The 71,397-nt window shown below is 43.6% G+C and overlaps 2 protein-coding genes and 2 long non-coding RNA genes across 39 annotated transcripts in view; 3 read left to right on the top strand and 1 right to left on the bottom strand.

Annotated features, from left to right (window-relative positions):
- Positions 1 to 4,519: 4,519 nt before the first annotated feature.
- LOC147653912 (uncharacterized) lies at positions 4,520 to 9,207 on the top strand. The gene is made up of 2 exons (XR_015284049.1): positions 4,520 to 8,308; positions 8,966 to 9,207. It is a non-coding gene; the product is annotated as an uncharacterized LOC147653912 (long non-coding RNA).
- Positions 9,208 to 20,660: 11,453 nt separating this feature from the next.
- On the top strand, positions 20,661 to 36,158 carry DIPK2B (divergent protein kinase domain 2B). The gene is made up of 5 exons (XM_023924024.2): positions 20,661 to 21,065; positions 25,813 to 26,077; positions 32,310 to 32,483; positions 34,041 to 34,329; positions 35,542 to 36,158. The coding sequence occupies exons 1-5, from the start codon at positions 20,842 to 20,844 to the stop codon at positions 35,880 to 35,882; spliced, it is 1,293 nt and encodes a 430-aa protein (XP_023779792.2). The 5' UTR covers positions 20,661 to 20,841; the 3' UTR covers positions 35,883 to 36,158.
- A 3,102-nt stretch (positions 36,159 to 39,260) lies between these two features.
- Positions 39,261 to 43,156, top strand: LOC147653913 (uncharacterized). Its single transcript, XR_015285372.1, has 2 exons — positions 39,261 to 39,477; positions 40,508 to 43,156. It is a non-coding gene; the product is annotated as an uncharacterized LOC147653913 (long non-coding RNA).
- Positions 43,157 to 52,000: 8,844 nt separating this feature from the next.
- KDM6A (lysine demethylase 6A) overlaps positions 52,001 to 71,397 on the bottom strand; it is a 151,768-nt gene continuing 132,371 nt past the window's right edge. For 14 of the 36 annotated variants that reach the window (XM_086879682.1, XM_086879665.1, XM_086879671.1 and 11 more), the window contains 10 exons: positions 71,218 to 71,397; positions 68,749 to 68,813; positions 68,576 to 68,650; positions 67,125 to 67,273; positions 66,029 to 66,143; positions 64,307 to 64,494; positions 62,991 to 63,132; positions 57,600 to 57,726; positions 56,500 to 56,670; positions 52,001 to 54,268 (listed from right to left, as the gene is read on the bottom strand). The exon at positions 71,218 to 71,397 is cut by the window's right edge and continues 26 nt beyond it. In XM_086879682.1, coding sequence (XP_086735808.1) covers positions 54,239 to 54,268; positions 56,500 to 56,670; positions 57,600 to 57,726; positions 62,991 to 63,132; positions 64,307 to 64,494; positions 66,029 to 66,143; positions 67,125 to 67,273; positions 68,576 to 68,650; positions 68,749 to 68,813; positions 71,218 to 71,397 — 1,242 coding nt within the window. In that variant the 3' untranslated portion in view covers positions 52,001 to 54,238. The other 22 variants (XM_086879680.1, XM_086879666.1, XM_086879669.1 and 19 more) reach the window with 5 other exon arrangements.

Consider the following 71,397-nt stretch of genomic DNA (forward strand, 5'->3'; position numbering starts at 1 on the left):
TGTCCCCTCCAACCTCAACCATTCTGTAATTCTGTAGTTTGAGCTGACGGCCAGGAGTTTCTCAAGAGGATTTCATCATTTCAAAGGTTTCAGTATTTGTTGTGTTCAGATATTGCATATCACCCACATGGCTTCCAGCTGGAGGTGCTGATGTGGCACATCATTTGCAGCAGACTGTTCATCTGATAAAAAATTGTCACGTCATGGTTTGAGCTGCTCAGATCTCCCAGTTTGGGTTTGATATTATAGTTAAGCTGATCTATGGACTGGCTGATCTGAGTGAGACAGTTCTGCCTGGAGAGGTGGAACCAGAGGGGTTGTAAGACTCAGTTGTATTCAGCCATAATATCCTGTGAAGGACCCAGCTCTGACCAACAGATCTGTTCTTCTTGAATGTCAAAGTGCATCTCAGGCTTCTTGAGCTCAGTCTCTTCCTGACCCTGAAAGTGACAGAATAAAAAATCATGGATCTTTCTAAATGTTACTAATTCACAACCATACCAGGAAAGATGTGCCTGGTATTGAAATGGGCATGTCTGGCATTATCCTCTTCCTCTGTTACAGGCACAATGATTTACACTGAGTTTTCAGTATCAGCCTCAGGAACACTTCATATGTCATGGAGCTATGGTCCCAGGTTTTCTGCAGACTCATATCTGCTTTGCTTACCTTAATTCCTCATTTTTGATATTCTCTTTCCCCATCACAGCACCTGCAACCCTGTCGGTGTTGTATGAAAGTAGAGTTTCCAGAGATTAAGATAGTCCCTCAGGAGAAAGGCACAGCTACAGCAGATTGGCACATATGGGCTATTTCTAAAGTTGCTTCCAGTAATTTTGCAGCTGTTTACATGGCACCTTGGTTCAGTCCAGAAAGTACCAGTACTAATTCTAGTCCTTGGGAAAAAATAACAAAAGAGGTGATTTGCCAGCTCACACTTTTTTCATCCTAAACCACCTGTTTAAATTCATAAGAGCACCAGCAAGCAGCTTTGTGAATTCAAGCTTTTCTACTGAAAGTCAAACAAAATTGTTAAAGGACTTAAAACCCTGAAATTTTGACTTTGCAGTCATTATTTTGACTGCCATTTTCCATACGCTTACCCTGTTGAGGGAGGACCTCTGTAAGCTTCTGCACCTTGTGTAGAGAATAAGAAATTATTTTGGTGGAAGAGCTTACAAAGGTGCATACAGGAAAAATTTTTTCTGAGGGTCTGGTCTGAATATCCTCCATTTAAAGGTTCTGGTTGATCTGTGTGACTGAGACTCAAAACATGCACTGGTGGCTTCTCATTTGTGCACTCAGAGGAGGCAGAACCAAGAGGACAGTATGGATGGTATGGCCAAGTGCAGAAAACAAGCAGGCAGGCTTCAGCTATTTATTTTCTAATGGTTTTTCTCTAGCTTGCATTTGAGCTAACACTCTCACAGGATTCTTCAGCCTGTTGCCAGTGCGGCAGATTTCCAATCCACTGTAGCTATCACATAAGTAAACAATAACTTTAGGTTGAAAAGGAGCATGAGAAAGCAATTCTGGGTCCTTGAGAGGTGTAAATGGCAGCTGATCTGAGAGGGACAGCAAGGACTCTCAGCACAAGCTTCTTCTGCCAAGGCTCACAGATGGCCTTACCCTGCGCCACCCCTCCAGCCAGGGACAAACACATACCCAGTGGGCTGTGCTGGATGAGAAAGGTTAAATCCATCAAGTCTTTGTGGTGGCCACATTCTCTTCTCAGCACGAAGGATCTGCTCAGTGCAGGGGGAAGCTTTGGCTGTGGGCAGATGTCCCACACCCAGGCAGCAGCAGCAGGGGAGGTGGCTGTGGTGGCAGTGGCTGCTTTTCTGCCAGCTGTATAACTTCCTCAGGTCTCTCATCACCTTCAAATCATCTTCAGTGCCTCTGGATTTGCACATACACTCTTCCAGACAGTGGCTGCATGAGCAGAGGTGAGCTGTGCCAGATCCAAGGGCCAGGAGGGACAGCAGTCATGAGATGCAAGCTCTAACTTCATCATTTGTCCCAGCTGCCTGCAGAGCACAGCATGGCAGCCAAAACCACCCAGGAAATGTGCTTTCACACACCAGCACAGGCATTCCTTCAGAAAATATCTCTGCCTGATGCCTTTTGCTCCCCCAAAGAGCCCAGTCCCTTCCTGTGCCCTGCTTGTGCCCAGCTGCTCACCTTGAGTCAAAGCAGGGAGTGATTTAGCGATCCTGGGTGCAGGCTGGGGCAGATCCTCCTGTCCTTATTCACTGTGAATTGTGCTGTAGGCAGTTACAGTCCCACGGTAAAATCAATGTGATAATGAACACTAATTAGTGGCAAGCCATAGTGGGAGAATCTGGCAAAACATCTGTCCTTGCCCCAGGAGTGGGAGTTCCTCAGGTCCCTGCCATTGTCACACAGTTCGGGGGGGGCCCTCACCAGCCTGTGGAAAGCCAGATTTTGAATATTTACAAGCAGCATAAAAATTGGCCCCAAAAATCACTTTCTCATCAGTTTCACTAAGCCCTAATTATAATGTAAATTGCAAAATTGGAAGGAATTCAGAGACGAGCAACAAATACGACTAAGGGGATTGGAGGATTGATTTATGAGAAAAGATTAAAAGACCTAAGAATTATGCAGTTTGACTAAATGATGACCGTGGGCCTGATCTTGCAAACTTTTCCCAGAGATGGCTCTTCACATTAAAGAGCAAGCATGATTTAAAAACATCTACCATGTCCTCCAGTGAGAAGTTCTGCAAATCAGTATTCCAGCCTAAGATAGAGGGGGGCATTGGTTTTCATCTTGCACCTAAGAAAGTAAAAAATTCTAGTACAAAGCTAAAGATTGTTTTCTTTTTTAGAGGGTGTTATATGTGAAAGAAAAACCCTGGAATTTATTCACATCAGAAAGAAGCGGGAGGTATGCAAATACTTGAGGTCTGAAAATGACCAGTGTCACAGGACTGATAGAAAAATGATGCTTTTCACGTGGTAGGCTGTTAAATGTCTTTATTTGTACCTTTCTGAGCTGATGAATTGTACTTTTGCATGAATTACACAGCTTTTAGTGCTTTTGAGGATCTGCTAAAGCCATAGAGAACATTATAGAGATGTCACAGGACCAAGCATATAAAGCAATTCAAATGACAGAAGAAAGCAATAGGAAAATGAAAGATGCAGCGCCTCAAAAGGAGAGATGAAACACCAAGTCCTAAAAACTCTTCTTGCCCCATGGCATGGCTGTGTTTAAAAAACCAAGGTGCAGTAGTATATCACTTACCAAAGCATGGTTTCAGTACTGTTTTAGTAATCATCACAAAATGAAATAAATAAGATTTTTCATGATTGGCAAGTTAGTCTTTCTAAAGAAGAAATTAGGTAGTATTTTCCTGAAAGTCAGATTGAAATATTTTACTTCGGAAAAGCAACTTTTTTTTTTGTTAAATTTGGAAAACATCAGAATCTTCAACTTATTTGCGACAGGAATGGCTGGTATGGCCATAAAAAATTATAAAAATTTTTTCTCAATTAAAAATGAATCGACTGTTTTATGAAGAAAAAAATTAAATGTCAGGTAAATCAGAACTGAAACCACCATTGAATCAAAAAGTAATGAAATCAGAAGCAAACCAAACATTCATATGGATCAAAATGTAGTAAAAGAAGAAAAAAAAAAACAACAAAAAAAACTCAAACAAACCAGGAAAAACCTTTGTGGTTTGGCACAACCTAAGCAAAATTCCACTCATTTTTTACCTGCCTGTCCATCTCTAAGATCCATCACTCATCAGGCTCTTGCTTTGGGTAGCTAAAGGACATGGATTCAATGCATGACACTGGCTCTGCAAAATAGGGTGCACGTAAATAATGCCTCCAGTCTTGGCACAGCAACTGAAAATCCTCCCAGTGCTGGTCCCTAAACCAAACCTGGCCCAGAGAGATCTGTCTGAGTCCACACTGCAATGGAGAAAGCAAATTCCCAGCATCTCCAGGAAAAACCTCAGCGATTCAACAGATTTGTATTTATATCAGCAAGCAGAGAAGAAGTAATGCCTATTTCAGAGGCCCTGGAGCAAAGGAAAAAACCCACATTATCTTTCCCAAAAACCTCACAGCTGCTTATCTGAAGCAGCTCATGACAGTGAAAGAAGTGGATAAATGTGTCATGTAATGCTGCAATGAGATTTTTAAAGGCAGGCATGATTTCACTTAGGCAAGCAAGGGAAGGGTGAGTCAGCAGATGATTTCGTAAGAGCGATCCACAGCTGGCTCCAGCGTGGTGGCTCCAGCGTGGCGAGCAAGGCTGGCTGGCTCATGGGCTGGGATGGTGCCAGCTGTGACCCTGACCTGCTGACAGGTGACACAGTCACCAAGGTCAGCAGGGACAGAAGCAACACCTGAGGGAAAGTGCTGGGGCAGGGAAGGCAAATGCCATGTGAGAAAAACACCAAAAAGTCTTTGTAAGCCAGGGTGGGTCCACCATATTCTTCATCTTCCCTCCCATGGCTGCTTCCTATTGCACCTCCCACAAAAATTCCTCTTATGGAAAAAGAGGAGGATGAAGAGCAAGAGGGAGAGAAAGGCTCTAGGAGGCCTGGGAGGTGATGCCCCCCTCCCAAACTCATCTTAAACAGATGTCTGGGTCACCCTTCCCCCATGGGACACGGCTGATGACCTGCCAGCACCTTCCCACCACCCACAGTGCCAGGTTGGAGCCAGCTGCTCCAGAAGTGCCTGGGAGTCACAGCACAGCAGCCCTGTCCAACCCCAGGCAGTGCTGGCACAGCTCCTGCAGGATTCCCACCCAGGACCCCACTTGCAGGGAATGATGCTATGATGTCTGCAGAGCAGGTGAGTTCTGCAGCACCCAAATGCCGGGCAGGTGGGTGTCCTTCCCCCCCTCTCCGAAGCTGGGGACATCAGGGCCACCTCCCTCTGTCCCTGTGCTGCAGGAGGAAGCCTGGCCTCAGAAGGGGCCTTGTCACAGACACAGCACAGCCTCTATTCCATGGAGGGAGCGATGGAAGGAGGAGCTGAGAGGCACAAACTCCACAGATCATAGAATTCTACCTGTGGTCTGCAGACCAAAGTTCCACCCAGGCTTTTTTTCCTGCTCACTATCCTTTATTCACGTGCCACAAATTATCCTACACAAGTGTGTCCTGCCTAGCAAACACGAGCAACACCTCAGCCAGCCCCAGGGTACTCATGAGGTAACACCAAAACACCCCCAGGGAGAGAAAAGGAAATAGTGAATAGGGGATGGTGAGCAAGATAAAAAACTGGATGGAGCTTCAAAAAACTGTGGATTTATTCACAAAACTGGGGGGGCTTATCAACCCAAATTTTTATAATAACCCATGCTTTCAAGTACATTTTGCCACACTCTGATAGCTTTTCATGACTTAGTCTGATATTGCTGTTCTACTTGATATTTCCTCTGGTTATTCCTGCACAGGTTCACACTCACCATTGCATTCCTTTCTCTTTATTTTTTTTTTCCCCTTGCAAGAAACTCATAATCAGCCTCCCTGAAAAACTCTGCAGTTCAAGAGTGCCATCTTGAGGTTTCCTATGTATAAGGACTATGTGCTGATTTAACCTCGAGTATTCAGGGAGTTATTTACATTTAAAATATAATTTTTAAAAGGCATGAGCTTGTGTACAGAGAGGCAGTTCATTTCTGCTGTGCATTACCTGGAGTTAAGGGATCCAGCCAACAGAAATGTCACCCACAGTCAAGATTTTCAAAAGCAAACAACACTAGTGAGTGCTCTGCTTTGGGATATACTATTTGAAATGCCTCAGGAGATACCTGGTGTTCAGACTGTGCTCAGTTCCAGCCTTATGAAAAATCAATGAACTTGCAAAGTGTTTTAAGCCAGGTACTGAAAATGCATAATTGTTATTTTAATTTTTTTTTTTCTGTAAGATGCATGTTTGTATGTTTAATTTAAGTTAAAGGCAAATTCAGAGGGAAAATAAGACAATGGCTTTCAAAACTATTTTAAGTCTACATGGGGAGAATATTGCCTTAGATATTCCCATGCTTTAAAATAAAGGAGAAACCTTCATGCTTTGGAGTATAAGCTACGGGGTTATTACGAAATCTTTCTCCTTCTACAGCATAGTCCAGACACCAGTAATTTATCCCTGCAGGAGAGCAAACGGGTGGATTGTTACAACAAATCATGCTCAGGTTGAGAATTTACCGTGCAAAGTGGGATGTTGCTTTTCATTCTTCCTGCTGTAGCTGCCAGGTGGGGCTTGGGAAAAGGATGTGTGCCAGCACGTTCACAATGAAGTGCCCTGAGGATGGGGCGCCACAGGAAACCAGAGACCCTCCAAAATATGCATTGTTAGCACCACAAATAACCCCATGTTTCCTTGTGATATTTCTCATTTGGAAGCCGAGCAGAAATGCAAACTTTTCTGGAAGGATTGCCCATGATGTACATCCCCCAGTTATCAGCGCTATCAAAGTTGCACAAGTATGTTCTTTTTTGGTATTTTTACAAGAATTTTAGATTGCATTAGATGGGAAGTCATAAAACTGTGAATTTGACTGAAGTCCAGATGAAAAGCAATCTACCTCCAGCTACAGGAAGGAGTCCTGTTTGTTTTCCAGCAGCAGCAGACTGCAGCAGAAGGTAATTTTATCCTCAGCATTTAGTACAGCTACGGCACATCTCACAAAAGAAATCCAGAATCGGCTCTGATCATCCTTAAACTAGCAGGATCTGAGTCATATCCCGGTCTGGAAGGAGGAGTGGGTAAGAAACTAATTTCCCTTTCACAGCAAAGAAAACCACAAATTTAAATTTTTATTTTTTTTTTTTTCTTGCTCGGAAGTCCAAAATACCTTGCCAATAGTCAGTGAAGATGTGTCAGATCTTCTGAACGGGATGGGAGCACCTTGGGACAGCCCATGGACTGTGTGTCCCACACAAATCTCCTTGTGCTGCTGGCCAGGGCAGCGCTGGGATGACTTGGGCTGAAAGAGAGGATTTTTTAGCAGTCCAACAGAGCCTAAATAGGACAGCCACAGTCGAGGGGACAGAGCAAATGAGGTCTATCTCCACAAAGAAAGGCCATTTTGGAGATCTAGGTTGTGTTAAACCTATTCACAGAGAATAAATGCCTGATTCTGGGTGTAGCCTGTGTTATTAATTGAGGACTAACACGCTGCTGAGCATGAATGGCGCGGCAGAGTCTGTCTCTGTGTGAGTGAGAGATCACTGAGACTGAGCTGGGAGCTGGTTCACTTGGAAACTATGGCTTGGGAATGAGCCAGGTGTCTATTTTGGGTCTCTTCATAGGCTGGAATTGCCTGCAGTCAAGCTGGACTCCTTTCTAGGACAAGTTAAAATGTTGCTCTCTCTCTTCTAAAGGAGCAAAGAGCAGGAATACTCCAATAACTAAAAAGATTTCAATTTAGTTGGCTCTTAGCTCTAGGGTTGTTCAAATAATTTTAAGCCTGGTACTGTAATTTTTATTATAAATTCCCAGTGACAATTGGGAAGCTAATAGAAAGGTCCAAGAAGATTTACACAGAAGTTAATTCCACAGTCTAATCAACTACTGAAAGGTTTTGAATGTGGAAGTTTTGACAATTATTTAGCCAAATGTTACATTTACATTTGCCAACGAGGGATGAAATTTGACTACATGTTAATATCCTTTTGAATGTTTCATAAGATTTGCATTAATCAAGGTATTACTAAGTTGTCTTCAAAGTTTTTTGTTTTGCAGTGACTGCAGTGCATCATAACATATCTTATGTGGGCTGCAAAAGGATGACATTGTGTCCTGTCATATCTTCAAGTTGTATTCTAAGCAAGTATTTTTGCCTGCATGAAATCTAAATGAAAGAAAATTGTAATTTTGGAGCCTTTTTCCTGTTTTATTCTGTAACTTCTTAAGATACTTTAGGTACTTGACATTCATATGCATGCCTTTCCACAAACTTAATATATATATTATAAAACAAAAGTGATTAGCACTACCTTCTAAAATGTTTCATACAATTAAAACTTAAAAGGCTTTTTCTATCAAAGTTAATAAACTTTATTCTCAGAAGAGATACATGGATAAAATAAAAAGAAGACTTTCTTTACAACCACTGGCCAAAGACTAACTACTGACAGCGTTTGGGGTTATTTTCCCAGGATATGTTCAAAAATGGGACTGAATGACACACATCAGGAGAAAATCATTTCACTGGAAGGAGAAGAACAGCTTGTCTGTCTTGAGTTAAGCCATCACTGCAGTGATTTGGAATGGTAAATGCAGGAACATTCCGTGGATATAGCTGTGAGGTAAGAAAACCATTAGCGGTTTCAGAAGATATTTCTGCCAGGGACATGCAGATCATTTTTTTTTTTCCTATTCCTGCATGTGTAAGAAGTATTTCCAGGAGAACTTAAATAGCATCACTTGCTTGAGAGCAAAGTGTTGGAGCTCGTGCAATGAGAACAGAAGATGGAAATTACCAATAGAAAAGAAAACTGTTGTTTCAAACACTCCCTCCATGCATTGGGAAACACAGAGCGCTCCACCAGTGCTGCCATCAGCAAATGCCAACTGCACATTGTGAAATGCTGGGTACAGCTCTGTGATAAGCTTATGCACATATTTCTCTGCTTTAAGCAAAGAAACTTTAGGAATGGGACCTAAAAGAAGGATTGTCCTTGAATGAACTCTGAAAAAAATAAAACCATATAGGATCTGTATGTAATCCTCTTACCTTTATGCATTTTTTTGGATCCAGTTGTAAAGTGAGGTGCCAAGTTCACCTGCCTGAAGGTCTAGAGCTAGAGGAAGCTGGAGAGGAATGTAAGCAAAGAGACCTAACCAACTTCCTGAGCAAATAAATGAGAAAACCATTACAAAGAGAGGGCGTGAGTGTGTGTGCACATACAAAATTTCACCATGTGAATGATGGCATTTATAAATACATATATTCTACATTGCAGCTGACTGAACAATTATTCTGTAGTCAACCCCAAAATTACACACATGGGAACATGCATGTGTGTGTAAGCTGTGAATTCCTCGTGGTGTGAGGAGGCATCATGGGTGTTATGTTCACCTACACCAGTCATCAGCCAAGCCAGCCATGATACAAAGCAAACAATATCAGTTCAACCTAGATTGAAATTAAAAAAAGCTAATTGTAAAGCTATCCATGTTAAAAATAAATAAAATAAAAGATGAATGTGTGGCTCTGTGTGCAACATCAGCTGTCTTGAGGGGATCCAGTGTTTCTGAGTGAAAACACCAGTGCTGGAGCTCTCCAAGCTCACCCCTTGCAGCAAGGCTGGTGCCTTCACCAGCTGGGCACTTTGCACCAATTCACGTCACAACTGTGGATGTGATGATGGGGACAACAGCCACAGACTAGGGAACAGAAAGGAAAAAAAAAAAACTGTACAGAAAGCTGTGCATGCCTTTTTCCTTTGCTAATTTTCAATCTTACCCTAGGGGAAGATGTTCATTTTGCCTTTTAAAAAGCTGAAGATCCAGATGGGAGCAAGGCTGTAAGCAAGACGGTTGTGGCTGTTGACATTCCTAAAGCAGATCCACTTATTCAGAAACAGTTTTGACAGTGTTAAAACGAGGGGAGGCAGAGGAAGTTTGCTGAACACTTCTTCCATCACTGTGGCCATCAGTGAGGCTGATAGCAGCTGTAGGAAATCAGTGCAGAAAAAAAGCAGCTGCAAACATAGGCACAGCCTCAAGCTATCAAAGTGACTCCTGAGTATTATTTTTTCTCTGGAAAGGACTGCCCAGTCTCCCAGGAAACCAAGTTTGGCTACATCCTCTTCTTGCTTTTCATGTAATGTGTCAATAACTATTTATAATTGTTTCTTCCTTCACATACAGTTAGAATACACATTAACTCCAGGCAGCAGTTTTTTCTTTTTAAAGTCGGTGGAAACACAGGTTTCAATTTCCTCCCTGTTTCTGATTTATGATTAATACACATCTCCTTTGCAATGGCTCATATGCTGTCACTTTTGAACAGAAAAGCACTAGGGAACTTCCAACTTTGAAATTAATTACAGGAATAAAGGCTTCTCTGCCTATTTTCTAATTATCCCTTTCTTTGTTAATGCCAAATAATGCCTTTAGCATCTTCCTGGAAAAAGTGTCATTGATCGCACTCTGTGATTATAGTGCTTTTATCTCCCATCTGTGCTGTGAAAGCTACAGGCCTTCCACTTCCAAAGCAAAAACCTCCATGATTAAAGTCATTAGTACAAACAATAAAATAAAATAAAGAAATCTGTCCAGGTACATAATGCAAGCCATACACAGGCAGCTTTATCTGGTCATGGATGAAGGAGGAAAAAAAAGCCTACATGACTCTGTGATTGAAGGACAGATTAGACTTTAAACTAACTTGAGAAATTTTGCAGACACTGAGAAAACTCTCAAGCATTAAGAGTCCCTTGGTGAAATGGCTGGACAAAGGTCATGTCCCAGCCAACACTGAGCCCTGGAGCAAAGCAGTTGTGCTGCTTCACTGCTCACGTTTGCTCTCTGCTAACCCTATGTCTCAGTTGCAGAAGGGGCTCTCACAGGTCAAGATGTCATGCCCATCCACTCTGGCCTGCCCCAAAAAGTTGGGAGAGCACGGAGGATCCTGGAGATGGAGCTGGAATTGAGATGGTTGATGACCTGAGACCAGAGCCAGGAAGCAAGGACGTCTTGCCTAGCTCAGGGGTCAGGACAGGAGCACCCTGGGGTGTCAGAGGTGGCAGCAGCCCCACAATCAGTCTATCCTGCTGCCCAGCACAGGGAACCAGCAGGGATGGAGTGATGGAGGTTTTAGAAGTTATTCAGTTGACATCCAGCTTTGCCAGGTGTCTCTTGGAGGAGATTTTCATGTACAGTGACTTCTGCCCAGAGCCCAGAGAAGGGAGTGTGCCATCCCCCCGTACCCATGGCAAGCACCTGGTGGCTGCTGCTGCTCCACTTCCCCATGAGAAATTCCCCTCTGATGGGAGCAGCCTGTGCTCAGGGAGCAGGAAGAGCAGAGGACAGCCTGTGCTTGCTTGGAACACCTCCGCCCCTCCTGCCACACCTTGTTCTGTGCCCACCTGCCACAGCCTCCTGGGGACACCGGGGCTGGGCCAGCAGCAGGGCTGGGTGGGCTGGAAGAGCTGGATTTCCAGGACAGAGCTGTTGGCACACTCCAGGGATCTGCCAACATTACGAAACTCACAGAAAAGCGCACGTGTGTCATTCTTTTGCCTCATGCACCTCATGTCAGACCTTGTTCTCTTTTTGCTTTATCTCGGTTTTGGCTCCACAGCCTGCTGCTCTCTAGCTTGTTCTCATGATCCTTTGAGTTGTGCCACGGTGCTTTGAGCTGCTTGCAGAGGAGTTGGCAGACAGCTCCTGTTTTCCCTCGCGGCCGGAGGGGATGACGTGTGTGCAGGTTAGTGACCTGGGGGCTGCAAGCCTGGAGGATGATGAACTGTTGTGCAATGGAGAGTCCAAAAAGTACACTGAGAGCTGAATTACAAACACCTGGGGAGCAGTGATGCTTTCAGCTCCACCTCCCACATCCCACCTCGAAATGTGTGAGTTGGCTTTCCATTTCTCTGACAATTTTTTTCATTTTTTTTTTGCCATTATAAAAAAGGCTGAAGCTTTTCCAGGGGAAGTATTAGTGAAATGTCATGGAGGATCATAGGTAACACAGCTCTGGGTTCCCCACCCCAAAACAGATCTCAACAGTTCAAAAACAGCTTCAAAGAAATCACATCATAGCAGCAATGGCAGCAATAAATGTCTGATAGATCAATCCGAGAAAGTTCTTTGAATTTTAAGACAATGTGTGCTGTCAGAAAAGAAAAGAAAAAAACCTCCCATGAGTTTTAAGTGTTCGTTATGCAAAAAAAAGTCTATCTTTTTTGGCAATTTCTTGAAGGGCTTGATGTTTCTTGGGTTTTCTTCAAAGAAGATCCTCAGAAACCAGTCAGAAAATGAGCACATTCCTTGTAATACCTAAAATTAACAACTGTGAGGCCCCAGTCTAGACCTGATTCACTTCTTTAAAATTAGGTTGGCCTGCACTTTCCATTTATTTACTCACCCAGCAGCCCAAGGGAATACTCTTCATGTGTGAAGCAAAGCACGTGCCCTTGCAAGAGCAGATTTTATGTCCCTAAAAGCAAAAATGTAATGCTGTAAATGAAGGAATGCCTCATTAGAATTGCATTTACTTTGCCACAAATGCCAGCCAAGATTTTTTTTTTTTTTTAAACATATACCCACACTTATGGCTTCCAGATATATTCCTTCTACCAAAAAAGGGGCCACAAGTGGCCTGTGATATGATCCCTTGTCTAAGGGTGCCTTTGCAGCTCATTAAAGAGATGCCTGAGGAGTATGTAAGCAAAGGGGTTGTGGGGAAAGAGAGAGGTGGAAGGTAGCTGGGAACGATCCCAATTCAAGAGCAATTCCAAGAACAATGGGGCCCAGGATGGGAGTCTCATCTCTGTCTTCACACAACTTCCCACCAAGAAACACTCTTCCCCACAGACAGTTCCATCACAGCAACAGCTACGGATCAAAAGCCAGCCTTGAAGTAGCTTTCCATTAAAGTTTGTTTTAATAAAATGAGCTTTGGATGAAATTTCAGTTCTTGAAATTGCAGCCCATTTCTTTTTTCTGGTTGGGTTCAGTTCTGCTTTCCCATCCGCATTTTGCTGTAAGCAAGGTTATGGCCAACTTCTTTTATCTCAATGAAATTTTGCTTTCGTGGATTAGGAAGAAAAGAAAGTGGGGTGTTTGTTGTAAAACACTGTCAGGAATTCCCCCAGCTAATGATCTTTTGCTTCTCTCTCCATTGGTTGAAACAGAAAGTTTTGCTTTTGGAATGGGAATCGTTTGCATATTGCAGCTGGGAAAAGCACATCTCTGTCTGAACTCTGGGAGGCAAAGGCAGCCTAAGGAGGCACGTGCATTGCAAAGAGATGTTAGCTTGGGTTCCCACTCACTGCTGTGACTGCCCATGCCAAGAGGAAAAAGTATTTTATTTACAAGGTGCAGGAAAGTTGCAGAATGTTTCTGAAGATTGGTGGTTGCCCTGTGAATTCACTCTCTACAGGGTTCAACAGTCAGCTGCTCAAAGAGCCTCTGAAAGTTTTCATTGAATTGCTGGCTGCCTCCCCTCACCAGCTATCTTCCTGACTGAGGTTAAATAAGGACAAGCCTTTAAAACTCTACTATCTTAAAACAAGTTACCTTATTTTTTGCTGATTTGGCATCTATTTCCATGGAAACAGGAGCAAGAACTAGAAGCCAGCAGCTGAAGTTGGCTACACCACTGCTCTTGGCTTGTTCTACTTCCATTTCCATGGAAACTGATGCAAAATCACTGCAAACAAGGCAAAGTTTTCTTTTTTTTTTTTTTTAATTAACCCTTTCTTGATTCTCCACTTCCATATTAATTTGTTGCCAGAAATGCAGACACAAAGTCACTGGAAATGCGAGGAGGAGCAGCACGACGCCTTCACGAGCCTGTGCAGCTGTTTGTGTGTGAGGATGTGTGTACATTTCATTTCCTGACATGAATCTTCAAAGTTATCTCCAATCTACTTTGAGGATGCTAAAGAAGAAGTGTGTGGTGTAAGGGAGGGTAACATGCATGATTGTCCCCCGTGGAGGTTACAGGCAGAAATAATAAAGTGGCAATGGAGGAAAGAAGTTTGATGAAAAGAAATGGCACTTCTTGCCTATGGCTTTCTTCTTGTTCTAGAGTTTTCTAGAGTATTTCTGCTCTGAAGATAAGTATGGTCTTCTTTTTGGCTAAAAACCCATTGGAACTCAGATTTTGGCATACCTTTTTCTTTTTTCTTTCTTTTTTTTCCCCCCTCCTGATCCTGCAGTGTGCTAGAGCACATAGAGCACATGCCACAGGCTCTCAGGGGTGCTGGGTAACACATGAAATTTAATGTGTAGCCAAAGCATTTTGGGCTGTGTTACAGAGTTTGGGCAGGCTGGGGTTGACCATGGAACATGAAATATGCAGGTTTTCTTTGAGTTCACATCTGAACCTCATCTGAGATTAACTCATGTTTAAGGTATTGGTTCACTTATCCTGCTTCATTAGCAGGGATTTTGGTGCCTATCCTAAAAAATCTAGATCCAGACATGCAAAGCTCAGTGTAATAAAGCATTGAATCATCTACCTGAGTCCCCCAAAAGCCAAAACAAATATAATTTATGGCTATGCCCTGCTGTTTCACACTGCTGGAGCAATGCTTACATGTAGAAAAAGTTTTCCAGATAGTAAAGCTGCTTAGAGCTGGTGAGTTTTTGAGGACTCTGCTGCAATTCATTGTTATTTCTTCTAAAATGCAAGGAGGAGGCCAGTGGGAGAAAATGACTAAAGAGAATGGAGATGGCCTAGGTCACACATCTAGTTACCAAAATATTAAAACACCATATTGATAGCCAGAAGAGAATAGAAGCCAAGGTTTTAAGAGAGGTAAAAAAAAAAATAATACAAAGAAAATAAAACCTTTCCATGTCTTGATTCATTTTTTCTTTCAATTAATACACCTGCCAGTTTTAAAGAAGCTTTTCATATTTGCACTGGACACAGCAGAACCTGGTCTGTAGCAGCTCTGATCCCACCTGAACAGGAATCGATGCCTGAATATCAAAAATTGTTTATGAATATGGAAAGTTGTCACCTGCAAATGTCAGCTGCATTTTTACAAAACCATTCAAGACTATAGGGCACATATTCCCTTTGGTGTGTGAGAAAAACAAAGGTCACTGCCTAAAGTGCACTTTTACTGTTAAAATTCATACTGAAATTCCCCAGTCCTAGCACTGGCATCAGTCAAAACCACTCCCAAGGTTACTCAAAGCACTCTCCACATCTTTCTCCCAAACTACATCTCCTTCCATCCAGACAGCTGGGATGATACAGCTGATTAAAAGAGAGATTCCAGTCTGATGGACAGAAAACAAATGGGGCCAAACAATGAAAGAAAGAAAATGGCTTGACAAATTTATGGTTTAGCAGTCTGCCACTGGATCAAAAATCTGTTGTATTTTATTCTTTCAGGACATATTTTTTTAAAATATTTTTCCTTTACCAAGTAACTAATTCAGAAGGATTCTTTTCATACCCATATTTTAGAAGTGTTTCACTTTGGTCTTGGAAAGCAGCTCTGGTTCTGGTTTTAACAGCTCTGGTTCATTGGCCAACCTATTCCAAAAGGGTCTCCCTGCCATGCCATTTTTATTTTAGAAGACCATGTTTTGTCCTGCTTCTGCCTTGCAGAGGAACGACACCAAGAAATCTGCATTATTTTTAATCCTTTTAACTGCTGGGATGCCGAACCACCAGCACATATCCAAGAAAAATATTGTGGGTAGGTCTTTCCCCTATGAAAAATTGTATGATGTGAAAATATTTCTGGGTTTTTTTTTCTATAGGAAGAGATTTCTATTTATTTATTTATTTATTTAGCCTAGGAAGTGATGTTTTGCTTCTTTACCAGTGGTCAAGGAGCCCATGCAGTCACCACCAAGGACAGCTGCTCCTTGAGGAGGAGCCTTGCTCCCTTCCCAAGCAGCTCCTCCTCTCCTCTTTGCCTCATGCTCTGTGCAGGCAGTGACCAGCACACCCCGTTCTGGTGTGCAGCCAGTTTTCTTTCCACTGCCATTTTCCCTTAGGCTCGAGATTCCTGCATCTCATTTTCTGTCCGTGGACACTGATGCACCAAAATCCAGGATCCTCTTCCACAGTTTTTGCTGCTTGGCATGGTCTCCCATAAATGCTTCGAACACCAGAGCAGCTGATAGCATTCAGTGGCCTTTTGTACTGACATTTCAGCCTTTCACAAACTAGAACTGGCCTTATCTGCTGGCTGCAGTGCCTGAGGCTTTTCTTCTCACTGGCTTATTCTTCCATCTGCCTACCAGTATATAGAGATTTCCCAAAGAACAACAGGTTCTTCTGCAGCAGAAGAATGGAGTCAGGGAAAATCCAAAAATACTGCAGATAAAGAACAATACCTATTTTTATATATTATTAATATACTAGCTTATTGATGCTTCAGATTAATTACATCCAACATTATCAAACAATAGGAATTATTCCATGGTGAGGGGGGAAAAAAAAAGTCAAATTTGTATTCCTCTTTTAGTATTTTTATTGATTCAAAACGTAGAAAAATCCATGCACACACAACATCAAACATTCTCAAAGTGAATTGAAGTGCAAACATTTTCTGCCAGCTCAGCTGTGGTGTTTCACACCATCCACACCTCAGTGGCCCCTTTTTCTCTCTGCACTTGTAGTCTGGCCAGTGGGGTTCGTTTGCTTGAGTTTTTTTTCTCCTTCTCTTCCTTTCTCTTTCATCTTTCAGCAAAAGAAAAAGAAAAAGGGAAAGAAACAGGGTGGGGAGAACAAGACTCTTTAACAGAAGTTGTCCATTAAAAATCCAACTGGAACAAAAATTTTCTGTTGCAGATCTCTTCAAAACAGATGTTTCTTTCATAATCATGCAATTGGGAGGAAAACAGAGAAAAAGGAAGTGATTGCATCCTCCCAAGTGCTGTGAGTTTTGCAGCATTCAGAGTCACATTTTTCATTTTGAAAGAATTGAAAATGTGTCAAGCCACTCTAGTTATTAATCCACACATCCAGCTTGAACTGGGATTGAAGTGATAAGCAGTTTGATACCAAGTCTGTACTAATTATTTGGAAATAGTTTAATGATTATCTTGGATGTGATTAATGAAAAATTCTATTAAGAATAATCATGGTTGCACCACACCCTGAGCTGATTTCCACCCTGTCCTGCAAAGCCGCTCTGTGTGGCAGCCAAGGCCTTATCCGGGCCCTGCAGGCAGCATGAACCAGGCAGGGATTACTGAGGGCCTCAGGAAGAGCAGAAGCCTCTCCTCTTCCAGCAAAACTTTGATTTTTCCTGTCTATTGTTTCCTTTCTGTGCGTGGCAGCGAGACGCAGCCCTCCTGCAACCCGCCCAGCAATACCCTGTTGCTCAGCAACCCCATCCTTGCTGAGCAGGCTCTTTTGCAAACCTGGGCTGAAGAGGAAGATGAGATGATGTGACACCCAAAACCTGCTGTTTAGGTTGGCCAAGCAGCAAAATCCCCATGAGCAGGTGCAGGTCAATAACAGCAAAGACCCTGGTGGCAATGTCAGCTGAGGAGCAGCAGCACTGCGCTTTCTGCTCCTCTGCGTCTGGCATGTTTTGAAACACTTTTTGGTGATTATCCCAAACTATTTAATTAATTTTAACTAATGTAAAAGGTCTCCTGCTCTGCAAAGTCACTTCCAAAGTGTCCCAGCTGGATCCTGAGCGTGGAACTGGCACGTATTTTGCATTGAGTGAACCAGCCAGCAGCACCCAAGAGATGGGGAGAGGGAGGCTGCCAGGAAGGCCCTGCTGACATGAAACCCACCCTGGGGGCAGCTGGCATTGATCAGGGAAGGTGGGCAATAGCCTGGGGTGGAAAGAGGCAGTGGGGAACAGCTGGATTGCATTAATGGACTGGGTGGAAAGCAGGAAGGGGGTTAAGTATAAGGTGTATTTCATCCCACAAATACTTGGGAAAAAGCAGCTTGTGTTCTCCTTATCTCCTCCAGAGCCAGCAGCAAGGGAGGGCAGGCTCTCTCCCACCTCCAAGAGCAGTTGGAGATCACAGCCATTCCCACCCAAACCTGCAGGGACTGGGTGGTTTTGGGACCCAGGAGCTCTGCTGCCCACATGGGTATGACCAGAAGTGGGGCTGTACTTCCAGGTGTGTTTCTACACCCCTCATGGCATGTGGGGAAAGGAGGGATCAGGGAACAGAGGCTAGATAAAAACTTTTACCTCTGTTGGTAAAAACCACTCCAAAAGTGTTTCTGCAATGCCCCTTCGATAGGGCAGTACATTCATATTGATCCTATTTGGAAATTTTTAGAAATTAGAACTTTTAGAATACTAACAAGGCTTTTCTGTTAGGGCCATGTTCTCACACAGTTAATGGTGTTGCAGAGGAGTCTCTTGTTACAAGTTTTGTGAAGGTCCCATCAGGTTGTTAGGGCCAGCCCTTCATTCCAGCAGACACCACAGCAATCCATTCCCTGAAAATCCCACATCCTGGCCCAAGGAGCAGATCTTCAAGGCTTCTGCAGACCTGGCTGTTTGCCACCTGACCACAATAGCTCTGTGCCATGTCACACAAGGAAAGAAATACAAATACAGGTTTGACATTACCTGCTGAACAACCTCAGTAAAAGAGAGGCTGCTTTCAGAAGCACAGCTCCTCTCACAACACTTACCAAGCTGTGGTTTCCCACCTGCCTCTCTGGCTAGTTCAGATATACATCTACTCATTTTTGAGCTTTGGTTTTTCAGTGCTGTGAGAATGAATGTTTCCTACACACATCATCTGTGCTCAGGGACTGCCTGAAATGTTTGGGAGAAGGAGGGAGCTCAGACCCTGGGGGTAAATGCAAATGCCAGCAGCAAGCTCGAGGTGGACATGATGGACCAGTTCCCATTCTTTGAATAAAAAGTTGCTTTTATAACACTTCAAGTTAGTGCAGGCGTGATACACTGTACAAAAGCGTGCTTACACCTGCTGTTCCTAGGGAGACATAAACATTGCTTCACATGTGCCTGAACTGCACAAAAGTGCAAAAACAACACAGACACCGAGGCATCATTAACAGCACAGAAACCCTGCTGCCCATGCACTGGGTTCTGTGGCAGACCCTGGGGTTTGCCATGAGAAAGGCTCAATTACCACCCCCAGGGGCTGAAGCCCTTCCCTTCCTGGGGCAGCAGGAGCCTGGGTGTGTCTGCTCTTAAAATTGCAGCAGAGGATTGAAGGAAGTCAATTGAATTAGTAAAGATACTGAATGATACATGGTTTATATATTACAAAATGAATATAAAGATGGGTTGCTGGTGTGTAATTTTGGTACCATCCAGGGAAGAGCTGGGCAGGGAGCAATGTGGGGATGGCCAAATTTGCAGAGCTACTGGCAGGAAACAGTAAGCAAGGGCTGATTCCTGCAGTGGGGAGAGGAGCAATGTACCAACAATAGAAAAGGCCAGGGATAAACTTCTGGAAGTGGGACACAGCTAATATTTGTTTAGCTCTGGCTCTGTCTCTTTCCACCAACATATTCCAAAGAGCTTTATATTGGGGTATTAGGCCAAATGCATGAAGGCTGAATGCAGAGTTGTGTGCTGGTGTATTAGCACTGCCCAGCCCCTCTGTTTTGCAGCTTCTGCAGGGTTCATTATATCCCCCTTTCTTCTCAGCAGGGCTCTTTATCCTCCTCTGTCAGTGCTGTACCCTCTAGACAAACCCTAAATGTCACCATCTCCAATTTGTGCATAGGGATGCACCAGGAGGTGAAACAAACTCCCACAGGGTGTGGAGCCAGTGAGAGACCCCAGATCTCCCAAGTGCACAACTAATGAGTATCTGTGCTTTAAATAGTTGCCTTGCACTGTTAGGATCACCCAGCAGCCCCTTCAGAGAGTGAGGGGTAGCCACAGAACCCAACACACACCTTGTGTCTCTCACATCCCTTAGTCCCACCAGGTTAAATGCCAGAGAAGATAATAAAGGATGGCTACAGTGCACCTTTTCTTCCATTAGAAACCTTCTAGGAAATGGCTTGGCCACTTGGTGCAAGTAGTGCAGCTGACTCCAAAGCCTCAGACTGCTCCTCACTGCTCGCCTGGTGAGATACAGCCCAGGAGAGTCTCCTGTGCCAGTGAAAACACAGCAGCCAGTGCCACCACGGCAACGTGCACTGCCTGCAGCCAGAGTACCACCCGCTCCTTCAAGGTGTGCTTTCCTGGCCCTGAGCTGCAGCCTGCCAGATCTCCTGTGCCCAGCACCCAGCCAGGATGGGTAGCCACCAGTTTTCATAATTTCCAAGTCTTTGTCCTAACAAGAACAGCTTTTGGTGTGGTCTCAGTAATCTCTATTTGAAACCTCTGACATTCTCCTGAGTTCACCCTCATCACTTTCTCTAGCTTCTTTCCAATGCCAGGACCATCAAGAAAAGACATTCCAAAACACAGAAGTCTTGCTGAAACCTTATTTTCCAAGAGGGACGTAGAGGTCAGGCTGCTCTATCAGCTGGGAGTTTTGGGAAAGCTGCAGGCTATCCTGCTTTCTGTGGCAGTCTGCACTGTGGTGCAATCACTGCTAAACAGTGCTCTTTTCAAGAAACAGAACAGTGATGATTCCACCTGACAGCCTTTCCAATGCTTTTATGAGAAGGGCAAATCGAGCCAAGGAAGCATCCGAGAAGTCACGTCATGCACCATCACAAATCTCCAGGAATAAAGCAACACCAAAGGTCTGGCTTCTGGTAAAATGTGCATTTCTGCCATGCTGCCACTCCTTTCAAATCACTTTTTTTACTAAGTGTCCCACATGTGCCCTTTTCTCCAGCGACAGGATATCCTTCATTTGTCTGCACCAAGAGCAGATGAGCACTTCTTCGTGTTGTTTTCCAAGTCGGCTGATGGGAGGGTCAGCAGGGGCCAAAGCAGCTGCAACAAGGAAAGGAAAGATAACCATGGCAACCCAAGTTATCTGCATCCTCCATGTATTTCCTTCTCCCCACCCTACAGCATATCTTTCCCACCCAAACCTCGAGCCGATAGATCCAGTGACCAGCTGGCAGGATGGGGACTGCAGCAGTGTCTCCTGCACCCAGAGTGTCTTGCTGTGTTTCGGGGCTCACCACTGCAGGCTGAAGTCATCAAAAAGAGACTGAAATCCTAGAGAGGGACAACTTGCAAAAGAGCAGAGCTCTCCACTACTGTAGATGGGGCGCTGGATATGCTGCCTTTGCTCCAGAGTTGCAGATCCATTGATGCTGCTCCTGGTTTTGGCTCTGGGCTGTAACCCTTCCACAGCAGCAAAAGCTTCTCCGTCTGTGCCCCACGTCAAACCCAGCTACAGTTTTGGCCGGACTTTCCTGGGACTTGATAAATGCAACGCCTGCATTGGGACATCCATATGCAAGAAGTTCTTTAAAGAGGAGATAAGGTCAGAAAATCAGCAGAGTCTTTTTAAAGTTGTGTATAGTAATTTGAAAGTTGCCTGTTAGAATTTCCAAGTACTTTCATGAACAACAATGCAAAGAGCAACTTAGCACCCAGTTGCCATTACAGCACTTAGTGTTTTAATTAATGCCTGCAAGCTGATGCTTTGTCTCTTTGCTCTTAAATCATGCAAACATGATCAGAGTTCAGCCCTGAACTATAACTTGAAAGCAGGAGTAAAAGGAACAAATTTCTGCCTAGAGAATGGCTCTGAAAAAACTCAAGGCAGCAGTAGGGGAAGGGAAGAGGGAAGGAAGAAATCAGCTTGTTTAGATTTACTGGAAATATTTTATTATGAACAACTGACTAAAGGCAAAAGGGGTTTAGCTTTGTATGCTCCCAACAGAGTATATTAACTACAAACATATAAACATGCTGTATAATTTTGTACCAGGTGCAACAATGTGAATGTGCAGAATTTCACGTGCATTTTAGCTAACATCAAAAGGGATCTAAACCTGCCTGAGGCATGAGGACTTCTGCACATGAGGTTATCCACACACTTGAAAATAGCACGTGGTTAAATTACTGGTACATTTTGGGGAGATTTGTGTGGGAACTTGAAGGTAGAAATTGCATCTGCCTCGCTGTTGATGAGACACACACTGTCCAACTGGTCATCAGACCAATCCAATCATTTTTAGGCTGAAAGCAGAGTGTATCTGATGTCACCAGGGAAAATGTTGCCACTTGTATTTGAGGAGAAAGTTAAAGGCAGTGCTTGGCAGAGGAAGGGTTTATTGGGTCTGATATGATTTATAGAGCCGTATGCACTTTCTTTTATAGATATAAAAGCCTGGGGGAGAAGAAATTATTATAGTAAAATTGTATTTTTAATGCTATAATGTAAGTAGTATAGTATTAGACAAATCACCATTTTTATCTTAAACTATCCTATAAAACGTAGCGTAGTAAAACCATAATGGTTTGTCTGGGATGGACTTGTAATACCAGACATCCATCCTTCCACTGCTGCTGGAAAAAGGCAGCTTGTGGCTTTGCTGAGCCAGAGCACTCCTTGCTGTTGCACATCAGGGCTCCCTTTGGCTTTCCACGGTGCCAGAGCGAGCAGTACGTGAGGTGCACAGGGCTGAGTGCTGCCTTCTCCCAGCCCAGCCTGGATTCCTGTCCCAAAATGCAGCGTGGATTTGTAATCAGCATGCTCAGCTGGCTGATGGGCTGCTGTGGGTCTGCAGGGGCCAGGGGTGAATTCAGGGTAAAACGCCCTGCATTTTATTCCCTGCAGCAGGACGGCAGCACAGCTGGCTCCTGCCCCCTGCCCCAACCTGCTGCAGCTCCTTTACTGCTCACCTGTGCAGGGTTTTTAGGGACCTGCTGCCAGGTACAAAGCCTTTTGGTTACTCCCACTTGGCCAGTGGGGAAGCTGGGGCCATGCAGGTTCCCTCAGCCCTGCCAAAACCAGCAGAGCTGCCTGTGGCTGTGGGGTTCCAGCTGCACGGTGCTCTGGCTGTGGGGGAGAGGTGCTACGTGAGCCAAGGCAGGATTGCTCACGCTGGCTTTCCTTTGGGGAACAGCAGGAACGGGGTGCGTGGTGTGCAGACAGCCCCACTGGGGACCAGGGCTGCAGAGCCACAAACCTGTGGGAGCACAATACTTCTGCCTCAGGGGAAACAGAGGGGCTCCCCAAGCCAGACACTTCTTTTTCTCTCCCACCAGCCTGCAGTTGGCTTCCCACAAATAAGTGATAACGTGAAGTTCTGCTCCGAGCTCTTCGGGAAGGGGAACTTAAAAATGTTCTCCTGAGCAGTCACTCATCTTCAGGCTTTCCTTTGCATTGGTAAAACTTGTTCTCCCACTTGATTTCTTGAAAAACTGGGATTATTTTTTGGCAAGTGGGAGCTTAAACTAGGGAAATTTCAGTGGTGCTTACGCTCTTTGATCCACCCTCACGTACCTTTTCACATGCTTGCAAAGGTGGATGGCACTTGGGCTTCTCTGTGTTAATTCACATTAGAACATGCTTCATTAATTCTCCATCATTTCTGGGAGCTCTGACATGCATTCACAGTGAGAAGATGTGGGTTTTGTTCCCAGAACGGCTGGTGACTCATCTTGTGCTCTAATGTTCCATACTTCCCTTATCTTTGCCCAACTTTATCCATCTGTAAATGAGAATACCAAGCCTGTCTACCAACTGTACTGAGCAGAGCGTGGTGAAAGTTTTTTTGTAAAATATTAGATTTTCAAAACACCGCAGAACTGAGCCGACCAAAACTATTCAAAGACTTGTGCCAATGCTGGTCCTGAGCTTCGTCCAAAAATAATAGGAAAGAAGACTGAAAAAGCTGGAATGCTTCAATTAGATGGGGGTTTATAGTCTACTTCTTTTTTGGTTTTTTGGGGTTTTTTTTGGTTTGGTTTGGTTTGGTTCGGTTTTCTGTTTTAAAACTTAGCTTACTTAATTTTTTTTAAAATATGAAATTTCAAATGCAAACAAAATTATTTTGGCTGAAACAAAATACTTCATTTAATTCAGGAAAAAAAGAAAAAGAAATAAGTTTGGGTTTCTTCAGCATTTAGTTCTAGGTTGATCTAAAATCTGTGACTCACTTATTCACATAGATCTTACTGAAGGTCTTAGAGCATTTGCAGGCCCTTAGCTAAAAAGTTCCGTACGAGGGGGAGTTGTTACAGCACAACTTGATGATGAATCTTGAAAGTATCCAGCAAATGTGCCAGGCCAGCTCTGTGCTGCTCAGAAACGATGCCAGATACAGAATTGCTGCAGCCCATGCTGGGTTCCCAGGCCAGGGTGGCTCTCCCCACAGAGCTCTGCAGAGAGAATCACTCCATCACTCAAATTAATGCTCAGCCCTGCATTTCACACATCCATGTGCTGCTTGCACATGGGAGGCGGCGCTTTCCTGCTCTCTGATGAGCTCCCCTGAACACACAAGCTTGAGTCAAGTCACAAGGCATATTTGTGCTTAACTTAAAAAAAAAGAAAGAAAGAAAGAAAGAAAGAGAAACCCAGCCCAGAGCCATCTCTTCCCAGGACATGCCTGGCACACTTTGCCCAATTTGCAGATTAGGCACTGGGAGGGCTCCTGATGTACAACAGTCACAACGAGGCACAGCAGTTACTCTCTTTTCTTTAATCCTAGCTCAAAACCAGACCAAAGAAACAAAACAAAAAAAACGTCGACAAAACAAAAAACCCAAACCCAAACAAAGTGTTTGTGTCAGGTGCCTTAATTGTAGGGAATCTCCAATTTCATATCAGGCAAAATGCCCAAACATGCTGAAATGCTGGAATCCACCAACCTGTTTACACAAGGCTCCCCCACTTCTGGTCAGCCTCCATGGTAAATTTTTGGATGGAGGCACATGGCAGGAGTTGAAAGCCAAAGCAGTGGAAGCACCAGGGTTTCACCCACCCTGAGCACCAATGCCTGCCCCAGAGCTCAGCTGCTGGGTCTGTGGTGGGGAAAGGGAGTGGGGTGCTGCCTGCAGGAGGGATCGTCTGATCAGTCTCTACAGATGGTGGCTCGTGTCATTGAGTCAGTTATTTGCCTGAAATCATAGAAAACTTATCCTCCCCAAATTTCTCTGTGCCAATTTCCCAAATGGAATTTGAAAGGAAAGACCAGCTTCAGCTTTCAGACTTGTTAATATCTTGTAAGCTGTCTGAAACTCCAGCTAGGCTAATCCTTCAGGGAACCTCTTACCTCTCCTGTTTCACTTCTGAGCTACCGGCTTTAATTTACGGTGAGATTAAATTAGGACGTGCTTTCCTACACACTTGGACAAGGAGCTCAGGGCAGGAGGGTTCAGAGGCAGCGAGGGCAGGACGTTGGCCAAACCAAAGGTCAGAGTTGGGCCGTGTTCCAAGAGCAGGTTACAGACACCCTCCCAGAACAGGCACCGCGCTCCTCAGCTCCGGCATGTGCGACACGCGTGTGGGCAGGGCTGAGGGGGCTGCTGAAACAAAAAAAAAATTACCTAATTACCCAGCCCATATGCTCCCCTCCTGTGCCTGTGTAGGGGGAGCAAATTAGTGCAAGATCTCCATGGCTACAGAGGCGCTGCACGCCCAGGGCACACACACCCCGTCCCCCCATCACACCCCAAACTCTGCTGCTCTCGGGGAGGTCACTCATCCCTACTGCTGAAATACAGTCAGGGATGCTGGGGGAGACAGGTAGACCCTTGCACTGACAAAAGCCACCTCCTCAAAACAAGAGGTCATTTCGATATTCCCAAATACATTTGTCGTCAGGAGGTTTTAGTATCAGGAGGGTCCTTTAAAGTGTCAAGTACTCATTTTTTGGGACCCTTTCTCTAGAAATAGGAAAATTTAAGAACATCAGGAATTATTCATGAACCAGAACCTTGTAACCCTCTTCCTTTCCTCCCCCCCTCTACCCAAAAGAGCCTGTTTGGGTGTTTTACCCTCCATTCCATGGCAGCATTCATGACAAGGGATGGGGTATTAGTGGGAAGCAAAGAAGGACTTTTTTTACCAAAACACATTTCCTTAGCTGATGGTTTCAGCCTGCTCACCTCACCCTGGTACCTGGGCCCATCCAGCCAGGGTGACTTGGCCTTTGCCAGGCGATGGCAGGGAGCCCCAGGGGCCGGCCTGGAGCAGCTCAGCGGGGCGGGCACTGCGCGGGTGTCCGTGTGGCTGTTAACCCGCTCTCCGTGGGGCTCTCGTTTTGGTTTGGCAGGTTTGACACCTGGCTTTCTTCTCATTTAAAGCTGCCCCCCAGCTCCCTGCTCAGCTACTCGGGCAACTACACCGACGATGCCAAGAGCTGGCGGCTGGTGGACATCACCCGGCTGACCTCCAAGTACCAGCATGACCGGGCGGACAAGCGCATCTGCACCTCCCTGCTCAAGACCAAGACCTGCAGCCTGGAGCGCGCCCTGCGCCGCACCCAGCGCTTCCAGAAGTGGCTGCGGGCCAAGCGCCTGACTCCCGACCTGGTCCAGGTCTGTGTCCTGCAGCTCCCCACCACGGCTGGGGGAGCACGGGGAGAGCAAGTCCTGTGCGGTTTAGGGGCGTGAAAAGGGTCTCTGCGCTCTCCAGCTGCAACTTGCTGGCTGGAGAGTGAGATTGGGTGGTGGCTGGTCGGTGGAGATAGCTTTGTGTGCTCCCAGCCAAGCCCACGTGCCAAAAGGGAGAGGCAAAATGATGTCCTGGTGGGAAGAAAAGTGCCACGGTTGAAGGCCAAGCCCTCCCTGCCGCAGGTAATGCCATGGCACAGCCTGTCCAGGGCTGGGATGGGCTTGGCCCCAGAGAGGAGAGCACCAGCTCCTGGCTCCTTGTGCAGGCTGAAGCTGAAGTCCTGTGGAAAGCCACAGCACCAGGTGGCTTCAGACACGAGGATTACATCAGGCTGTGCACACAAATGTGGTAACAGCTCCAGTGGAGAGACTGCTGCCCCAGCCTTTTTTTTTCTAGTTTTCCATCATGTCTCAGCATAGTGGGATTTTGGGGTTTTTTTATCATAAAGTTGTACCCAAAACGGCAGCCAGTGCCTTGAAAGTGATTTTACTTTGGGCCAAGGGCCAAGTCAGTGTGGGTCTCTCTTGCTTGTGGCTGGCAGGATGAGGGGCATGGGCAGTCAGAGCCAAAGCCTCGATTACTCATTCTCCTGCCATCCATAGCAAATGACCTCAGGCACAGAGAAGCACACTGCCCTTTCTCCCACAGTCCTGGGGTGTCACAGGTGAAGCCAGGACAGGAGCATGGTGAGTGTGGGTCACCAGCACCACCAGGCAGATGGAACAGGACATCCCCCTCACCCCACCCAAAGAACAGCAAAACATTGCAATAACCACTGGAAAGAAGCAGGGGCCAGGGTGGGATTGGACATGCACTGACCCTGAGAGAGGATTATTCCAGTACTTCTTCCCATTCCAAGGGAGAAGTGTCTGTGAAAAAGTAACTTCTTTTTTTGCTGCTTACTGCATCCACTCAGCTTTGGTGAGTGTTAAAGTTATGCTGCTTTAGTTCTTCCTCTCCTGTTACCCTGGGGAGCAGCACACCTGGGGAGAGAGAGGGAGGGATACACTGGGGTTATGCCTGGACTGCACCAAAAAGGACTCACCCAAATCACTGACAGTCCAGCACAGCAGGTCACCCTGAAGTCAGTACCCTTCCAGGTGGCACATGCCTGACAGGGAAAATATTTCTGAGGCAAAACTATACTGTACTTTGTTTAGTAACCTCGGGAGAGGCACTAGAGAGGGAGGACAGTGCATCACTTCCACTCAGAGCATCCCTCACCTGAGTTTGTGTGCAGGAACAACCCCTTAGCTGCCCAGGCACCTGCTGGCCACTGCTGTCCCCCCAGGCAGCACTACAAGGAGCTTCAGGAGGGTGAGTTGGGCTGCTAGGTCCCCCAGCCTTGCTGGAGTGTCCCAGGTGTTTGTTCCAAACTGTGCTGTTTCCCCTGTGCCCAGAAGTGCTGAGAGAAAGGGAAAGAATAGAGAGCTTAAAGCTTCCATTTGCTGAGCTGGGTGAAAAAGTAACTGGAGAAATGTGGCTCTGTGGTATCTCAGACCTGCTGCAAAGCTAAATCATCAGCTGAGCCCAAATCCTTCTCCTTAAAAGGCTCTTCATGTGCTACAGTTTTCCCTACCCTGTCCTCTCGGAGTCTGAAATGCCAGCTGAGCTGGCTGGGTTGCACACACAGGCACACACACATTTATGGATGCACATGTGCACACACAGCACCACGCAGAGACCCTGGCTGGGGCACCCTGGCTTTGCACCTATCCAGTTTCTCCCAGGAATTTCCCTGTGAACAGCAGCTGAGCTGATGCCAGCTCCAGGGCACCTCTGATGTGAGCTCAGGGCCAGCCTGGGGGGACATGCCCGGTGACAAACTCCCTGGGACATTTCATCAACCCCTGCAGCTTTTTAGTTGGAAAGGGCATGGGAGGCTGCAGGGAGGCCCAGACATTTGCACATCAGCCTCAGGATTGCTCTGCTCATGTTTTCATGGTCCTTTGGTTCTGTAAATCAATCAGAGAAACAAAAATTGGAATTTAAATCCTTTCTAACAGCGTATAGATTTGCATACACAGAGAAACATAGTGATCCAGAGACCCTGGGACCTACTTCCCCACCACCAAATTTCAGCAGCAATCGCTTTTTAAGATCAGGCATGTGCAATGCAAAATGGCTTGTGGTCTTAATTGAAAGCCAGCCAGTGGCAACAACATTTTGGTCACAGTGTGTGTGAGTCTGTGTGTGAGACCCCATGCCAGCCCCGCTGTGTGGGCCACCACAGGTTACAGTCTGACCTCCCCAGTCCGTCCAGCCCCACAGAGATGGGGATCCCCTCCCTGGCCATCCCACCTGCCCTTCTCCCTCTGGGAAGCAGCACCTCTGCCTGCACCCTGCCCAGCCCTCAGCTGGGCTGGATAATCCAGCATGAGCCGCTGGAGAGGGGCTTTTGGGGGTGCCCTATGTCTCTGCAAACACTTATCTAAAGAACTGCTCTAATGGCTCTATTTTCCTGCTTCCCTCTTCTCAGAGGTGTTAACAGCACACCTCTCTCAAGGCCTGACACGATGCCCACCCTGTTTCGCAGAGCTGCAGTCACACAGCAGTGCTTTGCTCTCCCTCCCTTTATCCTGTACAGCAGCACTGGGGAAACCTAATGGGCCCAGGTAATTTTGTCTGATAGACAGAGCATTGCAACAAACTGCAACGTGCTTGAATCAAAATGACAGACCATGAAGTAATGTTTTTCCACTTTACACCGCCTGCCCTGCCTGACCCAGCCATCAGCTGAGCCGCCTGCCACGCCGATTATTTCACCAGCCACAAGGAAAATCTTTATTGGATGCAGCAAAGTCTTCAGTCTTAAAATCCAGTGTGCCTCAGAGATGAGCAGGATTTAGCTGGGGCTCAGCCTGCACGGCAGCCTCAGACACTGCTTCACCCAGGAGCTCATCACTCAAACCACTCTGGGTGCTTTCCTGCTGGAGGGGCAACAAAGCAGGTTGGTTTCATTACAGATCACCCACAGGGAAAATTTACAGCCCTGCCTGCAAAGCATGGCCTGGAAAATGCTAAAGGCAGACAGAGGAAAGCAGTACCAAGGTGAAAATCCAGCATTTGCAGACGTTCTCTCTAGGTCGGTCTGCTTGAGACTACTGACCAGCAGCTGCTGACCAGAAACTACTGCCCAGCAGCTCCTGATCAGAACTACTGCCCAGCACCTCGTCCTGCCCACAGCAGATGCACTGGCACCCCAGTTATGTGACCTCTGAGTCCAGTCCACATCTCTTCTTGCTGCACAGGAGCAGCAGCTCACTCACATGTCCACTTGTCCATCCTAGGATGGATGAGCACTATGGGGCTTCCAGAGCCACCTCCTGGACCTGCCACCTCTTTGACCCAGTACCTCATCATCAGAGACTTCCATAAACCTGCTGGCAGTGGGGATGAGTTTCTCAGGGCATTCTTACCCTCTTCCTTTTGGGATTTAAGGAAACCCTTGGATTCACATTGCCAGGAGTTGTAGGTGCTTTGACATCTACATCCAAGTGTTTCCTCCTGGAACCCATCCTAAACCTGGTAGTTTGGTGAAGCTGGACCCAGTGGCTGGTAGTGGCTCATGGGGAAGGAGGCAGCTGTGCTCCTGGTCTGGGCCATCCCCTGTTGGGCTGGCTGAAAAGAAAACAGAGAAAGAAGTTGTCTTCCACAAGTTGTCTTTACATCCAAGTGAATTCTGGCTGTGTCTGCGCTACGTATGCATACACATGAACTCACAGAGTTTAAAATTCATCCTGTACTGTGTAACAGGAGTTAAAAACTCACAGCTGAGTGCAGGTAGGCTTTGCAGGAACTACTCACTATCAGATGTAGGAATATGGGTGTTCAGTTGAAGTAAATAAGAAGCTTTCCATATCAATCACAAACAATACATCAGGCTGTCTGTCAGGTCTTATTCTCTGGGGTGATAAGTCACTGCAAAGGACTTAAGATATTCTCAGATAAATCTATATCTCCAGTGTTTCAAGTATGTGTTCTTCACATTTTTCATCCATTGGCAATTTTTGTCTGACAGTTTTACAACTCCAGCTCCTTTTCCACTGTAGAGATGTTTCCATCAGTCTGCAGGAAGGTGAGATCCCTCTACACTGAAACAATCGAGCAGGTGCTGAGCTTTATGCTGTTGACTATCTCTGCTGAAATCAAAAGGCCCCATTGCCCAGTTTTTGTGGGTCAGGGCTTCATTAAACTGTAGGAAGCTGCACCAATGTTTGATGCAAAGTTGTCAGTACCCAGCCCTGCTCCTCTGCTCCCACACCTCCGCTGAAACTGTTCCTCAGGAAGCCAGCAGCTATGAGCACCATGGGCAGGTGTGCCACGTTTTTGTTAAGAAGATGAGCTCTGACCTCAGAAAAAACCTAATTACACTGTCCATGCCTTCTCTGCCTCCATGATTTGTGTTCCTACTGCGTACTCTTCAGGGTCTCAGCTTTTGCATTGCTGACTCCTGGAAGCAGCAAGGCTTTCTAACTTTGGCTGCAAATATTTGCACACACACACAGAGCTGCAAGAGACTTTCTCCACCGTTTATCTCTTACTTAACACAGCTCTGTTCTGCTCATTTTTTATCACTTCTCCTCCAAACGGAAAATGAGAGTCGGCCACAATGTTCCTGCAAGTGCTGCAGACAGAAGTCCATAACCTTCCCTCCCCCTGCACCCCTTCTATGGTTTTAGGCAATTAAGAAAATATTTTCCTGATAAGGTGACATCAGAGAAGAGGAGTGTATGAAGACTTTCATCAGGAACTGAGAAGAATTATTTTTGACAAATGTTTTATTCTTTTTGGGAAGAAAGGTTTTTTGGTTTTTGTGAAACAAGGCTTCAGTTGTGGTTGAGTTTCTCATGAAGTTTTCATCAGCTATTGGCATTTTGGACTTGTTTTGTATGACTGATGGCCAAGGAGGGAGTGGCTGGAATCTCACCAAGGCCAACAGGGATGCAGATGAAGAGACATGGGACATCTAGTCCCCTCTTTCCTCCTCCAACTGCAAAAGTGTCCTGCTCATCCTTTCCATGCTCCTTTATTTCTCTGTCACGGCTGGGTGATTCAGTGTTTTATGCCAAATGAACAGCTCGCACAGGAGGGGCTGAGAAGGACCTACCTCAGAGTTACCAAATGACCCAGGGAGATGCTGGGTCACATCTTTGCTCTCAGCATGAAGGATGGCAGGGAGCAATGTGAGCTCCACCTCCCTTTCCTCTGAAGCAAATCTCCCAGCCTTCAAATTATAAACAAAACCCCAAAACTCAAATTTGGCTACTGGGATCATTTTTAATAAAGAGACCTAAAAATCCTGATTCCCTTCCCCAGCAGAGGCATGGCAGGGTGGTGCTTCTGGGCTACTGTGGGCAACCCTCCATCTATAAACTCTCCCTGGCTACTAAGGAAGACTAACTGAAAAATAAAAAAAGGCTATTTTTGACTATGAGGGTATATTTTTCTATGCCATTTATCCCAGCCATAGATTGCTCATGCAATTTTACAAGCCAAACCTCCAAATCTGAAGGGTGAAATACAGGTGGTAATTGACTCCATTAGCCCAACAGTTCTCTATTTGTTGCTGGTATTTACAAAAAAATACACACAGGCTATTTGGTTTTGATAGTTAATGCATGAGTTTATCAGAGAGGACATATCCTGTGCTTATATTCACACACAGTGTTTATTTACATTTTTAAAGCATGTTTACTGACCTTAGCAAATAGTTTTTCCAAGAAAGCTGCTCTCAGGTTAAGCAAATAATGAAATGATCTGAAGATTATTTAACGAGGGAAGTGACTCACTGTCCTAACAACTGGAGGGCCTCCACCAGGAATGCCTGGAAACCCAGCCAGAGGGAAGAGTCCCATGGTGTGGAGAGATGTGGTGCTGTGCAACTGGGGGAATGTGAGGTTTGCACTGCCCAGGAATGGGGGACATTCTTGAAGCCTAAGTTGGGAAGTGGCATTTTTGGATGGCACAGGTCTTTTCCTGGGAAGGGTGAGATGCCCTGCGTGCCCATATCCTTCAGAGCTGTGTCACAACAAGCGCAGGCACAGTGGGCAGGGCACAGAGGTGCGTGTGTACCCCCAGCATGATCCAGGCACTGCCTGAGCAATGTCTCAGGCTGGAATTAGATTTCCCTGCTGAGTTTTCCCCCTCTCACAGGGCCTGTCTAGCCCGATGCTGCGCTGCCCATCCCAGCGCCTCCTGGACAGGATCGTGCGGCGCTACGCGGAGGTGCCAGACGCCGGCAGCATCTACATGGATCACCTCACGGACCGGGACAAGCTGCGCCTGCTGTACACCCTGGCAGTGAACTCACACCCCATCCTCTTACAGGTACGTGCCACCCTGCCCCAGATGGAAACACCACCCCACAACCCCTCACGAGCAAACCCTCGCACGAGATGTGTGTCGGCCTCAGGTGCAGAGGAGTTCCAGCCCTTTGGCAGCTCCCTGGCCTTCAAAAAGCACATTTCTTCTATGGGGCTGGGTGGCTGAAGCCAGGCAGACTCATGAGGTGCTCCCTGCATCAGTCTGTGAGGCTGGGGAGAGATAGGGGACCTCAGGTGCATTATTGCACTAGAGAACAGTATAATCCAGGGTTTTACACATCCCCAGTACTTCAAAGAGCTGGGTTTGCATTGCTAATGCATTACATAAAATCATGGCCTGTTTCTGAAAGAGAAAGAACATGATTTCCCATGCTCCACATGCCAGTGCTATGTTTTCCATTCACCTGCCACTGGTAACTGGCTCTGCGTTTCAAAACTCTGGGTTTGAAGGCGGTGATCTGGGAGGCCTCACACCCTTCCCCTGGACCCCTTCTGACCTGTCTGGCATGCAGCTCCTCTCTTTCCCTGTTTCCAAGGCAGAATCCTTACCTTTCCCCATCCCACCTTTAATCTTCACTGCTGGTTCTTGCAACCCCTCACGATTCCATGAAGAAAAAATCGCAGTGGCAGCATCATCCATCCCTGGCCCCAGGCCACTGCTGGACTCAGCAACTCCCAGGGCTCTGCGTGGTCCCAGGGAGGGGGAATGGTGCTCGTGCTCTGGGAGGCTCCTGAGGGTCATTTTTGGCCCAGTTATGGGTCACTGGGACATGAAGCTGTGGCCCTCAGCACTCTGGAGATGTGGGAATACAACTTGAAGAAAAGAGAAAAAAATGCCAAAGAGAAAAAGCTAGATTATTCACAGCACAAGGGAGAAATAACCTTAAACATGAAACTGGATGGGTTCGTAATGGCTTGTCAGGGTCTGAGGTGCTGGGGACACGGATGAGTTTTAATGCAAATGACAGAAATCTTTGTGCTCAGCAATCACACATTTTGGTTTCCTCCTGGGACAACTGTGCTGCAGGGATGCAGGGAGCCCAGCCCAGGTGTCTCCACTGGAGCGAACACCCACCACTTCTGTTCCTGAGACTGCAAAGTCTCTTACAAATGAGCCTGGCAGTTCTCACCAATTAGCAAAAACTGCTTTAGCCCTACCTCAACTCCAAGCTGTGACTTCATCTGTTCAGTGCTCATGAGGGACCCGTCAAAGACACCTAAAATTAGCTGTTCTGTGGCTAAAATTTTCATGAATCTGAAAACTATTATTATCCTGGACTTTCCAGTTAGTCTCTCTTACAGAGTAAGTCTCGAAATACCAGATTCTTCCTTCATTACACAAAAGGATGGTGAGAACAAAAAAGCATCCTAACTCCTCCAGGATGGGGAGTAGGTACCTTTCCCAGCTGCCAGGGCTGGATGGGGCAAGGAAGGGTTGCAGGCTGACTTAGAAACCACAACACAACCCTGCTGCTTGGAGCCAGAAAGGGCTCTCTGAGAGAGAGGTGGGTCCATGGGCAGAGGGCTGGGGTAATTCCCCCGTTCCTGCTCTTCCTCACAGATCTTCCCTGACGTGGAGGGCTGGCCCTTCCCGCGGTACCTGGGCTCCTGTGGGCGCCTGCTGGTCAGCGCCAGCACCCGGCCCCTGCGCGACTTCTTCGGCGCGGCCCCCGAGGTGGCCGCAGACCTGGCCCTGCAGCTCCTGGCCGTGCTGCGCTCCATGGCCACCAACGACCTCAACTACTTCTTCTACTTCACCCACGTGGACGCTGGCACCTTCGGCGTGTTCAGCAACGGGCATCTGTTCATCCGGGATGCCAGCACCATGGGCATCATCGACAAGGAGGAAGGTACTCAGCGGGCTCCGTGGCTGCGCATCTGTCACGGGAGGGCTCGGGAGGCAGGGCAGACAAATCCTTCCCCTTCTACCCTTGGCTCTACTGCTGCCTTTTTTTTTTTTTTTTAATTAACCAAACACGACTGACTAAATTAAATAATGAGAAGTTCACAGAGAGATGTACCATCAGCAGCTCCTGCCGTCCTGGCTCTGAGTCGGGAAGGTGACGGGTGTTTTGTTTGTGTGGTTGGTGGTTTGGTGCCCACTCTGTGGCTGGCAGCAGCTTTCAGTGTGCATGGTGTGCTGGCTGTTCTCTTTTGAAGTCTTCCTTTTAAAACTTTTGCCATGCATGTGTCAACATTTGCAAGCAGAAATTTTGTAATTCTAAGTAGTTTAGTCTAAGTCTAAGGGAGAAATTGGACCCTTTATGTGCATTTATCACATTGACTAATAATGGTCATATATACTACTTCTTCTTCTTCTTCTTCTTCTTCTTCTTCTTCTTCTTCTTCTTCTTCACCTTCTTCTTCTTATTATTATTATTATTATTACAATAATAACAAAATCCCCCTTTTTGTCACTTTTACATAAAATCAAGGGTTCCTATTCAATTTTCACAGGCTACATTGGTCTAGCTTTGCAAGTAGAGCTAGGCAAAGACTATTCTTCCAATAATTTAACAGTTTCATTTTGAATATTCAGATTTTCAAAAGGTTTTTTCATCAGCTCACACATTCAGCTGAGTAGGTCTCAAATATTCAGAAGCAGCTGTCAGAAAATTTTCCACTGGATTTCCTTTTCTTATCCCAACAGCTATGACTGTTAACTTGACTCCAGCTCGATGAGCTGTTGTTGCAATGCAATGATTTTGGTTAACATGGAAAAAATTACAGGTCTGGCTATTTGTGGTAGTTTTTTGTAGGAACTCCACATTTTAGATTTGTACTCCAATTCTCATTTTTTTCTGCGTCAGCTTGACTTGACAGACTCATCTCCAGTTCCTCTGACAGGCAGTTCTGCAGAGCTCTGTCATTCAGAAAAATATACATATTTCAGGAGCGAGAAAATTGGCTCATACACAGCTTCAGCACTGAGTAATTTGTGAAAGGTGGTCACATCCTTTAGATAGTAACAAACCCCGCGTTAACACAGAGATACAGATAATCTGTGACTGTCCAGGAGCTCACTACTGCGTTCCTAACAAGCGGATTAATTCCCCCAACAGGGAGCCAGCTGATCGATGGCCAGCAGGAGTACAGAGATATATTCAGCTGCCTGACTGCGGACTGCCAGTCCTCATTCATGCCCTGTGACTCCATCAGGGAGAAGCACAGCCTCGTCTTGGTGTGTCAAGGCCTTCTGCCGAAGCTCCTGGCGGGGAAATTCCAGCCCCCCGTGCAGGAGAAGATCGACGCCTTCCTGCAGCGCTGTGCCCACGGCCTGGGCGATGGCCGCGGTGCCAGCGAGGCCATGGCGGAGCTGGCAGAGATCCTGAAACCTCTGCGGTCCTGCGACTCCCGCTTCGCCTACCGCTACCCTGACTGCAGATACAGTGACAAATACTGACACAGGAGCGGTCCCCAGCAAGGGCTGGGGCGCTGACAGCCCCCTGACAGTGTGGGCAGCGAGAAGGAAGCAGGGTGGCTGGAAAGAGCTGCCCTAAATCCGGGGCGTGTAGAAGGAGGGAGCAGAGATCACGTGGGATTTATTGTTCATCTCCCAAAGATGCATTTTTTACATGGGATATAGACATGATGTATGGTTTATGGATTGTTAACGTTGTCATGACTGACAAGGGGCCACAGGACTAATAAATCTCATTCACATGTTTTGGCCATGGAAGAGTTTCCCATGCCATTTGTTGGAAAGCAAGGCAGGATGCTCACAAATAGCTAGATAGAAGATTTTTATTTCCAAAAAATTCTTTCTGATGGAGATTATATATAAATAATATGGGATGGATGGATGGATGGATGGATGGATGGATGGATGGATGGATGGATGGAAGCATTTAAGACTTTCCTTGTGGCTATTTTTAATGTGCTAAGGAATACAGATGAACTGAATCAGTTCTGTACTACCACCCATCACAGCTCACTTTCATAAAATATTTAATTTTATTACTTTGATGGCACACAGAACAGAAAGACACAATCAACAGCATTAAAAAGCTCAAAGGTTTCATGTTTCTTGAGACTTAATTTCTCTAATCCCCAAATAAAATTGCTTCTAGTCTTTCCCAAGTCAATGGGACAGTAATTGGAGACTGATGCAGGGCTTTGGTTTAAGATGAGAAAAAAAACCCAGCTCTGGGATGGGATTGTTCAGCAGATATTTTCACATTTTTCTCCCTAAAGTGGAGGAACCATTTGTACAAAACCATTCAGATGGGAAAATCACCTTAAGAGCAGAAGGAGCACAGACAGAGGATAAGACATTAATTTACAATGAGCCTGACAAGACTTGCCAAACACTCAATACTCCAGTGTAGGTGCAGGGTCACCCCCCAAGAGCTGGGGAGATCTGAGTTCTGACCAGCAAGAGCTACAGCCATCCTCATCCATTTGCCTTCCAGAGGAGGAGCTTGTAAGCCAGTCCCCAAAGTAGTGAGTTAGGCACTTGGAATTTGGGGTGGTAAACTCATTTGACAGCAGCTGTCAAGCCAAGGCTAGATCCAGGTGCCTCATGTTGCACAAGATGGTTGCAAAAGTGGCAAAACACAACTTCTCTCACCCAGAATCTGTATGTCCCCCTCGTGTGAGCTCCCTGTGAGGTGTCAGAAGCCCACACCAAACCTTCCCTGATGTGTAGGGGTCAGGCAGATCTCACCTGAGTTTGGGGCTTTCTCCTAGGATCTAGGCATGCAGGAGTCACTGAGCAAATTTGACTGAGCTGAGTAAGAAACTAGGCTTTCTGGATCATCTACAAGAATTTCCATCATGGAAGAGTCTTCTAGCTATTGTTCAAAAAAAATTTGTTCACAAGGTAAAGGCAGAAAAAGATGCGAGTGCATTTGCATTGCCAGTGGTTGTTCTGACTTGTGCTGCACAGAGAAGGAATGCAAATCCAGGTTTTGTGTTGGCTGTGAGGGGCTCTGTGCGCACACCTGGGGTTCCAGGCAGGTGTGGGTGAAGGCTGATGAAACAGGTTGGGCATCCAAACCCACACACACACGGGACTGACATGGGGGAAAGCTGACTCGGGACAATTATTTTGCCTTTCATCCTGGCATAAAGTACAATGTGCACCTTTTACCTCTCAAGATGTAGAAACATTGGAAATAATTTGTAGGTAAGTTTAGCTGCAGGCCCAGATGGTCAGACAGCAAAGAGGTCTAAATATACAGCCTCAGCTATGGCTGCAGCTCTCTTTCCTGGTTTCAGTCTATTTCTACATCATGGCTCTCTTCCAGAAAGAAAAACATGTCCTTCACTGAGATCCACAAGGCTGTCTAACAACCTGCTTCCATCAGTTTTTCTTGACTCTATCTGCATCTCCATTCTCCTGGGCTGTGGGTTTCCCTGGGTTAGCTCTGGGCCCCTTTTCTTCCAGAGATTATTCCTCTGTGTTTCTCTGCTGGAAGCACAGAGGAGACACAGAGGATGTGTGTGCTCAGCACCTTAGAGGATGTCAGGAGCAAGATCCCTCAGGAATAGTCCAGCACTGGGCAGAAGGACAGAGAGGTGTCACACAGGCCCTGGTAACTCACAACCCTGGGAAACACAAGAAACACAAGAGCTGTGGTTTTACTTTTGCTGCTTGGACTCATTTGGCAAGGCTGTAGCAGAAGCCTTGAGACACGTAGCATCTATTTTTACAGGGCTTGATTCAAAGTTGTTAAAGCTGAGAGGAGTCTCCCCGCTGCTTTTAATAGACTTTGATACGAATTTAAATGAAAAAAAACACTCATGATTAAAAATAATGAAATTGTGGATTTACAAATTATTAAAGCATTGGGATCTGTGTTCTTCACCAGTTTCTCTGCAGACATTGATTACAAAGGCCAGGCTCATACAGGACTGTGACTAATAAGCCATCCATAAAGTCAGTCCATGGCCTCAGAGAACAATAATTTTCCTAAACTAAATCTCATTTCCCTATATTTCCCTGGCCTCTTTTTTTTTTTTTTTTAATTGCCAATTTTTACTCTTAATATTTTCCTTTTTCTTGGCAGTCAAACTCTGGAATTAGTGCCCACCCTGTCTGCCAACTTCAGTCAAGCCTTCAAATCCTAGTAGGCCAAGCTCCAAAAGGATGTGAAATTAACTTATAAATGGCATTTATTTAAAACCTAATCCTTCCCAAAAGAACTATCAAGCAATTTTTTCCTCTCTGTGTTCAAGTTATTTCTGTCAGTGGCTTTGTTTGAGCCTTTGCAAACTGTTCCTGGTAACAACTTCCACTGTTTCCACAGCAGACAAGAATGGCAGGAGAGAACTTCCACCAGTCTCCCAGTCAACCTCAGCACCTCCTTCATCTGTGGGTAATTTGTCTTTATGCCCAACTGCCTAGCAGGTGTCTTTCTCAGTGCCCTATGTCCCACATATTTTTTAAATTTCCATGTCAAGAGGTTTGTAAAACTGTATTGTTTTGCCTTATTTTGATTAGCAGCATATTTTGACACTGTCATTTCTCTGGGGGTTGAGGCTGCTACACATCCTGGGGTTTGGGGATTCAGATTTCCCACTCCATAGCTTTTGTGGGTGATAATTTCTTGCCACATTTTGCAGACACACACATCCCCTTCCCTGCCAGCTCCCAGCTTCCCACAAGGGGCTGCCCAGAAAACATTGTGGCATTTTGGAGAATGTGGAACCACCACTCAGCAGCTCCAGTCCACAGGAGCAGCCACTCAAGCACATCTCATGCATCCTTCCATGCAGCTCAGCCAACATCAGCTGTTTGCAGGTGCTTTTCATTTGCCTTCTGGTTTGCTGAGACTTTAGGATGCACTTGGGTCCCATTTGCCAATTACTCTCTACAGCCAGGTGCTCTAGATGCTTTACTGCTAATTCTTCCTCAGCTTCTCCCATCATCCCATGAATCTGGAAAGTAGAGCTTTAACAAAAATACTGAGTGTCATGAGATGTTATGAAATCACAAGAACCAGCTCTGTGGTGTTCTGAATTGGCTCACCAAGACACATTAATTTGATTAACAGGTGAGTCTGTCTGCTACTGTACCCTCTGTTCCCCTAATTCAGTGCTGAAAGGAGCTTGGTATCCATCCTGAAACTGCAAAAAAAACAAACAGGAATTTCAGGGAAAGGCAAATTAAATGAAGCAGCTACTCCAGGCTGGGGGCTGGGAGAGGCATGCACTGTGTTCTGCCTCATGGATTACAGAATACAGGCAGACCTGTCTGCTCTCCTCCACAAGCTGGTCTCAGCCAGAGTGGGGGCACTGGGGTTTTAGGATGACCTGAACAACTGACAAGAGACCCCAGGGGAGGGTGAGGATGATCCAGAAGTCCAGAAAAAGTGAATAAGGAAGAAAAGGCAGGTGGAAAATGAGGGAGGGACACCTGGTAAAGATCTTCAAACAGTTTTGTTTCAGTCATAGCTTTACTTGCATCATTCCACCTTTCTGCTCTTCCACAAAACCCCACAATATCTATTCCTTGCAACATAGAGTATAAATGACAATAGTTAGTCTAGAACAAACTTTTCAGGTGTTTGAAGAACAAGAACACACCAGCCTGTTCCCTGGGGATGTGCAGGTTTAAGAGAAGCAGCTTGTCAGGTTTTACAACGCTCTAGTACTACTCAGCAAGGATGCACAGAGCTGCAGCCCTCGCCTTACACAGTTCATTTGCTACACTGCATGCAAAGATAGCTCTTTAGACTTAACACCCACAGAAATGTCATGCAAGGTTCAGCATATTCTGTGTTTGAAAAGGACCTTGTCAGTCACACTGGATTTTTTTTTCCCTCCCTTTCAGAATTTAAACATTCATTTGGATAAAGGTTTGTCAGATTCATTCCTCTAGTGATGACTTAAAATAGTGAGTTTTCTTGCTTTGAAAAAAAAATTATCAAGACACTTGAAATAATTCAGGGACTTTTCACAGGGATTGAAACCTCCCTCTGTTCACATTCTTGGTGCAGAATGAGTAAGAGAGAAGATCACCTCTGGGTGTTCACTCTGCTCTGGCTGGAGCAGTTGTAAACATTTACTCATTTTTTCCCCCAGCATCCGAAGATGAAGATGGAGAAAATGAAGTTCCTTTCTGTGAAAGTTATTTCTACAAAGCAGAACAAAGCAGGGATTTGTGTACAGTTCAGACACTGCTAAGGACAAGAGGAGAAGGGTGCTGGAACAATAATGGTGCTGGGGGCAAGTGCTGGGATTAAACATCTCTGCACCCAGTCAGGGCACTTGTCACCATTTCAGACATCTCTGAAAGGAGTCACTGCATCAGTGCTGGTCTTTCAAAATGGAAATCCCTTCAGCAGGTGGAGGAGGGATGGGAACAACTGTCCAGGTGTCAGGAAATCAATTACTTGTCCCTTCCTGTTTCCCCTCACAGCAGTGCTTGTTCTGCCTGTCCTTTCCCCCCACCAGACACCCCCGTGGGGTGCCTTTGTTACACGAGGGATGCACAGGATGGAAGCTCCCAGGTGTCAAAGCACAGGAACAGTTGCCTGAGGAACAGGGCCAGGGGTGATGGGGGCTTTCCATCAAAGGGCTGCATTGGCTGGGGACAGATATTGACAGGCGTTTGTGTCTACAAGGTTTGAAAGAAAACAAAACCAAACCTGCAGGAAGTGGTCTTGTTGCATTCTGTGAGTAAAATGACCAGAAAAACCTAAAAAAACAGCTCCTTACTAGTTCTGTCCAAGTGCTTGGGGAAAGGCTCTCCGAAGCTGAGCAGTTTGACTTTTATTCCAACAGGAGTTCTGGGGTCACCAGCCCCAGGGAGGAGCTGGCCAAGCAGTGCTGAACTTTACTGCACATCCCTAGGCAGAGCCAAGCAGAGCTGTCTAAAAATACAGCTTTTGCATGACTGGGGGATTGCATGTGCAGCAAGATAAAATTACTGGGGAAGGAGGGCAGGAAAGAGGAGCTTCTGAATGGAGGACAGGAGTACAAATATGACCTTGAGGTGCCACCAAAAAATGTGTATATTTATCAAATAAAAGTCAAACCCCTCAGCACTGGCAGATCAAAGAGGAAGTATAAAAGGCCAAAATGCATGGAAAAACCAGGATCAGGGTCTTCAAAAGGCTGTCATTCCCCAGAGGTGTCCATGTTTGTGGGATTTTATGAGAGGGATTGTTCATAAATTTGATAGAAGCACAGACTGAGCTAAAGGACAGAGGACTCACAGTACTACAGAGGCAAAAATTAGGAATTCTTGGAAAAGCTGTGAGCACAGGTTCCCTCTTTTCCCTGCTACAGACCCAGATCCACAAGCACACTCTGGGACACTGGCCAGCTTATTTTGGGGCAGGTGGGAGCAAAGGCCCTCAGATGCAGCCCCCCAAATCCCCTCCTGCTGCTGCTGGACAAGGATGGAGGGAAGGCTCCCTGGCAGAGGAGTGAACTCATCCAGAAGGAAACTTTTGGAGGCTGGATTTGCAGGTTTCAGGAACAACTCTGAGCTGCATCATATCTTTTTTTAAGCCATATATGGAGCCCAGTAGGAAAGTGGGATCTGCTGTGATCTCTGCCCAAGTTTTTCTTGAAGAGCCCTGCAACAGTGGGATCTTGTTAAAGACACCACATTAGAAGCTCACAATAAATGTGTACTGACAAAAAATACACACACACATACCCCAGGTGGCTGAACAGCAGCACAAGGGAGCAATTCTAACCAAACAGACACCCTTCAAAAAGTAGGAATCAGGTGCAGAAATCAGACAAATTTGATGCAAAGCTACAGTAAGGCATCCCCAGAAGAGAAATCCAAGGAGTGCCTTGCTGACAGCGTGGAGGCTGACAATGAACCCTTTCTCAAACACATCAGAGGCAGAGAGTCTGCCAGGAGAGCTGCTGAGGCCAGCAGGAAATCCCAGTGCAAGGCAGCCCAAGGAATGAAGAAATCACTACTTTGCAATGACAGTCACAGGAGGTGTTTCAAAGAAGAAATAGGAGTAAGAACATAAGTGACTCTGTTAAGACTAAAATCAGGTAAACCCCACCCCAGCCTCCCCTCTGGGAGAGCAAGGAGCACATGAGGGAGGGTGGGGCTCATGCACTAAGACTTTGATGCTGTTTTACAGATGTTAAAGATGGTGAAAAATGGGTGGAAAAAACACCCGATGGGTGCAAGTGAGGAGCCCTGCTCAGGGTGGGTGTGATTCCATCCAGGGCAGATTCTCCTCATGGGGAGAAAACCAGGAGCAGAGGCTTCAGGGAGCTCAGGCAGCCAAGGGAGCCTGGGAAGAGTTGGGGTTTCAGCACAGTGCAGAGGAAAACAGGATAACTGGAGGGGCACAGGCGTGGGAGGGTTTTCCCAGGAGAGGCCATGAGCAAGATGTCATGAGCCTGAGGAGAGACAACTGCCGTGGAATTCCCCACATCAGGGACTGTAGGGTAGTGCAAGGACACAACAGGACAAGGATCCTTCTTTGTCTTGTTTCTTACACTCCTCCCCAAGCACACCACCAGAGACCTGGCCCAGTGTGCCAGCTCAAGGGAATTCCAAATGTCACAGGAATGGCAGGAACAAGGACTGGGGCTCCTGGAGTGATGTCCCAGATTGTGGTCATGTGCCCACTGGTCATGACCAAGGAAACATCTTTCTCAGTTGAAAACGAGTCTAAAGTTTTGCAGTGTCTGTAAAATTAAAGATGTGAATAATTTTACAATATTTATGAATAAAGATATTGCAACATAGCTTCTAATGACTCACTGTCTTCTCAAGGAAACACCCTAATTTTTCACTGCTATCTCCTTTTGGGGAATAAAAACCCCAAACCAAACCCAGCTTGAAGGAAATAACCTTATCCTGATCCAAAGAAAGCGTCTTAACATCAGAGTTGTGAGTAGGAGGGAGAGAACACTGTGTAATGGCACATGGGAGCTTTGAGATCCCAGATCTATTAAAGTGCTGGTTTGCCAGATTAGCCACTTTGCATGCCTGGAAATGTTCATTCAGAACAAACTTTCATCACAATCAAAAGCAAGTTATCGGGCAAAAATGCATCTGGTTTAATTTTCAAGGGCTGATACCCTCAAGAGACTTTTTATTTCAACATCTGAAACTGCTTTCAGTGGCTGTACATGGATTGATACAGGTTTGTCTCCTCTCACAGAGTCAGAATGGTCCAAAAGAGTTGTTCTGCTTTTTGTTTGCTCTTCAGGGTTTGGAAAACTTTCGCTTCAGAGAATCTGCTTCCTTCCCATGTGAAACTGTGAGGAAAAGGCTCAGGACACTGTCCCTCCTCCTGTCTTCTGTCCTTCTTGGGTTTTTGGAGAAATTGTCTTGATGTCCTGCCCAAAACAGCTCTCTCTGTTTTTCCTCCTAGCTGTCCTCACCCCCTTTTGTTTACTGAAGTTGAGTCATTTCTCTCAGAGGACCAGAGAGATCCCAGACTCCTTCCTAAGGGACAATTCCTCACTCCTGAAGTGGAGGAGGTTTTCTGACCTGAAAGGAGAGAGGACTGGTGAGCAGCCAGTGGGGCTCTGCCCAGGGACAGGCACCAGGGAGGAGGACGCCTTTCCCTCGCTGGGATGGTGCAGCTCCAGCCCTGTTTGCTCACAGGGGATGTCCCCACAGCCAGGGCACCCCTGCCCTCCCCAGGGGTTTGGCTGCAGAGGAGCTTTGCACCAGGACAGGGAGGAGAAACTCTTTCCTCGAAGTCACCGCAGCTGGAGAGGTGCCAGGGGAAAAACTTCTCTGTGGTGCACCCAGAGAAGATGAAAAAAATTACAAAGAGAAGAAAGAGGGAAAGGTTTTTATCACCCTAAACCACCACTGGGTCCTCCAATTCCAGCTTAATTAGGGGAGCATGGGAGGGCTGAGGACTCCAAGGCACAAGGTTTTCTGTGTTTCTGCACACCAGGTGAGATGAACTGTGCTCGGGGGAACCTGCCATCCAAACAGGGGTAACAAATCCATTGAAGAAAGCAGAAATGGTGAACAAGATTTCACTGGGGAAAAAAAAAAAAAAAAAAAAGTAAATGCAACTCTTTTTAGTTAATTTTCTATTAATTAGAACAAATTTTTTTTTTTTCTCTGCTGACCCAATAACCACTGGTCAATAACCTTGGGGATAAAGGAGGGAGGCAGAGGAGGGAAAGACTTCCACAGTTCCCTGTGTGGCAGGGAAGTGATGACTCAGAGCATTTTAGCATGACAAGAGACAAATGTGAGAAAAAAATATGTAGAGAACCACAAAGTAATTCAAGTAAAACCAACATTTAAAATAGCGTTTCAGTAATGGGGACTAAGGTGAAGCAGTGTAGGAGGGACATTGTGCCTTCAGATTTTAAAACTTTAAAGACATTTATTAATGCTTTCTCAGACAGCCCAAACAAATGAATCACCTTGCAACGAGACAAATAAAAGCCTGTTTTAAAAAGAACTGTTTTATCCCAGAGGATTTGCCATTATCAGTGACAAGCACAGGCCTACCAAAAGTATTGAGCTAATTTCTTTAGGGTATCCCTTGGTTTAGATATTTCTCCTAATGCCAACCTATTCTTCAAACCCAAATTTTTCCTCCCCTTTGAGCATTAAATCCACCAAGAGAAGGTGATGATCATGGCTGAGACAGAAGGAGTGTGTCAATGAATAGAAAGGCTGCACTAGGGATGCTTGCCAGTGACAGCATGGAGATAAATGTGAAGAGAAAGAGAGGTATTTTGAGAAGGAGAGATGAGCACAGCCACTGAAAAGCACCAAAATGAGCACACAAATAAGGCACAGGAGACATTCAAGAAGTGAAGAGATTTGCCAGAATAGAGAGAAAGAGGGCTTCTTCTCTGGCAGATCTCAAGCAAGATAGCTTGCCAAACAAACTGGAAGAGGAAGGAGGTGCAAAAAAAAAAAAGACACAGAGCAGTGAGCAGCACTTCCTCTCTATGTGAGATTTTTTTTTTCTGTGTATTCAAGTTTTTCAAAAGCAGTCACACCACCCAGCTTCTGAAAGATGAGAAGAAATGCACGTCCCTTCTCCTCAGCCACAGAAAAAAAAGCCACTTTTTAAACTCACATTATCCACTGCTGTCCTGCACCCACTGTCCCCAGAGAAACGCCAAACGTGGGTAATGCCTGGCAGGGAGGAAAGGAAACACTGGAGCAAGGTGCTCCACCCCACTATCCTCTCTCCAGGTACCAAAATCCACCAGCACAAACCTCCTCGTTCCCTCCCAAGAGCCTTTCCCAGCAGAACTCAGAGACCTGTGGGAAAACACCGCGTTCCTCATTTTCCTGGCAGCGCCGATTGGCCTGGCCGATGATGAGCAGCGAGGGAAGAAGGTGCTGAGCTGCCCCAGCACCCTCCTTCAGGAGCCAGCACCTCTGTGGTGGCTGCCCTGTGACCCCAGCACCCCTGGGCTGGACTGCTGGGGGACAGGAGGTGGTTTGGGGGCAGGGGACTGGCGTTCCCACGAGCACAGGGGCTGGGAATGTTTCCATGCTGGAGGCCAAATTGATTCTTCTAGCGCAGTTTCCACATTAATGCACAGCTCAGAGTCCAGCATCACACCCAAAACATCTCGTGGCCAGGACCCCGAGGATGGAAGCCATGGGTTGTGCTGGCAGGGCCTGGGGCTCCTGCCCTGCAGGCGCCAGCAGGACGGGAGGTGGAGAAACACCAGAGAGAGCTGAAAAAGGCAGCTCCTGGCACACACAGGGCAATCAAATACCTATTCAAACACAGCAGCACTTCATTCATATGCTGTCTTATGTTCTCCCATCTCGTGGTTGTGTAAATAAGCCATAGAGAGCATTAGCCATGGCATTCTTCATAACACAGCCGTAATTGCTAGAGGCTCCATCGAGCTCTGTAAACAGCATTTTGCACTGATTTTGAAAATTAGGAACTGAAGTTGCACTTATGATAATTGCCAACTCATTTTGCTCTGTGCTGGAAAACTCATTCCACCTTTGCTTTTCACTTTATAGCTGCTGAAGCAGCTTCTCAAAGGTATTATCACTTACTGTCACACACATTATTTCTCTGTTAACAGAACTGAGGGGGCTTCACCAAACACTCAAACAATTTTTTGCCTGCCCAGACTTTTGCCCTGGCAGAATTTGCTCCTCTAACTCTTTCATTTGCTACCTTTAAAAAACTTGTATTCTTGCACCACTAAGACGCTTCTCACAAAAACTGGTATTTTCCCCCTGATCTTTTAATTTTTCTTTTACAGGGGAAATGTTTTCTATGTATCTATGTATATCTAAATGTATCTATATTAAAGATAACTGTAGAATTTCTGACTGGAGTGGGTAAAAGCTGAAAGATCAAAAAAATCACACAATCATTAATGTTGCAAAAGCCCTTCAAGATGATCAAGTCCAACCTTTGACCAAACACCACCACACCAATCAAACCACAGCACTAAATGCCACATCCAGGTGTTTCTTGAACGTTTCAGGGTGACACCACCAGCATCCTGGGAAGCCCCTTCCAATGCTGGACAAACCCTTTCAGTGAAGAAATTCCTCCTGAGAATGTAGATGCTGAAGCAGGATTTAAATCTGAGGCTGCAACTTGACTAAGGATCACATGGTTATAACAATTCAGTGCACACAGACACAGCAATTTCCCTCATCCATGTTTAGGAATACCAAAATCTCATTGCATTTGTGTGCAGGAGCTGTTATGATGAAGGAAACCTAATCCATGTGGAGCTGAGGTGTTTTTCTCCTAAGATGTCCATCTGCCCAGGATCTGTTGTGGGCTGGTTCTTGGCCAAAGCTCAGTATTTTGATGCAAAATGTGTGCCATGGGACGCCCCAGGCCTGAGCCCACACTGCTATTTCTCAGTAATGTTACACCCCATCAGCCTATCACTGAGACCAATTTTTTATTTTTAAATCTCCAAGCCATGGATACATGGATAGCAGTATCCAGTATCCTCACCCTTATCTGATGGCTGCATGTCAGCATCCCTGGGCTGCCCAGGCACTTCTGCTGCCTCAAGTGTAATTACAAACACTTTGCCACCTAAAAACAAACCTTTCTGGGTGCTCTCACAAGGCTCCCAGGGTTGCACCAGCCTGGGAAGCATCAGGAGGTAATAAGAAGGGCAGAGTATTAAAGAGCAGCAGCCCTAAACCCTCTCCAACACATTCCCAGCTCCTGCTGTCTGCCCTCCCCAAAGGGTGGGGGTGAGCACCCAGCCCTGCCCTGGGCTCTCCTCCAGCAGGAGGAACAACAGGGAAAGCTGGGAGGAGCTGCTGTGCTCCTGGAAAGGTTCACACAGTCCAGGGGACTCGAGCAGCCGCTGTGCTGTGGCAGGGGTGGAATAATTGGTTTTCTTGTGCCAGCTCCTCCCTGCTCCTCCTTCCTCCTGGTGCCCAACACAGGAGCTGGGAGAGCTGCTCTGTTTGCAGTGATGTCCCTAATTTAATCTGGGACAGTAGAGGTAACACTGGCATCTCAAGCAAGACAAAATTCTGCACATAAATATTGATCTGTAAGTCTGCCCTGAGCCTGCCAGCAGCTCCTGAGCCCCTGGAATACGTTTCCAGATCTTCAGCTATGAAGGCATCTGACCTTTAAGGAGGTCTTCAACTACTGGAACCACAGCAGATGCTCTTATCACATTGCACTGGATATCCTGCCTAGTGCTACTACTCTAAAAAGCCCTCCACACTCCCCCCTGCAACCCCCCAAAAGTTGTGGCAATTGTGACTGGCTGCTAGTTCTTGTCCTTGGATTTCATCACAGCACAAATGAGGCTTTTCCTGGTGGCTCACTTGTCCTCCAGTAACCAATGTTCACTCCTACCCAAGGACCACTTTGTTTTCTAAATAGGTCATTTTAGCACCCACCTGAACCTTTCTTGCAGACAGGTGACCAAACCCTGTTTGCACCCACTGCCCACCTCTCAGCCTTCTCCAGGTGCCACAAAAATTCTTGGAGTTACAGCTGTGAGAGCCAGCCTGTGGGACAGTCCCACAGTGATGTTCTGGGGGAGAAAAACAACCCAAATCCCCTAAATTTTATGTAGTTAAAACTAAACAGATTAAAGCTCCAGAGGCATCTAAGACATGAACTGCATGCTGCACTCAGCATGTGGCACTGACAGCTACAGCTGACTGACCACTGCCACAAGAAAAGCCCAGTTTTCTCAAAGGACTACTCAGTTTCCCACTGACTTGGTGATGGAAAGTACTGAGGAAGAAAGGGTGAAAATATCCTTTATTTCTGTTTGTTTTTTCTGTGCCCATAAGGCTGAACTAAACGATAGCCCAGCCATGCCACTGCACACATCTTAAGCTATTTCTTCTCTCAGTCTTCTCTTGTGGTGTCCCTTCCTGACTCTTTCAATGATTTTAAATTTTTTGCATGTACTTGGAACCAACTCTCTCCTGCCACGTTTCAGTGCTCCCATGGACCCTGGCAATGGCTGAGATGTTCGGGTGTGACTCCATCAAGAATCTTCCAGCTGTGTGAATTAAAGGAGTCAGTGCTTTAGCCCATTTGTTTAACCATTAGCCCACCCATTAACCCTTGCCTGGGATTGTGCTACTTTTAAATTGCTCTGTCCTACGGCTTGAAAATACCAAAATTGTGGGATGCCATTTGGGAGCAGTGCTCCATCCTAACACAGCAGAGTGTGCTGCCTTCTGTGAGAGAGGAACCCGAGAGGAGCTCAGGGAAAGGACAGGAGGGAGGCAGAGGGCTCCAATGGTAAATCCATTTTCACCCCAGGTCCACACACGTCCCCCGGCTGCTGTGTGTGCCCTGCTGCTGCAAGGGCAGCAGCAATTGCATTTTAACCCTTTAACAAGGCAGCAGGAGCTGGCAGTGCCCTGTAAAACAGGCACTGCTACCCTGGTGAGGCTGGGAGCTGAGCCTTCCCTGTTGCTGCCACGGTGAGTTGCCTCTTCTCATCTTCCAAACCTTCAGTGATTTTATGGTTTCCCAAAATAAATATGGATATATGCACCTCAGCTCTACAACTCATGCCTGCTCCCTTTATCCCACTGCAATGGGAGTGGGAGAGGTGAGCACTGCTCCTGCTGGGCACAGCAGCTGATGGCACAGCTCCTCCCTCCTGTGGGGACTCAGGGATGGTCCCTGTGCTCCTAGTGCAGACACAGCTGTGCTGCACACCCTCCCCATGTCCCTGTCACCACGGGGGCTCTGCCCAGCAGCTGCTCTCCCTCTCCTCCCTTTTCAGCTTTGCATGGAGTTCCCAGCACCAGCAATGCTCTCCCCTCTTTCTGGAGGAATGCTGTTTTCCTGGAGCGAGGCTGCCCTGTGGTCTCCCCATGCCTGCATCGCTGCCTTGCTGGCAGCCTCATCCCTGGGACCCTGTGCCCTCCCCACGGCCCGTGGGCAGCTGCCCTGCACTGAGCTCACCTGGAGTTGAGCTTCAGCCTCGTTTTCTGCTTGAACTTGCCTGGGCATCACCTGCACCCCTCCTTCCTCCACTCTCAGCACCAGCACAATGGGAACAGGCAGCACCAGCTGTCCCCAAGGTAAATCCTCACATTCACCAGCCTTGTCTCCGTGCACCATCAGCTGGAGTGAGTCCTCTGCCTGTTCCCACACTGGCTTAAAGCAGCCATGGAAGATCACATAATTGTGTTTGTTAAGAGCTTAGAATAGACTTCAGAGCTCATCTAGTCCCAGAGCTCAGCCATGGGCAGGAGCACCTCCCACCAGACCAGGTTCCTCAAGGCTTTTATCCAGCCTGGCCTTGAACACTGCCAGGGATGGGGCATTCACAGCTTCTCTGGGCAACCTGTGCCAGGGCCTCTCCACTCTCACAGGGAAGAACTGCTCCCTAATATCTGAGCTAAATTTCCCCTCTTTTAATTTGTAGCCATTTCCCCCTTCTCCTGTCACTACAGCTTCTGGCAAAAGAGTTCCTCTCCAGCTTCCCTGTAGCCCCTTCAGAATCTGGAAGGTGCTCTGAGCTCTCCACACAACTTTCTCTTCTCCAGGATGAACAGCCCCAACTTTCCCAGCCTGTTTTCAAAGGGGATGTGCTCCAGTCCTCCTTGTCAACTTCATGGCCCTTCTCGGAACCTGCTCCAACAGTTCCATGGCCTTCTTATGACAAGTGCCTCTTACATAGAGCTTTCCTGCTGGCCTCATCCTGGCTCTGCTCTGGCTCCAGACAAAATGGTTCTGACTTAGGTAAACTCAGGTTTAAACACCCTCCTCCCTCCTAACCCCTTCCCAGGATCAGGGCAGCAACCAAGGACGAGCACACTCTTCCCTATGGTCTTAAGCACTCTCTTCCCTGCACCTTCCTTGTCTTTATTAACCAATAAATGTGTTTGTGGCCAGGAAATCACCAGCTGTGAAATCCCCAAGTCTTGCCCACCTTTGACCAACTTAGCCAAGCTGTGCTCATTTAAGCAAAGCATCATCATTTTAATGTTACTTGGAAAGTCCTTCTTCCACATAGCAAGGCACAGATTCAGGATACTTTGTCCTTAGGATCAACAAATTCTCTGCTACACAAATTCAGGAAGCTTTGGGATTTCCTGTCAGTAGATACTTCTCACTTTCTAGTGATTTTTATCTAAACACTTTATACAGATACCAACATCACTGCTTCTCAACTGTAACCACTGGTAGGACTTCCCCAAAAAGCAAAGATAAACTGCTCCCAAGTTACGTATTCAGAGGGAAGCTTTCAAATATTTCAAATACTGTTGAATATATTTATGGAAGGAATTAATTAAGCTCAGAAACACACGACTATTTATTCTCCCCATTTAAGGATCCCTTCTTGTCAAGCTCCTCAAGGACAGTTCTCAGACCCACAGATCAGTAGCAAATGTTGCTCTAATTCCTTCTTACCTGGAATTTGACTACATGCTATTTTTTTTAAACACCTATTTTTATCTCTGGTTCTATCCATTCCCTAACAGTATAATTTTTCTCTCAGCCTGTAACTTAATGATAATTCTTGCCATCTTTGGCCATTTTCATCTTTTATCTGCCTGCTACTAAAATTTGTAGCCACAAGCAAATCAGTAGGGCTCAGCTGTAGAGCTCAAGGGCCCCAAGACTGAGATTCCACGGCAAGTTCAGCTCCAGCCTCCCCCCATCCTGCCCAAATCCTAATGCTTGGAAACACCCAGAGATTATAAATGCTTTACTTGGCATCATGTGCTTCATAACTGAAGAAGCAGAAGTGCTTCTTAAGAAGTACAACTGACGAAATATTAACTTGTGCTTTTTTTAATAAAGTGAAACAAAAGCATTCTAAATCATAGCAGCTTATAGACCCAAACTGTCCATTGCTTGGGAGCAGAGTGTGATTAAGTATGGAAACTGCAAAATATTAAAGCCCTGCAGCAATTCCAATTCATGACAACCCTTCCCACAGCATGAGGAATGCTGCCTGATGCTCTGCTGATTTGGTCTACTTGCTCATTGGCAAAATCTGAATATTCTTCCTTGGTAATGCCATATCCTCTTTTCCAAAGGAGAGGAAAGGTACAAAGTCCTTCTGATTAGCACACAGAAGCTCTTTCCCTAATTAGCAATGTTCTTTTGCAGCACTGAGAAATGAGGACCTTCTGTTTACCATTAGTTGAGGTAAGTGTATCTTGCTTTTATTTGGGTTTAAGACTACTTTAAAGGAGTAGCTTTTCAGTTGCAGCATGGTTTGTCAAGATTACAATATTTATGACTGCATAAAATACATAAGTAAAAAAAAAAAATTATGACTTGTAGAGTTTGTTATCAAGAGCTGAGACTTACACCTTTACAGAACTGCAAATACTGGCTTCCTAGCTGCTAGTTGATAATTTTGCTGGCAAGAGCATTTCATGATGCTTTTCTTTAATCTCTACCCACTTTTGTCCGACTAGTAAGAACTAGCAAGAAAGTCAGCTCTAACTGTGGTTAAACTGTTGTAACAGCGTTAGATAAACTGTGCTGATTCTTCATTAAAACACCCTTTGTTTGAAGCTACAACATAAGAGGCGATTCTTTTTGTTCAAAAGGAACTATCTGCATGCTCTGTGCCTGTAACACTTCACATTGATTACAAAAAATTGAACAATGCAATCACTAACATACCCCACTAATGAGAAATTACGAGAAACTGTTCGATGCAGAACCTTCCGCATCAGTCAACTCTGATCGATAAGAAAGCTATCAATTTTGAAATTTAGATTTAATGCATTTTCAAGAAGCTAATGAGAAAGGAGCAACTTAAAATAAATACCATCATTAAAACTGCAAACTGTTACAATGATATATTATAAACTTGTCCTAAATAAACCTAGTGCTTCAAAAATTTACCAGTGAATTCGTATTACAAAATATGTGAAAATACAATAGAATACCACAAAACAACGTCCTTTTTTGGGGTCAACAACGACGCCAAGATGATTCAGTCTTAACTTTTAAAATTGTTAATAGAACATATTGTAATATATAAGTTGCAATTTGGTTGAAATCTAGAGAACATCCCCACCAAAGCTCAATCTTCTTCATTCCTCCTCTAAAACTAGTGCCAAACTTCCTGTCAAAGTTGGTATTTTCTTAAAGAGCTTTAAAATTTAGCTGTTACTTATTTTCTACTACTACATTTTGGCAGCAACTATTTATTGGTCTGTTATTGCAAAAAGTGCAATTTAACAATAAACCAGTCTGAAGGTCATTCTATGTCTTGAGGATACATACCATATATTTCTTTAAAAATAATCATACTTTTGTAAGCAATACTTTACAGTAGACACCTCAAATCTACCATAGATGTAAAACTTAAAACGAGAAAAATTTAGTCTCTAAATCTTTATACACATATTTATATTCGAGTTTCTATATATATTATATATATACACAAGCACAAGAGTATATATAAAATATATATAATCAGATTCAAAAAAGAACAAAAACTGGGCACTGTACATAAAATCTTTTTAAAACTCAAACAATAGAAAAACTTTAAACATTAAACAATTTTAATAAAAGTTTCTGTACAATGCTAAGCAGTTTTATTTACATATAGAAAATGTAATAGGAGTAGTGTTTGAAATTACAGAACTCCTTAAAATTTCAATGGCAGGTAATCTGGAAAAAATAACAGCATTCCATTCACAAATATTTTCAAGCAATAAATATGTATTTATAAATAGTGTAAATTTACATCAAGATTAGAAACAAAAATCACAAATCTGAAGTTTATTCCTTAGTCTATGTGCAACCCATTTATCTTTGTGACTTGGCTGTTAATTGTTTTAAATTTTATTTAGGAACCAAAAAGTGTAACCGTCATGGTTTCAAAACAAGACAGAAAAACATAAAAGCAGTAAAAAATTTATATCACCTAACTCTTCACATTAAAAAAAAAAAAAAAAAAAAAGAAAAAAAAAAGGAAAAAAAAAAGTTGCCCAAAGAAAGACTTAAAATTTCTAACTACCTTACAAAGAAATGACCAGCTAAGCTAGTACTTTTTCCAAGGGAAATTCTGAAGGGGGAAAAATGGATGAAACCAACTCATCAGCCCAGAAACAGAGAAATACAAAAGAGGTGGTCTTCAAGTCAGTAGTCTGTATAATGTTGCCAGTTTTGTCAGATATATACAAAACATGGAATTATTTTTTTGAAGTACAGCTGGATGAGCTTTATTTGTTTTGAGTTCTGGAGTAGGAGGCAGTGCTCTCTCCTGTCCAGTTGGTTGACACTCCGCACTTGGAAGGTTGCATAGACACAGCTTTCAGCCAGCAGCCTTACGGGATAGCTACAAAAATCAGTGGTGCAGAACTGGGTCACTTCCTGAATATCAGAAAAGTTTTCATTTAATGTCCATGAAAAAATGTCAAGATGAGGAGGATGGCAATGGAGGAGCCTGAAAGAGAAAACATTAAATTACCTTTTCTACAAGGGTGCAAAACTCTGTGTTTAACTAAGACCTGCACAAACTGTAACCATGAGAGTTTAAAAGTCACACACACTATTCTTTTTACACTTCAGGATTCTTTTGAGAGAATAATGGCATTTTTTTCCACTTTACTCAAATACAACATGTATTTTATGAACACTCTGCATCAGGATTTTGCCTGTACTGCAGACTGGAGTATGCTGTGGGGATGTCTGTGTTAATATGATGTGAGCAGCCACAAGTCCCACTGTGGCAGCAAAGAGCTCCATGTGGCCTCAGTATAGATGTATCTTTATGCACTCTAAAACAGGGATTCTCAACCTGTTTACCTGGGGAGATGGTCCATTTGTGACTCTCCAAAGCCTTTGTGGGCTTCATTTTCCATCCTTCCCTATACCTGAGCAGTAACATACCCTCCTGAGGTTAAGGTATCTGTGGAAAAGGTCTTGGATTCTCTGACATGGGGACAAAGTGCCTCAAGAGTCAAGTGAGGTGTCTTGTTCCTGCCTGCTGTCAGGAAATGAGGTCCAGAAGACACTGCTTTCCCAGTATTGCACCTTGTGGCACTCCATCAAAGTTCTGAGTCTTTGATGGCATTTCCTCTTTTCCTGGTCATCTATGGAACCCCTTCAAAAAGCTGCTCACAGTCTTTAAAGACACTTTAGACCACACCTGAGTACCCAGCTAAGGAACTCTAATGCTGGCTCATCCCTGTGTTTGCTCCTGGTACTTTACCCCAGTCTCTCTTTGGCCTATTGCACCTTTGCCATTTGAGATTATCTTCATCCTGTGATTTACAGCAAACCTTAACTCTCCTCCTACATTTGAGAGATGTCACTTCTGGGCTGTGACTCTTCCCAGCTGAGTGTGTATCCCCTTTAAAATAAATGCATGGCGCACCAACTTCACACAAAGAATGATTATCAGCATCCTTTAGGGCCCCACTTTAGGTTTTGGTGGGGGAAGGAGCTACTCACAGGTTGAGAACCCTTGTTCTAGGGACAGTATCATCACTGTTACTTATATAATGTATAAGCACAGACAGCAAAATACCCCTCCCTCTCATGTCCATACAGAAACATTCTTCCCCATTTCCACTCAGCTGGATGAAGTATCTGAGGTGTTTATTTATGTATTTTTCTGTAACAGATCATCACTTTGAAATTGCAGCATTTCACAGACTATAATGACAGTGACCTCCTATAACTGTGAACTGAAGTTCAACCAACCCAGGTTCTGTGGGACTAATGAAGAGAATTAAATTCAGAGGACAGGGTCTCACACTCTCACCAGCCTCTGCTGACAAACCTTGAGGCCTTAACTCAGAAGGTCACAACTTGGCATGCTACCAATACATGAAATAACTAAACACACATTTTCTGCAGCACCTGGAAATGAATCAAAAGGCACAGCCCTTACTGGGCTGTCATATTAAATCCAACATGAAATTCCCATAACACTTAGTCCAATGTTTGTCTCCTTCGACAGAAAGCCAAGGCTTTTAAATACATCCAGCATCGCTTTCATCGTGGTTACAAAAAAAGCCATCTTTGCCTGGAACAATGAAACCTGGGTGAAATGTTAGGACAGTTGTGCTGACACAGTTCAAAGCAGGAGGCTGCCATATATAGCACAGAGCTATAATGGCAAAGAGGCTTTTTGCTTTAAATTGAAATGCAAAGGAGGCCCCAAGCCAAGAGACAGAACTGTTTGAGAGCATCCACTTGCTAAGCAGAAGGACAGTGCTGATTTGGGAGGGGATGGGTGGGGAAGGGGAAGGAAGGGTCTGAGTGCATAGGATGCTCTGCTGCTATACTGACTTCATACCACAACCAATGTATTAGAGATGCTCTTGAACCTGGTGCTAGTTTCTCCAAGCTTCACTGTCCTGATTCTTCCCATCTCCATCTGATCCAGTTATGGTCTTCAGGTGATCTCTATTGGATTTTTAAAGCCACAACTTTATGAATTGTAACATCATACTTTTCCTGAAAACTCAGTGGTTATGTTCTGCAGTAAGTTACTGTAGTATTTCACACAATTCTGACTCTTCAGGTTTTGTTCTGCAAACATCACACACAACCCAAACCTCCATTTGAATCAGAAAGTCCACGGTACTCGTACAGCGGAGCACCAAGACAGTCTACAACTGCTTTACAAATAATATATTTATGCACCCACTTATTAATTTGACTTACTAATGTAAATTGATCATAGACTTGCATCAAGTCCTCCATTTTGTACTGTTCTAGCACCACAAAGTTTTCCAGGTTCGTGCTTATCTTTCGTGCACAGTCTTGGCAATGTACAACATAGGTCTTTCGAGAATTGCTCTCACTAGTGACAAAAAGCAGATCAAAGACTTCCACCTATTAGACAGGAAACAGAAAGCCAAGAATTACAATTTCGTTTTTTAGAAAGTTAAAAACATGAAAACTGTGTTTTCTTCAAGATTTACAACCTTACCCTGTGCATGCAAAGAGAAAAATTAGATTTGTTCAGGGAAAATCTATTCTCCTGAGGCTCAGGCAGAGAAGTGTAAAACCACTAATATTACACTTAGGATGTCTGCATGAACAGCACCATGGGAAAGCTTTGGGTCAATATTGACAAAGCAGGATTCATTTGCTGAATAGGGGTTACTTAGTAAGGTGGGGATTTCAAACAATTATACCTATTTTTCCTTTTTACTGTCTGCTAAAGAAGTTTGGAATTTATTTCCTTACTACTGAGCCACATGCTCATCCTGCCCAAGAGGCTCAGTCAGAGGTTAACTAGAAGCTGATTTTCAGGAGGTAGGAAAATGTTATTTTCTTTTAAGCTTCATGAAAACTATTATCCAATACTTTAAAGCAACTATTAACAGTAAATAGAAAAAAAAAAACAGCAAAAAGGTATGTTCTGCAGGACAAAAAGGACTTAAGTTCTCTCTCTTCTGGGCGTGCTGATGGCTTCTGAAATGAATAGAGATATACCTTTAAAATGAAGCTCAGCAGATCAAATTTCATGCAGGAAGGGATAACAACGTTTTATAATAACTGAGAATTGAAAATGGACCCAGTGAAAAACAATGTTGTGGGAGTACTGTGGGAGAGCCTTCAGCAAAATACAGCCCATGTCTAGAAAAAACATCTGGATGAGCTCCTGGAAGGCAGGACTGCATCAGACTGATGTGCTTACAGCACAGAGCAGATGCTGCAGCTTAAAAGCAAAATTTAAACGTCATCAACAACAAAAGACAGGGCAAAATTTAAAATAAATATTACAAGAGTAGATGACCCAATACATTTTTACTGACCTCACAAATGCTACAGTAATGAGCTGGCTCGTCCTTTGCTCGTCCATGCCAGACAATCTCCTTTCCTGCAGCAATCAGAGCTTCCCTCAGTGTCTGACACTGTTTGAGAGTTCTTAACAGGCAGTACCTGCAACCAAAAGCAGTTGTGTGTTCAGTTCAACATTCAACTGTATAGCACAGCTCAAGAAGGCTTCAGTTTCTTCCAAGACCCTGTACTTGGAGCTTGCTCTTCCTCTGGGATTTCAGAAACAGCTGCCTAGAAAGAATCACTGGACTCATGGTTTAGGAAAGAGTCAGACCTTGTGCTTATGGACAATGCAATCATTTCTTTCAGGACTTGCAAACAGGCTGTACCTTCATTTTTGACCGAAACACATGAATGCTCCTTTAAGCACAATAGAACAATGTGTTTTCAAAAGCAATCCACATTATTTTATTTTGAACCATAAATTTGTCAAGCAAAAAGCTACCTTGAACTGCCAAATTCAGCACAGCTGTTTACATTTTGTGTGACTATAACCTCATCCAAAGGACTCTTTCAATATCTTATAACTCCTGTTACTTTCTCAGAACTACTAAACTCTATTATCCCAAGTTTTCTGAAACCCCAAGTTCCAATTCCAAGGAATCACTTTACATACAGTGGAGACAGAATCTATGAGCATGTATCTTTTCCCATGCAAAAGGAAAAGGAACAGACAGGTTGGTATTAAGAAAACAAAAATCAACACAAAAAATAATTCTAGTAATTATTTTATGAATGAAGAGAAAAACGGTTCAAATGTCATATTAACCCCCATAATTCCATGTCATACCCCTGTAAAGGTAAAAAAAAAGATCAAAATAATTTTATGTCACAATTTTATACAGTTCTCTTCCTTACAAGTAAATGTAACTTGTTCTCTACCATTTTATGAGCTACGTATGTTCTTCAAAAAAAGCTGCCAAATTTCTAAATTACAATGTTATTTACAATAATTTTAGCTCTCAGCTACCTTATTTATTTCAGCTGCAGCCTTTGCAGCCTTCAATTTTCTCCTCCACAGGGTGGTTACATTACATGCTCATTAGATGCAGAAGGAAGATTGAAAAAAATTAAGGGTAAAAACAAACACTGGACAGAAAACAAAGTGCTCAAGAGTTCTATCAAGTGTTTTCAACTTGATCCTTCTCCCATTTTAAAGCTTGAAACATATAATACATATATCATTTTAAAAAAACAATTTCTTTCATGTGATTCCAAGTTGTTAATAGAATCTCAGGATTCTGAAATACTCTCCTCTTGTTTTACACTCATATTTTTCATCTTCACTAGAAACAGTGGCTTTACTAACACCCTCACTGTAAGGATAACACGAAACTGAAAGTGTGTTTCTCTGTTCAACATCTTATTTTTGTGTACCCAATCTCAAGAAAATTATACAGCTCATTTAGCTGTAACTCCTTTAACACTTCTGAAGTTTGATGTGAATGTGAGTTATGATGTTAAGGCCAACCACAGATGACAGATTAAGTATTAATTCATTTGAGTGTTGGGTTATTGTGCTCCTGACAAGCTCAGTAATTTTGGAAAAGCATTCATTTATGGAATACAGCTTGATTATTTCAAATAAACTTAAAAGCTACCATTCTTCTCTTCTGCTGTTACCTGGAAAAATCTTTGGGCATCCCAAAGGGCAATTGCAAGCACACCTGCCATGACTGTTCTCCACTCTTGACTTCCAAAGACTTTTCACAGTGTTAATTTCAAAGTGTTTTATATCCTTGTGAAAAAAGAACTGCCCAGAATGTGCCCCACTTACAACACTGCTACAGTGGTTGCCAAATTCACATACGAAGCAGAAAACAATAGCTTGAAGGTGAACTCCCCCTCCTTGGATAAAATTCAGGTCCTACTAATGGCATGTGAAAATGTAGATGTTAACTGTTTTATATATTTAAATATGAGAGAAAGAATACAAACTACTACTGTGAATATGCACCACAATTCCTGAAGTTTGGGAGGCCTTAAGAAAGCCAAAAAGGTTCCTAGCAAAGTGACAGTGTGCAAGTTCAGGGGGGCCAGCTTTTAGTATTGCAGACCTGTTTTTATTTTGGTAAAGTGAAAATTGAATTGGAAGAAAATCTAGACCACCCCCCTCTGAAATTCTTCACAGGTAAGGCATAAAGGTATGAGTAAATCATGTCCAGTCAAATTCAAATATTCAGCAGAAGAGGATTTAAAAATGGACATAATCCTGATTTATTCTAGAAGGGCAGTGATAAACCCATTTGAGTACTTAGATATTCAGTAAAACTTCTCAAAAGTGTGGAGACCATCCCAATGGCAATGCAGAACCGACCCCTTTGTACCTTCCAGTAATACATCTTCCCTGACACTGGAAAGTATTTTACCTAACTTCATGATTTTGTGCAAAATAATTTCTCCAATGTCATGTTCTTTTGTATTTCTGAAACTATTTCTGTAATAGTACTTAGTATTTCAGTTACTTTGAAATTAATTTTTTAAGCCTTTATTACTATGTTCGCTCTACCTCTAAAATTCTTCTCTTCCTCAGATGCATTTGTAAAAATCCTTCTGGCTTCCATCTAAGAGGTTTGCAGTTAATTTTCTTTTTGTGAGGGCTGTCCTCCCTCAGCCAAGTTTTAAATCATTTCTTTCTGCTGTGCTCCTACTCATGCTTCTACTGTTAAAATAAAATCTTTAAAAAACTTCTCATGAGAAAGTTTCAGGTTTTGCTCTTTGACTTTTATCGTGCAAGACAGCACTGAACTGCACATTAACTAAAAATATAACGAGGCGTCAGATTTCTTCCAAAAGCAAAGTTTCCTTCTTCTATTGCTTTTTCCCTTCTGCTACTCCATTCCTTTTCATCACTAATCTGGTTCCAAATATTTATATCTATTCTCAAATTTTAGTTTACTGCCTCTGCAGTGGTTACTTTCACACAAATCAATATGACATATTTCTATTTATCTTTCAAACTGAATTAGAAGCTACTTTTTATCATTTTCCAAGAGCTAATCTTTTGTACTATGCTGATAACTAAGAAGTCCCAGAGACAGAAGTCCAAACTACCTAAACACTTTATGAATCTTTGACATGCAATTTTAGACAGACCTGTGCTCAGCAAAAAGATGACAGCTGTGTCACTTATTTCCTGATGACAATGAAGCCAGCTATCCAAGATGAAATTCAACCAACTCTATCAAAAATGTCTATTTTTTCCAGCATTTTGATACACATGCATACACTCACATATAAGTAACTCAGAAATGTCTCTATTTTGTACACAGAAAATCCAGATGCCATGGACAACAGCTGCTTGCCACAAGGTTTTTCCTGCAGACAAGGAGTCCACAGGAAAATTATGCAACTGCTACCCTATCTTAAGGAAATTCATGAAGGTTTCTGCATTTGCAGTGTGTTTACAAAGCCAAGGTCGGACACCAGGTGCTGTGCTGATAATGACTTCTAGGAACTGCTATTCCTTAACTACAGAAGTGACCACAACAAGAAGTTATCTCAGGCTGCTGCTACTGGACATTACAAACCACATCTGATCATCCCCTTTTTCACCTCTGTACCCACAGCAGGAACTTGACTTCTGGCTGACAACTAACCTGCATGGGGGAGGCTTCATCCAACTAAACTGGAAATGGTTTCAGTAGACTAGAAAAAGCAAATGCATGCACACCCAAAATTTCTACCTGCTCCTCAGCATCTCTGTTTATTTGTAATATACACCTAAAGTTTGAGTCTCTTGCTAGAAAAAGCTGGGCTGGTGGCAGCCAGCAAGACAACAGCAAATTACCATTTTGTACTGTGTTTCTTCATAATGCTTTAAGTGAGTCTCTTGGAGAAGGATGCTGTGCTCAGTCATGTTCTTCTCCTTTTAAACCCAAACCACGGCAAATGCAAAATATAATTAGCCAAAATACCAAAATTCTATTTTTTCAAGAACATTCCAGAACTGCTTTGAGCCTTACAATAGGTAACTGCTGGGCTTTATATGCGTTTTATATAAATAAAGATAAAAGTGAAGCTTGTGGATTCAGTATTTTTAAATGGACTTTTTGGCTTTCTCCCTCCCACACTCCTGCATTTTCCCCTGTTTCTCATTTCTAACTATTTAGTTTCTCTTCTCCTTTTTATGACAGCTGGCATTAGGAATATGAACACTAATTGTTTAATTGAAGGGTCAGGACTGCCAGGCCTTCAGCAAATACTTCATGTACCCCAAGTATCAGTTCCTAGATTTTAGGAAAGTATTCACACACAAATGCTACCCTATAATCAAGCTTTAGAGTGACTACAAACCTCCCTGTTGTCAACTTCCAACATTCTTAGCTCTTACAAATTTAACATTTCCCCAATGCCACCATTCTGCAACAGATGTTCAAGCCTAAATTAAATTCCTACTGTAAAAAGGTGTCGCACTCAGATGTCACCAATAAATCCCACTGGGGGAAAAAAAAGACACTCTCTTTCTTTGCCCTTTTTTTCACAAGTTAACTCACCCGTTTTTTAAAAGCCCATTTCAAGGCAAACAATAAAAGGATTCAATGCTTGTTGATCCAGTATGTTGGTAAGACTAAGGGCTCAGAAGTGCTTTGGCAGACTCTGGCAAACCAGAGGATTTTCATGATGAGTAATATGCTTTGGAATTAATTTCTCCACTTTAAGACAAACCTATATGCTGAAATGTTCATTCATTCCCCAACCTCAGTATGGTGCTGCAATATGATTTACATTTCTTGCAGTTGCACCCTTTAAAGAAAATCACTACAGATGCTTGAAGCCTGGAATAATCCTGCATTTTGGAATATGCATATGAGAAATGTCACTAAACTCATTTATCATTTTACATATCAATCAATTCATTGTTCAGAAGAGCAAAGGGAAGGAGGCTCTCAAGTTCCTACTTGCCTTTATTTAAAAGATTTACACTGGATCTCCAAATGACAGCATGACAACACTAACTACAAGTTCTAGAAATGTAGAATTTAATTTTGCTGTAAAAATGACTATATATTCCAATTCTCATATTTGGGTTGATGACCTGATTTGCCTATTTCTGATGATATATACTCTGAACAGCCGCTGTGATCAAAGCCAGCTTTCTGTAAATTGATGAATTAAGTCTATGGCACATTAAACTAAGAAAAGTAACTTAGATGATTCTAAAGCTATGCCACAATAACATCACATAAAACATAATAAAATTAGGGATACCTATAAATGTTGTGTTTGAAAAACAGAATCTAAAGCAATTTTGGTTTGGCTCCCAGAAACAGAAAAGTCTTGCAAAGAACTATTTATAAATCAACCACTGGTTTATGTGTGAAGAGGAAAAGGGCACAGTAAATCTTCAAATAAACAAAACTTACTTTATCATTTCAAAAAGCTTTGGATCTGAGACCTTGATATTCCGAGCCATATTCCATGAAAGGTGAACCATGGGCACTATGGACTTCACGCTCTGCAGCTTATTCCACTCGTACCGTTCCACTGCCAACTTGTACTGACAGGCTGCACAAACACACAGGTACAGAAGCAATCAGTCTGAGGAACAATTATCCACCATGATCATTCTGTTTATAATAATTTATATCTTTTACAGCTCCATTTCATTCACAATGAGCCATCCATTCCAACTACGTTTCTATTCTTTAAAATATTTTTTAAGAAGTGTATTTATGATGCTGAAAGAACACACAGTACCACAGCGGGGAAAAAATACCTGTGAAGACGAGTTACTGACAAGGGTTTGATTTCTTTGCTGAACATGGAGCAGTATTTCAAAAATGGTTAATCAGTAAATTTTCAAATATTGCAGATTTTAAAAAAATGCAGGTTTGAAATGCCTGCATCTCACTCTATTCACAATTTATCATGATTCCACACTGCTATGGTATATAATCTCTTCTTGAGAGAAAAAGTGAGTCAGACTTTTTCATTAAGCAGCCTACTCACTCCACCCTTCTTTTAAAAATGTTTTACAAAACTTACTGTGACTGAATATGAGAGGTCTATCAGTCAATCACACAATCCTAGAGATACACTCTTTACTGCACCATATAAAGACACATTTTAAACTACTTAAGAAAACAAGTTTTTTTGGAAGTACCTTCTCTTCAGACACTTGACAGACTCTTGTTTTAGCTGCAGAATTTCCTTCCACACAGATAAAAATCCTTCCAAGACTATGGTTCAAAACTGAAGAATTCTAGAGCAGTAGGTCTGAGAAACCTAATGTTTCCTTTATGAACTAGATTTTACAACTGTCTGCATTTCCTGATGCTCTCACCAACGAGCTATTAGGTACCCACTGCCCTACCAATATTAGTGTACCAGTCCTTAAATTAGCGTGAAATCCATAGTGCAGTTTGCTGGGTAGAGCATATTTGGGAGAAGTAGTTCTTACTTCTTACTGCTTAAGAAGACACTACATAATTATGTACACATATATACACATTTTACTTCTACAAGCCCATTCAAAGCATATGAGTGCCAAGACTGCATTCTCTTCCTCTTACAATGGAATTATTTAAAGTTTCAACACATCATATTTTAAAAAAACAGCACCATTGGAGTTTTTTCATCCAGTAAAGCATGGCCAGTTAGTAAGAACTGGCAGGTTCTGTGCCATATGCAGCACAGTGTTACCTACACACAGCTCAGCACAGGCTCTGCTCACACTCACCTGTGAGAGGGCCAACGTTCCACGCAATGTTGTTGCACCAGCCAATAGCCTGAACCCAGTGAACAGTGCCAGCATTTATCCACACCAAATCCCCTGGTCTTTGAATGAATCTATAAACTGGGACATTGGCTTCATACAAATCTTCCAAATTTGGCCACCAAGATCCCATTAGGAAATTCATATTGTTCCTGAAACAAGAGGAAAGATAAATTCTTCAGCATTTACCAGTGGACATGTTAGTGGCAGATACTCCAATGAAATCTGTAAAAAAATGACCATCACCACAAATTTTCTCTGCAGCTAATGAGTGACCCACAAAGAGTAGCCAAAAGGAAAATGTCATATATAAAATTCCTGATCATAGTTCCCCGTTTCACATCCTGCAATACATTAGAACACCTGCCCATGTGAAGTCAGTTTATAGGTGCCACTTAAGTTCTATTTTCTTTAAGTTTCCCCGTATTTTATTGATGCTAATCAGCCCTTGGTCAGATCTAGTGTGGCACTGGTGGCCAATGCTGCTTTGCTCATCACTGACTGATCTTGTGTACAGCAGCTCCCAGGGATGTTTGCTGCTCTGAACATGAACTCACACTGTCTGTGTGTGCATGTGCAGCTTGCCCACACAACAGTCAACCTCTTGGCAACATTTGAACAGTGATCCATAGGTCTGTGCTCTCATCCAAGAAATGCTGGCCCTCCTGAGCAGCATGGAAAAACATCTCCATATGGATTTCCTAACTATGAAGTCTTCCCTTATGGTTATGCAAAATCCACACTCCTCTCCCATCCTTATCCCAATATTATACTGCTTTTATACTGCACTGTGAGGGATTATTTACAAGGCACAGTTTTCAAAGATAACCAAGTGCCTCTGTAGAGGCACTGCAGACATTTTGTGGGGCTAGCAAGCTCTCCATTTCTCTGTCAGCCTCAGGATAGTGACATGTGAGTAAAAGGCCAGTTGTTCCACAGATATGGCAATTCCATTGGTGGAAATGACATTTTTGAGATGGCTTATCTTTCTAAGGCTGGGTGAAATAAGAACAGATGTCAGTAGACAGGCAAAAATACAGAGAAACTGAGATGAATTTGCAGAGCTCTCGAAAAGTTCTGAAGTCAAGAGCTTAATCCAGTTTCAGATGGGAAGGAAAAACCTTCTCCCATACAATCAATCTCAGAGGTTCCTGTTTGAGTATTGGCATGATTAGCCAGCTGATGCTTCCTCTTTTTTTTAATGTGTGCACATACAAACAAGTATTGTTCTGTTTGTTTTTAAAGCCACTCTACACAAGGCACAGCAGAAAATCCTAATCTTAGAGCTAGCTGAGTAGTTTCCCCAATGCTCAGGGTACCTCAGCTTTTCCAGGGAGTTACAAACATATAAGTGTAAGCAAAGCCTACCATGACACCTCCTGGGGTCTGAGCAAATGAAGCTTCAGCTCTAAATGTAACAAGAAAACACCCCAAAATACCAGTGACTCTGTATTTGCTTCTGACAAGAGAATTCTGCTCTTGCTTTTTTCACAGGCAACCCAAGTTTCTGTATATTGTACAAATGGGTATTTTGTATGAACTCTAGATTTCACATTTTGACCTACTTTTAAAAGACTTTTCAGACTACATGGAAAGAATAAGAACACCCTCAGTAATTTCCCCCCTCAACTCTGCGAAAAGCACAAAAAAATTTGGTAAGAGAGAAAAACAGTACATTCAGCTTACTTTTCACAGAAGTCATTCATGACACCCCAATAGCTTTCAGGGACAACAAACCATTCACAGTCACCTGGACCGATATTTATATTTACTGAGCAAAAGTTGTTATTTTCTTGATGACCTGAAATTAAGGAGAAAAATAAACTCATTTTATGTAAGGCCTTTCTCTCAAAACAATGCCATGAAACACAAAAAAACACTTACTAAAAAAAAATTACACCACAGTTTCAGTATTTTTATATATTTTATATGACACATACACTATATAGATGCTTCACACAGATAAGCTACCAATGACATGAGAATTCTGCTTTTGCTAGTTTGTGGAAAACAAAATTGGCACTACCAGTCTTGGGGATCTGACCAATATTTCAGTAGTTCCTCCCTCTTGTAGAAATAAATACTTCAAAATCCCAGATTTTTTGTTTCATGCTATCTCCTGACAGTCCTAGTCAGGTCCAAAACTTTGTGATCTCGGGCATTGAACAGACAAGGAGTAAAAAAATCTTTCTGGAAGAGATTTCAAAATTCATGTAGAAATACCCAGTATTTTATCTTCTTTAAACAGCTGGAAAAACTGAGATATAATCCCTAATGGAATTTTCTGAAGATTTACTTCAGAAAAAAACAGACCCTGAAATTTAGTCCAGATTCCTCAAGTCCCAGTCCAGGGCCTCAACACAGCACGATTCATCATGGAGGACTGAATCCTATTCTCAGACAGTAAAAATCTAAAGAAGTAGAGGTCTCTGATTTCTAGGATTGCACCAGACCCTCTTGGGAAGCCTCTAAAAGCTTCCAAGGTATGTAAAATACAAATACTGTCCATGCATATAAACCCAACTTTATTTTGCTCCTTAAAGAATCCACTATATTGCATGCAGGAGTAACTAAGGACAATTCCCTAGCAGTGCAGAAATCCAGAAATCTCCACCATAAGTGCTTTGAACATGCAAAGTTAACTAGGAACTATAAAAATATTGAATATGTATGTTTATCACGTTTAGGCATGCTGTAAGATATAGGAAATCTGCAGTGCAGTTAAATCCAACACCCCACAGTAGAACCTGATTTTTCATGCGATTATGATGATTATACTCACCTGGTGTCCTGCTTCCTGGAACCTTCATGTAGAGCTGCACTGTGTTCATGCCCAGGATGGTATGACCAACATGGCTTAGAAGATTTCCTGCTGATACCACACGTACAAAAGCAGGAAGTTTTGTCAGTTCATGGAGTTGCAACTTCCACCTGCAGCAAAATAGCAAATTGACAAACTGTGAATCCCTGAAACTCTTAGAAGAGTCTGGGAAACATAAACATTCTCAAAAAATTGTTAGCACAGGTATCTGTGTTACTCTTTCAATTTTAAAATATTTCCAAATACAATCACAGATCTGACAGGCTAGTTGAGGGGAAACAATTTTGTAGCAAAAGTTGAAACTACAGCTCAGAATATCTGACATCTATCTGGTATCCTACAAAAACTATTTCAAGCATCGAAATCCAATTCCTACGAGCCTCAGGTCAGTTATGCTTGGCTTCATTTGAAGTCTCTCTCCCAACAGCTTGTTCAGAGTAACAGTTAATTATCAACTAGTTTACATCTACAGATGGAATTTCCTACATAGAAAAATGGCATCAGTATCTAAAACTCTGTAGCAACCTCTAAGCACATGTTGATCCTTTAATGACTCTGCCACAGAAGATGTCACCATCTTAAGTGGCCCTTGCTCCCCAAACACTATAAATTTCTTTTCTTAAGACTGAAGTAGACCAGAATTTTGTACTGCAGCTGGTGGGACTGATAGCCTAGACATGTTGGGTCTTTGATGGAAGTATGTATTAACTAGAGATTGAACTAAATAACTATTACTGGACAATAAAAACATGCTTCCAGAGTATTTATAGTATCTTCTATGCTGCCTTCATCTATTGACAGAAGGATATATAGTTTAAGTAATACTCAATTTTTTTTGAGGCTCTTGAGAGGTATCATGGCTTACTCCCAGGTAAGCACTGGTCTGGTCTCTTTGCTACATATTTTGAACCCTGTTACTGGATAAAGAAGCAAGAGTTATGAAAAGGTGGAAATAGGTGACAGTATGAATGAAAGGAAAAAAAACCCCATGAATAGCAAAAATTCAAACCTAAAAAGAAAAAAAACCCTTTAATCTTACAATTTCTATGCAAAAACTAAAAACTTGGGTGTTGTCAGAAGTAATTAAGTAGTAAGCAAACAATTTAAAGCCTCACAATGAAACAAAGGGAATGGATTAGAAGAAGGATTAGAAAGAATGGTTTCTGATAGATGTTTAAACTCATTTCTGGAAAATCAAAAATCCTGGGAAGTCTGAAAAGATATTTCAGGATGTGGAGGACTTGTAACAATAGTTTGAAGATCAAAGGTAACCATTTCATTGTGAAAATGGGGTGTGCAACTGGAATTTATCAACAGACTGACTGATGTCTGAGAATACTACGCTGGATTTCCAGAAGGATTATCATCATGTAGAATCCCACTGTGAGCAGGAGAAACTGTAATCAACTTACTTCTTGTCATCTGACAGGTCAATGTTGGTCCCAAACTTGATTGTTTTAAAAGGTCCTCTTCTCCTCCTCCCAGAGCTGCAAATGTAACAAATTTATCAGGCAAATGTGAAAGGGGAAGGATGTAAAATAGCACATATTACCAACTACAGAATTAAGAGTTACACCACACTTACTTATCAGAAGATGTGGATTCATTATCTGAGTGGTCCTTGTGGTGACTCTTCTTCTCATTTTCCTCCTATAAAATGCAATTTTAAAAATGTTTTTACATATATATATATATACACACACACACACAAGAACATATAAAATATATAGGTATGAAATGATAACATGGACACAGATGTAAGTACAATTGTTTCAAGATACTGACACAATCTTTGAACTATCCATGCCTAAGATTTTGTGTCAACATTTCTTCCTTGCAAAAGTAGGAAAAGTTAGTCAAATGAATTGAAAAAAAATTCTTCATGGCTGCAGATTCCATGACACTCAGGCCAGGACAACAGAAAATGTCTATACTGCAAATATTTCTGCTGGCCTGCATTCAAGTTGGAAATGAGTATATTGGTTTGCTTCATTATGAGAGTGACCTGGAATCCAGTATTAAAGAATTCTCTTAACATTTTCAAATAAGAACATCTACCTTCCTTAAAAGTCAACCAGGTATTCTGACAGGAAATTAGGATGACTAATATTTATAAAACTAATTTAATAAAATCCATTATATAAAATCTTTTGAATTTTTCATAGCCATATGCTATTTTAGCACTAGCAGTAGCTGAGACCATGACTAGTGGAAAAAATCCAACCAGTATTAAATGATGCAATTTGATCTTTTTAGCAGACTGTGCTCAAAACCCTATTCTAAAGACTTCTATTTTGGCAAGTATATGGACATAGAAGGAAAAAGAAAGAGAAAAAGGAAGAAGGAACTGTCTGGATTCTATCCAAAGATCTCTGGCTTTGAATGGGATTGTTGTTAAATCTCAAAGTGCCCTGTGTACCTGAGAAAGTCTTATTCTTCCTTTGAATGAAGGACAAAGAGAAACAAAAAGGAACCTACTGATGATGGATTTATCAAATGCTGCAAGACATGTTAGAAAAGCAACATAATAGTTGTTACAGGAATAAAGAAAAAAGATCACTTAGGGCAAGCCAAAAGAACTGTGGCTATAGAAAGGAGAAATAAAGCTTTCATTTAAACACTGGAAAGTCACCTAAGGACAGGTCAGAGCAGTGTTAGGCAAAGGACATACATACAGTGTCTTTCTAATTTCCAGGGGGAAAATTAAAATCGTCACTCTTAAAAGCTATTTTATGTATTGCATTTTACCACCAGTTTCCAAAGCTGAGGCTTTCAGTGGCATGTGCTAAATTATGTATAATTTTAAACAAAAATAGATAAATGGAGATATAGAGATGAGATGATAGATAGATTAGATAGACAGACAGATAATTATGTTCCAGTGATGTAATGTCCTCCAGCCTGTGGAATGACATACAGAACACACCACTGGTGCCTCTGCTCAAGGGGCACTAGAAACTTCAGCCACCAGAAAACTTCAGCCAATATCCTACTGAACTTTATTACCACTACACAGGTAGAAAAATCCCAAGTTCTAGAAGTTTCCCATGCCCCCCACTTCCCATGCTATTCCTTTTTCTTTTCTTCATCCTGCACCAGCTCAAAGCCTTAGGACTAGATTCCCTTCTGTTCTCTTCAACTAGCAATTGATTTCTTTGTTTCTAATCCTTTCCTCTAATGCACAAAAATTAAATTTAGAATTTATCTTTCCCTTCTTACTGAAATCATTCCTGTTTCTGTGTAAAGACAGTGAAAACTGCAATAATCAATTCCCCACACTAACCTTTTCCCTATTTTCTAACAAACAACTGGCCAAAATTACCTTTTTGTCTTAGTTCTACCATAGCCCCATCTTTTTGCAACACCAGGTAACATAAGCCTCCAAGGAGTGCTGATAGCCAGTGTCAAGAATGTGCTCACAACTTCAATAAAAAATGTTAAAAATACCAAACACATTTCACAGAATCCCAGAGTAAGAGAACAGAGTTGGAAGGGAACTCTGGAGATCATGGAGTCCAACCCCTCTGCCAAGGCAGGAAGGGGAAATATTATTTCTAATACTTCACTCTGTCACATAAGCATAAAAACTTTTAAACTAAATAGGAACTGTTATATCTGGAACTCAACAAAAGACTAGTATTAGTGTAAACTTCTAATAAGCCACATCCAAATTAATTCAGGATAGTAGGAAGAACAAAGAAATCTTATTTCAAGCCTTGTGAAATTAGAAGTAATCCAAATTGTAAAAAAGCCTGGAGTTCTAAGTATTTTAATGTGAATTTTTACATTATAACACGAAAGCTTAAACTAATAAACTTTTAAAGTATGTAGTAACAATGAATTTTACATTATTAAACTGAAGTTTACACTAAGCATTTGGGAAGAACAATATACTATTTGACCTTCTATTCAAAACAGATTTTTAAAATTTACCTGTGCTCTTCATGCTAATGGAAACACCTCTTTTTCCTTAGCAGTTTCTGCTTTTTCCCGCAGCCATTATTAATTGGCTCCAGAGTCAGTATGCAGTCTTGAACAGTAGCAATTAACTTACCCTTAAAGACTCCTGGAATGAGGAGGCCTGGTACTGTGCATATTTAGCAATTGTTGTATGAGATCTACTGCTTTCACAACGCCAGATTTTCTTTGTTCCAGTGGGGTCCCAGTTTTCATCTGCTGGCTGCAGTAGTTGTGTCCTTACTTCTACTATGTGTTCATTATTCGCTTCTACCAA

Source organism: Cyanistes caeruleus, chromosome 3 (assembly GCF_971803275.1).
Source record: "Cyanistes caeruleus chromosome 3, bCyaCae1.hap1.1, whole genome shotgun sequence".
NCBI lineage: Eukaryota > Metazoa > Chordata > Aves > Passeriformes > Paridae > Cyanistes > Cyanistes caeruleus.

Bases quoted from the DNA above. Each gene is read 5' to 3' on its own strand.
- DIPK2B (XM_023924024.2), top strand. From the start codon at position 20,842: ATGGGGCGCTGGATATGCTGCCTTTGCTCCAGAGTTGCAGATCCATTG. The intron at 21,066-25,812 runs GTCAGAAAATCA...TTGGTTTGGCAG, and splicing joins TTCTTTAAAGAGGAGATAAG to GTTTGACACCTGGCTTTCTT. The intron at 34,330-35,541 runs GTACTCAGCGGG...TTCCCCCAACAG, and splicing joins CATCATCGACAAGGAGGAAG to GGAGCCAGCTGATCGATGGC.